This window comes from Erpetoichthys calabaricus, chromosome 14 (genome assembly GCF_900747795.2).
Source record: "Erpetoichthys calabaricus chromosome 14, fErpCal1.3, whole genome shotgun sequence".
Lineage (NCBI taxonomy): Eukaryota > Metazoa > Chordata > Cladistia > Polypteriformes > Polypteridae > Erpetoichthys > Erpetoichthys calabaricus.
This window is the reverse complement of record NC_041407.2, coordinates 87,357,388-87,422,192: the sequence shown is the minus strand read 5'-3', so window position 1 is coordinate 87,422,192 and position 64,805 is coordinate 87,357,388. Positions and strand designations below refer to the sequence as shown.

Sequence of the window (64,805 nt, the reverse complement as noted above, 5' to 3'; positions counted from 1 at the left end):
GAGTGAGAATAAATGGCCCATGAGTTTACTTTTATCAAATTTGCATTCCTTATATCATTCTATTACAGTGTTCTTGAATAAAATACAAAAATTATGAAGACTTTTTTATTTAAATACACTTTATTGAGTTATACCCAGCAACAAACACCATTAGCAACCATATATGCTAATATCCTCCCAGTCAAAAAAGAAATTAAATAGATGTAAGTATACATATAAATTACCACTCTATTTCCAACTGTGTGACACAAATGGTGACTATGGAACCAGTGTGTAGGTGGACTTTACCTAAATTCACGTCACATATTATAAAAACGAGCTTATTCAATGAACGCACTCTGTTGAACTAGTTCAAAAAATAAAACTGTCCAGCATGGGCTTTGATCCACCGTAGCCTCTGGATTAAAAGACACGGAGAGATATGGCCTCTCCCCAGGATTAAAAAAGACAGAAAGAGAGAGCATTCAGCGCTCAAGCCTCTGATTATTGCGGCTCTGTAGCCTCTGACACACCTCCTGGACCAGTGGGTGTGCGGTTCCTAATAAGCCAGCTCAGACTTACTCAGCCCCATTCCAGTCCAGCTGCCTGTTCATGCCCTTTCATTTCAGCCACTTAAATTCCCTCAGGCCAGCTGGCCAGAATTTGCTTTTTAAGTAGTCTTTCCTACGATCTTAAGATTTTATCCATACTAGTTCTGACTGGTAATAAGTACAACAGTTGGTTTCTAAAGTATTATTTTTTCTACGTTCATATCTTTATCATAATATTATTACACCATCTTCATGACACAATTGAGAGACCTTTAGAGTCGTAACTTCAAGTTGGACAATTCAGAGAAAGCAATGATACCAGAATTCTCTTAGTTCTGACATAATAATGACCCATCGCCTCAGTCAATACTATAAAATTATTTAAAAAAAACAACTTAGGACAGGCAGATTTGCATTATCGTGGTGGAACTGCATTGGGAGCAATGCAATACACTTTTAATAGAGCATGCTCTTTATATTCACATAAAAATTAAACTTATCTTTAAAGGCTTTTTGTGACAACCAAGTAGCAAATCAGCAGGAAATTCATGTGCATGCAACAAACCGGCAAAGTGAGATATCACAAGTGGGAATTTCCAAAGCACGTGAATGTAATGTAAGAATAGTAATCTAAAAGAAGAGGGAAGGAGTGAGCCAACAGAGAAGAAATAATGGAAATTGATTTATTTTAGTTACCTCTCCCATCACATAGTTTACTGCCATCCATCTTACCTGAGACTGTTATGTTTTGAACATTCAATCTGGTAAATGTCACTGTTTGTTATAAGAAACCCATGGCAGCCAGAATTCTATGTATGAAAGCGGCTAGACATACCAATTTGCCCTGCCTTCCTGCATACTCATGTCCCCAAAATACACTTGACCTTCCCTTTTTAAGCTCATAGGGTTACAAAGGAAAACAAGGAGCAGCAGTACAACTATCATCTACTCTCAACATGGACATTTCTTTCAAATGTTTCCCCTTTGCATACAGCCTTGCTATCATTTAAGGAGCAATGGATGCCAAATAAATTGCCCAAACCTTGTGTTCCTGTCTCTCACCCAAAAAGAATTAGGAATGTTGCATTTTCTGGGAAAAGCATTCCAAAATGAGTGCCATCTGGAAATCTTTATGACATAAGCCCACTTTGACACAAAGATCTGGCCATCTTAACATATTATTAGACTTGCAATTTATTTATAAGTGAAAGCCCATGTGAGACTCTTTTTACTTTGTAAAAGGATTCATGCAACACAGAAAAAGGTTTGGGGGCAGCAGCCCGTATACTTGAAATAAGCTGCCAAAGATGAAGGTTTGATTCAACAAATGAAAAGGTCTTGATAGACATCAATCCAAGACAGACCAGTTCAAACAGAGAAACATGGCAGTTTTAAAGTCGGGCAGGGGAAATGACATTGTGGCAGGAACCGGAAGTGATGTGATCAGGCCACAGAACCGGACGTGACATCATCAAGTCCAGGCAGAATTTCCCATGGTTGGTCTGGAGATGAAAAAGAGGAAGGATCAGTGCACTCCACCACCCCCATAGTCCAAAATGGAATTATCTCTTTTTGAGCCCTTTAGTTGCCTCCCATGCACACGTGTGTGACAACTTATTTTCAGTTTGTCAGTGGTGCTATTTATACAGCGAGTTGGAGAAAGAAACTGAAAAATTGATCTACTTGTGTATTTATATTCATTTTTGTTGGTGGGGAGCAGGACAAGTTCTTTATATTTAAAAATGAATCTTACAGGAGAAATCATTTACATTTATTTCCATAGGAGAAGCTTTTCTCCAAGAGATCCACACAATCGAGTAACATCAGTCTGAGGACTGTTTGGGAACAAACATTACAGAACAAGGATACAAAATTGAATATCACATGCGAAGATCTCAAAACAAAATAAAAGATATTTACAATTTCCTGATTTACAAAACCTAACAGCTAATATCAGTTAGACAGAAATTCACCAAACAAGAAAGTCTTCAAGCACTTCTTAAACATTGAGGGAGTCAGCAGTTTGAGTAGAGGTGGACAGCTAATTCCCCCAGCCAATAGCTACAAATGAAAATAGTCTGGACTGAGATCTGACACCACGCAGAGGTGGCATTATGAGACGTTATTCATCAGCAGGCATGAGTAGTCGACAAGAGGCATTGGGCCTAACATCTTTATACATTTGCAGAATATTTGTATCTATAGGCTTTCTCATTTCATTTTGATGACTAATGGAAAAGGAGTAGAAAACATAACTAGATTAACACAACATGACACTATAACAAATATCAACAGGAGATCATTCAATCTATAGGTTGGTTAACAAGATAGGGCTTAACCAGTAAAATGCATCAATACTAATCATACAACACAGTGGAAGCCTTAGTTGTCCTTCTGTTCTCCACCCCAAGCGTTCAACCACCAACAACATGCTTATCCTACCTTTTGATAGTTTTGATTCAGTTTCCAGATGGGGACACAGCTACTACCTCAGGGCGTCAGGTTCCTGGTCGTATTGGGTGGGAGATCTTCTTCCAAACTACACTGACCGATATATGACTGAACCAGAATTCAAATAACAAAATCCTTAGTTTATTAGAATAAGATTCATTCTACCATATTTCCAAAACCTTAATTAATTCATTAATTTTCGGAATCTGCTTATACTAATACAGGGCCAAAGAAGTTACCAGAACCTTTACCAGTACTTGAGGGTGCCAGACAGGAAGTAAAAGTGGATGAGGATTATACAAATATCATCTCATATTTATGCTCCACTGTGTCATCTTTTGGATTTTAAGGTAGGGTATCTGTAGATCATTTATAATGTCTAATAAGAGAATTCACCTACATTGAACTTCTTAACTTTCATGGCACTGCAACACAAATTTAACATATTTGTTTTTGCCACTGATCTATAGTTTGCATAATTTCAAAGAGAAAGGATTTAGCAGGTTGGATAATGGATGGATGAAGTTAAATGTTTCAGTTACATCTAAATTAAACCAAAGAATATTACTGACTCCATATGCAATAAGTCCATTTCTAACGCAAATCTAAACAGGCTTTGATGCACCTAGTTGTCCTTAGAAATGATGTCATTAGCTGAAAGGAATCCATCTGTGTTCATGTTAAAGACCTTTGTCCCTGGAACCTCTCATCATTTGTTTAAGCAAAGCTCCATCAGGAGGACAAAGGAACACTCAAAAGTAAAAAAGAGTATATGAATGGAGTTTCTCCAAACTTAAGTGCCCAGGAGATAAGGACATTAGTTTGGAAGGTCACCAAAAGTCCACTGTTAAATGAAAGCCTTGAGTATGAGTAATGAGTAGGGAGTAACTGTGTAACATGCGATATATGAGTAAAAAATGATTTCAGCCATTGGCTCAAAGTATTGATTTTGTCAGGATCTGCATTTCCTGACTCAATCCAGCCTACCACATGGATTTGTTTAATTTCAATGTGTTCTTTTTATTGCTATTATTTGTATTGCTATGTTTGGTGAGGCTTTACAGATCTATTTTAGTAATGTTTTTTATATGCCACAGCCATATTGCTTTTGACAATAGCATTTCTTTGCTGTCCTGTGACTAGCAGCTGGAGGAGATGATAATGACATGTATCAATGAATTGTCCTCCTGGAATATGGAATAAGGTCTGTCACTGAATGTTGTATGATATGTAACAAGATCTCCTCTATGTATTTTTGCATGATTAAGGTTATGGTACCCCATGATGACAAGTTTTTGGAGGCATGTCCTTCAGAAATATTGTCTGATTTGCAAGGCATTGTTTCCATGAGTACAACTGGTGACTGAAGATGACACAATGTTAGTCTATGGCTGTTAAGACTGCTTAAGTTTGACACCAGTCTAGGTCAATCCAATTAATGGCTGTCACTATAACGAATGGCATGGAAAAAAACACATCTATGTGAGTACAATGTTCCATCTCTTTGTAGATAAAGAAGAGGGCTTACAGAGCTTAAAAGTATGTCCCAGTAGTCTCTCATGATTTTGTTGCTCTGAACCTCCAAGGTATAGCTTCATGCAACCTTCATCCCTAGAGCTGTCCCATTTTCCCAGCTAACATGTGGCACAAGTTATTGAGATGAACAGCCAGAATCAAGAATATCAATGATTCAGCACCCATCACACTCACTCAAATGTGTGTATGACTCATATACTCCTCCAGGGTCACTAGGTCATTATGATCTAGGAAAGTCTGGTTCTAATCGTCATACAGTAACCTTGATGCATGTCCCTGTAATGGTGATCTTAAGTGTAGCACACATGCAGACCTAATTAATTGCAAACTTCGAGCGAGGGGGATGCCCAAATGTCAAGAGTTTGGCAGGAGCTAGGGCACCAGTCCAAGCAAGGAGAGAAAGGCACGCAGAAAAAAGAAGAGGTCTTGCAGTAAGTGTGTAGGCACTGAGGTCAGTAGAGTGTGGTTCAACAGGGACAAGTCAGCAACATGAATCTAATATTGTCTGGGTGGAAGTATGCATTGCTCCCCTAGAATGCTATTGAATTTTTAAAGGGTTGGTATTGTCATGTGTACAAAGAACAGTTAAATTCTGATTTGTGTGTGCTATTCAATATGCAACACATTACCAGTCTCCAGCGCCATGATAAGTCAAAGTCAAGTTTACTCTCATGTGAACATAGTAAAATGAAATTCTTACTTGCATGTCTCCTCAGAGCAGTTGATAAAATACAATGCAGTAAATAAATAAATCAATAAAAAGTAAATAGCATGCATTATATGATAGGTGCTGTATATATATCTATACAGGTATATTTGTATCTATATCTATATCTACATACACATATATATATTGTAATGGACGTCCGGTTCCCATGCCCGGTCGGGACGCCCCTACTGTATATGGTCCGGGGGAGCAGCCATGGGCTCCTCACTACCTCCCCTGGGACGCTTGGTGGCAGCCTCCCTGATGATGATGGTGCCTCAGTTTCCCGCAGGGTTTCCTGGAAGATGGAGTTCTCCACAACCCTGTGGGGATCTGGGATGTCCACCAGGGGGTGCTGCATGGATTCCAGAGCACATCTGGACATCTCTACAGCCCCGCCCGAAGGTGCAATTAGCCACAGGTGATTGAGCACCTGGAGCACTTCCAGGTGGGCTATAAAAGGGCCAGCATCCACCACTATTTAGCAAGAATCGGGAGGAAGAGGACGAGGTTGCCTGAGAGGAGTGGTGGTGCCAGCAGAAGGATTGCTGTGTTGATAGTAAGGTGCTTTGGGACTGTGTTATACCTGTGGGGTTCACTGGGAAGATGTGCCCCACAGGGGAAGAGTGTTTGGGCTGTGTTTAAGTGCTTGGGACTGTGTATTGCCAGTGGGGTTCACGGGGAAGACGTGCCCACAGGTGAAGAAAAATAAAAGATTTCTGTTCCATTTACACGTGCCTCAGTGTGAATCTGTGCCGGGTCAGGCGCTTATATAGCACCTTATTCACTATGATCCTAGAAGCTCTGTTGTTGGGGGCTTTATGCCCCTGGAAGGGTCACCCAAGGCAAACTGGTCCTAGGTGAGGGACGAAACAAAGAGCAGTTCAGAAAACCTACCATGACGAATAAAAACTTTGGACAGCGTTTTCCCTTGCCTGGACGCGGGTCACTGAGGCTCCCCTCTGGAGCCAGGCCTGGAGCTGGGGCTCAATGGCAAGCGCCTGGTGGCCAGGCCTGCACCTATGGGGCTGGGCCGGGCACAGCCCGAAGAGGCAACGTGGGTCCCCCTTCCCATGGGCTCACCACCTGTAGGAGGGGCCAAGGAGGTTGGGTGCAGTGTGAGTTGGATGGTGGCCGAATGCAGGGACCTTGGCAGAAGCTGGCTCTTGGGATGTCACCTCTCTGAAGGGGAAGGAGCCTGAGCTAGTGCGCGAGGTAGAGAAGTTCCGGCTAGATATAGTCGGGCTCACCTCGACGCACAGTGTGGACTCTGGAACCGATCTCCTTGAGATGGGCTGGACTCTCTACCACTCTGGAGTTGCCCCCGGTGAGAGGCGCCGAGTAGGTATGTGCATACTTATTGCCCCACGACTTGGAGCCTGTTCATTGGGGTTCACCCCAGTAGACGAGAGGGTAGCCTCCCTCCGCCTTCGGGTGGGGTGATGGGTCCTAACTGTTGTTTGCGCGTATGTGCCAAACAGCAGTCTGGAGTACCCACCCTTTTTGGAGTCCCTGGAGGGGGTGCTAGAGGGCACACCTTCTGGGGACTCCATCGTTCTGCTGGGAGACTTCAATGCTCACGTGGGCAATGACAGTGAGACCTGTAAGGGCGTGATTGGGAGGAATATCCCCCTGATTTGAACCCGAGTGGTGTTTTGTTATTTGACTTCTGTGCTCATCATGGATTGTCCATAACGAACACCATGTTCAAGCATAGAGGTGTCCATATGTGCACTTGGGACCAGGACACTATAGGCCTCAGTTCGATGGTCGACTTCGTGGTCTTATCGTCGGAATTGCGGCCACATGTCTTGGACACTTGGGTGATGAGAGGGGTGGAGCTGTCAACTGATCACCACCTGTTGGTGAGTTGGCTTCAATGGTGGGGGAGGATGCCGGTCAGGCCTGGTAGGCCCAAACGTGTTGTGAGGGTCTGCTGGGTATGTCTGGCAGAGTCCCTTGTCAGAAGTAGCTTCAACTCCCACCTCCGGCAGAACTTTGACCACGTCCCAAGGGAGGTGGGGGACATTGAATCCGAATAGGCCATGTTCCGTGCCACTATTGTTGAGGCGGCTGACCGGAGCTGTGGCTGTAAAGTGGTCGGTGCGGCAATCCCCGAACCCGTTGGTGGACACTGGCAGTGAGGGATGCCATCAAGCTGAAGAAGGAGTCCTACAGGACCTTTTTGTCCTGGCACCGTGGAGCTCTATTGGCATTTGCCATAGAATACCAGAATAGGCAGGTCCACCACTAGCGCCCTGTGCTTTTCACAGATGAGAGCAGGTTCACCCTGAGCATATGTGACATATGTGACAGACGTGAATGGGTCTGGAGATGCCGTGGAGAATATTATGCTGCCAATAACATTGTTCAGCATGACCTGTTTGGTGGTGGGTCAGTGATGGTCTGAGAAGGCATATTCATGGAGGGACGCACAGACCTCTACAGGCTAGACAACGGCACCTTGACTGCCATTAGGTATCGGGATGAAATCCTTGGACCCATTGTCAGACCCTATGCTGGTGCAGTGGGTAAATGGCAATGACCAGCCTTATGTGGCAAGAGTATGCAGGCAGATCCTGGAGGATGAAGAAATTGATACCACTGACTGGCCCCCACACTCACTCACCTGACCTATATCCAATAGAACACCTCTGGGACATTATGTTTTGGTCCATCCGACTTTGCCAGGTTGCACCTCAGACTGTCCAGGAGATCAGTGATGCCAGGACACCATCCGTCATCTTATTAGGAGCATGCACTCACCATTCCCCCCCCCCCCCCCCCCCTCCCCTCAACGACGTTGTCAGGCATACATACAAGCATTTGAGAGTTGCTGTAATGAAATTTCAGCAAAATGGACTAGCCTCCCGCACCATTTTTTCACTTTGATTTTTGGAGTGTCTTTGAATTCAGCCCTCTGTAGGTTGATAATTTTCATTTCCATCAAACAATGTGGCATCCTTTAGTTTCTAACACATTACCCGGTCCATATCAGTAGAGATATCCAGCAGGTGTTTTTTTCCCATTGAGACCTGATATATATAAACCACAGTCACAGTGTCACCCAATACAATTCAGAGTTTAAATAAAAGGTTTTTATTTGCATCCAACAATTTTACAAATAAGAACCAGCCAAAACTCACAAGTATAAGTATTTTTGAGGTAAGGGTGAGATTGTTGTCCTGGTAGGTAAATCACTTGTCTGTAAGCTGTCTCACCATTGTTGTTGATAGGGCCAATGATGGTGGTGCTGTCCACCTTGTCTGGCCAAACAATCATAGGTGACAAAGAAGTACAAAAGTGATTTCAGCACACATGCCTGTGAAGTGTCCATGTTGAGCATCAGCGTGGAAGATATGATGCTGCAAATTCAAACATGCTGATGTCTGCTGGTTAGGAAGCTAGTGAGTAGAACTACCTTACCTCCAAACTTCTATTCTACTTACCTGAATCAACTATCTTACTTCAAAATTTCTATCTTCCTTGTCTGATGACAGATAACCCAGCAGTGGACAAAAGTGCCTGACCCTGTGATTGAAGGGAAAAGATTGAGGCTAAAAAGGGAACACCTCCTGACCACTAGTGGTCCTATAAAACCCCCTAGCTAGTGCAAGCAGATAGCTATCTGGCCTGGACACTTGCCCATTTAAGGTCAACAGAAAGCTAAAATGTTGAAGGGGCACCCAAAGCTGCATGTAGGAGTTCTGACATCGTGTCTCTTGTACACTTGGAAGGATAGTTGCTCTTATCTTGGAAGAGATTGAGGAGATGGGTTGAAAGTGGCCCCCGGATGGGATTTAAAACTACTTGTGCTCCAGAGGTCTATTGAATGCTGAGTTGGGATTATTGTGGATAACCATTTAAAGAAATTTGAAGAATAAGCCAGAATCGAGAGAGAGAGAAAGAGAGAGAGAGAGAGAGAGAGAGAGATATGGGGGCTGCAAAAATGGGCATCTGTTGTATTACTGTGATGAGAATGTGGCCACCCCACTGGTACACATGGGTTTAAGATCTCTTTGGAAATCCCACAGAGGCAGTATAATATTATTTTCATTACAGGTTTTTGTACTTTGAGTCCTCCCTTCTACAAAATACTTAGTATTTTTCTGCATTATTCTGGTTGAGGAGAGCTGCCACAAGATCTTCCTCATATCACACTCACTATTAACCACCCCAGTAAACCGGATCATTCTTTATGGGTGCTACCATTTTCTTGAGACAATGAGGAATACCTCTATCTTCAAAACCCAATTAAAATAAAAATAAAAATAATGAGTCTATTGGTGTGTGAAGTGGTAACATGTAATATATACTGCTTTGCATTTCCCCATTTGTTGCATATGAAAGTTAGCCCAGTTCTCCAGAGGAATTTTCTAGGACAGCATTACAGAATACAAAAGACTGGTAAATTTACAGAGATGTCAGTCATTTATTGTACATCAAGAAGCTTGTGCCTTTCCTTAATTCTGACTAAATACATCCATTGATAGAAGTGGTAAAAAGATTAGTCTATTAGTGTGCAATGCAATACTAACAGGAAGGATCATTTTGAAAAGTAGAAAGAGATACTGACTTGTTTTGTTTGCTGCTACCTTGACTGTTACAAGCAGCCCTTTCTTCTTCATCTGTCTGTCACACTCTCAGTAGAAACAATATTTGCATTTTGATAACCAGATATGAAACACTGTGAATCAGGAGTCTGAGTAATATCTACCAGGTGGTGAATATGCGGTCAAAATGATGTACTATGTTGAGGGGTAACTGTTGACTGAAATCTAAATTTTAAATCACATATTAATCAGATCACTAGGGCAGCATTTTTTCACTTAAGAAACATAGCAAACGTTAGACCTCTTATATCATTGAAAGATGTTGAGAAATTAGTTCATGCGTTTGTTTTCAGTCGACTAGATTACTGTAACGCACTCCTCTCAGGACCACCCAAAAAAGACATAAATCGTTTGCAACGAGTGCAGAATGCAGCTGCTAGAATCCTTACCAGGAAAAGAAAATCCGAGCACATCTCTCCAGTTTTGATGTCACTGCACTGGTTACCTGTGTCATTCAGGATTGACTTTATAATTTTGCTTATGGTTTATAAAGCCTTAAATAATCTCGCCCCATCCTATATATCGGAATGTCTGACGTCTTATATTCCAAATCGCAACCTCAGATCCTCAACTGAGTGTCTCCTTAGAATTCCAAGAGCAAAACTTAAAAGAAGTGGTGAGGCGGCCTTCAGCTGTTATGCACCTAAAATCTGGAATAGCCTGCCAGTAGGAATTCGCCAGGCTAATACAGTGGAGCACTTTAAAAAACTGCTGAAAACACATTACTTTAACATGGCCTTCTCATAACTTCACCGTAATTTAATCCTGATACTCTGTATATCCAATTCATTATAATAACCATTCATGGTGGCTCCAAAATCTGTACTAACCCCTATTCTCTCTTCTGTTTCCTTTTCCGGTGAGTACCATGATGTTCCAAAAATGATGGATGGATTAAAAGCCAGAAGTCTGTATGACCATCAGCATCAAGTGACTCCGTGAGAACCCTTACTACAAAGAGGACTATTTCATTTATGTTAGGTAGAATGCCCAGAGGGGACTGGGCGGTCTCGTGGCCTGGAACCCCTACAGATTTTATTTTTTTCTCCTGTTTTCTGGAGTTTTTTTTTTGTTTTTTCTGTCCACCCTGGCCATCGGACCTTACTCATTTTCTATGTTAACTAATGTTGCCTTATTTTAATTTCTTATTTTGTCTTTTATTTTTCTTTTCTTCATTATGTAAAGCACTTTGAGCTACTTTTTGTATGAAAATGTGCTATATAAATAAATGTTGTTGTTGTTGTTGTTAGAGATGTAAAAAAAGATCTTGTGAGGTGGGCAGTTTGAAGACCTTTTGTGATAGTGAAAAAGAACAGTAGAGTCTGGGAGACAACCGAAAGAGTCAGCCTCCATCAAAATGGAGTCTGAGGCACAGCCTTAGAGAGACGGCAGTTACAGGTGTAGATTCTGTCACTGCAGAAGCTAGAGTGAGAAATGATAAAATTCTTCTGAGTATTTACTCAGTTTAGTTTAAATGACAAGTTCAGAAGAGAGTACAAGTTTGCTGGTCCTGGCAGCACATGTCCTCTTTAAGTAGCAAGGACTCGTTAAGTTTGTTTGTGGCCTGTAGATTCTTTAATAACCTCTAAGTTTTTCTCCCTGTAGTCCTGTTTATATCCCCAAAGAAGTGTGTGTGAAGTGAGAGTAATTTACAGACTAACAACAGAAGAAGACAGATCTTAAAGCCAATGAATGCTAAAACATCTTGTTCACTTCTTATACAATGTTATCACCTAGCATTGAAATACAGGCTAATACATTACCTTTATTAATGCATTACCGTTTGGTGCCCCAAATTTTTCCATAAGTGTGTGTGCATAAGTGGATTCTGTGATGGACTGGCACTCTGATAATGGTTGATTTGTGCCTTGAGGAGGATTCTGCTGGAATACAAACCAATCCATTCTGACCTTGAATTAGACTAAGTGGTCTGGAGAATGTTGCTATAAAGTTAAAAAGACCACCTTCCACCAAACACAAATAAGTCAGCTAAAGGCAGTTCAAAATGAGGGAGTGTGAGTGTGGATATGTACATGAGTGGGCCTTCTGGTGAACTGGCACCCCATCCAGAACTGATTCCTGCCTTGCACATTATGCTATCAAAATAAGTTCTCTGGGTTCCTCCAGACCTTGTAGGTTTCTTCAGATTCTCCAGGTTCCTCAAGACCCTGAATTGGATTAAGAAAAAACAATAATCTTATGTTATGTTATGTTATGTTATGTTATGTTATGTTATGTTATGTTATGTTATGTTATGTTATGTTACATGGAGACACCAATGTGAGGTGAACTCTGCCAGCAATAGAACATCGGTGATTTATCAAAATAAGTCAATAAGTGTATATCCCTATGCCATACACAGTGAATTCAGAAATATTCAGAGTCCTTCACTTTCTACAGACTTTATTGCATGGTAGATTTAATTTCAAATTAATAAAAGTGTCCTGGATAAAAACCAAGATCCAAGCCATTAATGACTTCTTGTGCACAGCCATCAGCAGTGTGTCTGTCTGCGGAGAGAATGTTGACCTTGTCAAGAGGTTTGCTTACCTTGGCAGTGACATTCATGTCTCTGGTGACTTTTCCAATGAAGTCAATAGACGGATTGGGAGAGCATGGGGTGATGAGGTTGCTGGAAAGGGGTGTGTGGCGCTCCCGATATCTATGCAAAAGGACCAGTGTCCAAGTCTTTAGAGTTCTGGTGCCTCCTGTCTTGCTATATGGTTGTGAGACATGTACGCTATCCAGTGACCTGAGATAAAGATTGGACTCCTTTGGTACTGTGTCTCTTTAGAGAATCCTTGGGTACCGTTGGTTTGACTTTGTGTTGAATGAGCGGTTGCTCATGGAGTCCCAAATGAGGCACATTACCTGCATTGTGAGGGATCGTCAGTTACGGCACTATGGCCGTGTGGTGCGATTCCCCAAGGGTGATCCAGCTTGCAGGATCCTCATTGTTGAGGATCCAAATTGCTGGACCAGGCCAAGGGGATGCCCACATAACACTTGGCTATGGAAGATAGAGGGTCATTTTCAGAGGGTGGGACTGGACTGTGTGTCTGCCTGGATCCCGAGCTGTTTCATTGTGTGGTGGGTGCGGCAACACACTGTACCAGTGCATGCTCTCCGACCTGACCTGACCTGACCTGAATCTATATTTAATAAACCATAATGATTTAAAGTAAAAACAATGTTTTCAAAAAGGCTTTCATTGTTTTAACTCCAAAACTGAAATCTCTCATTTACATAAATATTCAGAACCTTTGCTGTTGTTCTCCAAATTGTGGCCTGATGCATCTTGTTTGCTTTTTGATCATCGAGATGTGTGTAGAACTTCATTAGAGTTAAATTGTGACAAACTGAGCTGATTGGACATCGTTTAGAAATGCCCATACCTATGTATAGAAGGTCCCACAATTCAAAATGCATGTTAAGACAAAAACCAAAGCATGAAGTTCATGGAACTCTCTTTAGACCTGTGCAATCAAATTGTGGTGTGGCATTGATCAGGGCAAGGGGATAAAATGAGGAACACAATGGCCCCCATAATTGTGAAATGGAAGAAGTATGGAACCACTAGGACTCTATCATGGTATTTAAAGGGATCTGAGAGTATGAGAAAAAAAGATTATCATGTCTGAGGAGACAAAGTTGAACAATTTGAGCAGAACTCCACGCACTATGTCTTGCAAAGATCAAGCACTGCTCATCAACTGCATAATACCCTCCCTCTGGTGAAGCTTGGTGTTGGCAGCATCATGCTATTGGAGTGCACCTCAGTACCAGGGATGGAAAGACTGGTCAGAATTAAGGGAAAGATAAATACAGCCAAATACAAAGAGGTCCTTGAATAAAACCTGGAGTGCATGCAACCTCAGACTGAAATGACAGTTCACCTTTCAGCATAGCAATGACCTGAAGCATACAGCCAGAACAACACTAAAAAGGCTAGAGGGCAAATCTCTTACTGACCTTGAGTGGTCTAGCCAAAGCGCATACTTAGAAACCACAGGATATCAGTGGGAAAACCTGAAGCTGGCAGTTTACAAACACTTCCCATTCAATCTAACGATGCTTGAGAGAATCCACCAGGAAGAAGTGGTTGAACTGCCCAAATCCAGGTTTGCAGACCTTGTAAAGTCTTACCCAAGGAGACTTGAAGCTGTAATTACTTCTATAAAGTACTGAGGCGCTAAGAGTCTGAATATTTATATGAAAACGAGGTTTCAGTTTTGGATTTTTTATAAATGTAAACACCTTACTGAAATTATGTTTTTACTTCGTCATTATGAGATTTTTGAGTTTAGCTTCATGGGCAAAAATGGCAAACTTATTAATTTAAAATTAAGTCTACAACATTATAAAGTGTGCAGAAAGTGAAAGGATCTGATTATTTTCTGAATTCAATGTAAAAAGAAAATCGCGAGTGTATTCCCCTCGAATTTCAGTGTCGCATTATTTCTCAAATATCATATCTCTTTGTTTCTCATCATAACTAACTGATAATATCGATACACCATTATTTATCCCTATGTATAATCAAACATTATATTAAAATCTTATTTTCGTACTTAGGTAGGTTGAAAATGGTAGTGGAATTTTTTCATGATTGCATATCATTACCTAGATTACGTGCAAAGTAAAAAGAGTTATAGTCACCTAAAACCATAGAAAAAATGTTAGTATTATATAATATTTGTTGCAATAAATGCTATAGGTAAAACAGCATGTAGTTACATTCAATTATGATAATGATGGCGGAAATAAAAAAGATATAAAATTAAATGTATTGCAAGGAATACTTGGGGTGGTAGAAGCGTAGTGTTCCCATTACACCTTTACATTTATACGGCATGTTCAATGTTTATACATTATTGTTAAACTGATGATGTATACATTTTTTAAAAATACTAATAGTTATTGAAACAATATGAGTTATATTGGATACAGTTTTTAATATAATGTACACATTTATATTTCCATGATACAAAAAAAATCGGACGGTTGTTTTAAATAAAATAATAATTTCGGTTGAGTTATTTTTTCATTTTTTTTTATTATTATAAACATCTATACGAAATTTGAATCATCTATCTGTAATTATAACCATAGTTTATTTGAAAATTCACGAAAGTATTCAGTTAAAGTACAAGTTTCGGTTGATAGTTGATAGGATTCCTTATTTTTGATATAAAGCAGGTGTACAAATCTCATTGACTGAGGTCAAAACGTTACACACAGACGTTGGACATAATTTCAAAAATGGTATTTTCAGACTCAGGAAGGTTTAAAACGTCAAGATTCATCAAAATCACAAGGTCATTTTTTTTCACAATTCCTATACTTTCTCTATACAGTACTATGTATACAGTACGAGAAAGTTAAAAACTGTTTAGAAACCTGCAGAATGCTTTTTCCTGTGTTCCTAAATGACTTTGAATATGCAAACAAATTGTTCAGCAAAATATGACAGTGTTCACTTTTTGCATGTGGTTATTGTTTAACCAGTCTGTCTTTTCTATTAGTATGACTTACATTAATTTTAATCACGTTTAAGGATCAATTAATAAAAAAAACTTTCTATTCAGGAATATAAGTTTTAAATGTATGAAATATTAGCAAAGATTAAAATTAATTTGGTGTTACACAGTGGGAAAATTCCTGACAGATGCAGTGGACTCCAATACCAGAATGATCACTGTCTGTGTGGAGTTTACATATTCTTCCCATGTCCATGTGGATTTTTTTGTCCAGTATTTATGGTTTCCTACACATTCCACAGACATTTCTCTAAGGTTGAAGGTGTGTGAGTGGGCCTTGACATTTACTGAACTTGATTCCAATGACAAACACCAAAATCCCAATGATGCTTAATTTGATAAACGGGTTAGAAAGTGGATGGATACAATTAAATGCTCAATTGTAAAGATGATGAAAAATTATGAGAGAGTAAACCATAGTAAGTACTATAATTGAGCTACGTAATTACGAAAGCCTACAGTCAAGATGTCACATTTCAGGTGATAAAGCCTGAAGAGGAAAGTTTTCCACTCTGTTTGAAAATGGACTGCAGTTCTGAGTGTGTTGTCAAAACTGGCAAATGGAAAGTAGTAGATCTATTGTCCTGTAGAAATGGCTTCATTAGAGGAGAAGAGGAAGCTGACCATAGAAACCTAGTGACATTTATGTTAATATACATATGTCACAGGGATCAAGATCACTGAGCCTGCTGCCAAGTGACAAAAAGTTGAAGTGATGTCACTCCCATCAAGTCTAAAGGACAAAGTACAACACTAGTTATGGAGCTATGGAGCTGTTCTTTATTACTCTCGTTCCTCCCCCAAACTATGCGACTGTTTAATTCCATCCGGGGGGGTAAACGTTAACATTTAACATTATACATAGTTATTGTCTGTTTTTCACCTGCATTATTATCATTCTTTAATATTATTTATTGTATCAGTATGCTGCTGCTGAAGAATGTGAATTTCCCATTGGGATTAATAAAGTATCTATCTATCTATCTATCTATCTATCTATCTATCTATCTATCTATCTATCTATCTATCTATCTATCTATCTATCTATCTATCTATCTATCTACTCTGTGAGGAAAGTCTAGGACCTGCAAAGATCAGCGTTTGAATCTGAGAAGGGGAACATTCTCACCATGGTGACATGCCATGGATAAGTGCTTATACAGGTAAGACTAGCTCTGCTCAACATCAGGTTTGTGATGCGATGTGATCCATTACAGAAGGGGTGTCAAACTCCGAGCCTGGAGGGCCGCAGTGGCTGAAGGATTTCATTCTAACCCTTTTCCTAATCAGTGACCAGTTTTCACTGCTAATTAACTTATTTACACTTCATTTTAATAGCCTTGTTTTTAAGGATTCGGTCCTCTGAATTTATTCCTTTCTTCATTAAATGACAGCCAAACAGAAATGAGACATGAAACGATCCAATAGATGATCAGCTAAACTGGGATTTCAAACTCCCTCCAATTTCACTCCAACCATTCTCTTAACGAGAAGCTAATTCTTGCTGTTAATTAAACCTGTTATCTAATTCCATGGCTTGTTGCTGCTCTCATCCTGCTACATCAGACATTTCCAAAATAGTTGATTTTTCTGTTTTTTTCTAAGAACTCCATCAAAATGTTTTGGTGACCTGAGAGATCAACCTTACCAAGACCATCACCTTTCTTTATTTCCATGATATTATGTGATGAGCACAGGTGAGTTGGTCATGTGGTGGCTTGTTTTGTGTCTCATTATTGTTTGGCTGCTAATTAAGGTAAAAGAAATAACTAAGGGCCCTGAATCAAGTTAATTAAATCTAAGGCAAAAGAAGTTAATTGGCAGCAAAAACTGGTTACTAATGAAGAAGATGGTCAGAATGAAAACATGCAGCCACTGCAGCCCTTCAGGACCATAGTTTAACATCCTTGCATTACAGGGACTCAAGGGAGATCACTTGGAAAGGGTGAAACTTGAAAGTATGATGAAAGGTTGTGCACCACATTGGAAGCTGCATTCTGATAACTTGACTCAGGATTCCTATCAGTAGTAATAGGGGTCACTATCTGTGCTTATGCGTCCTTTTGAGTAAGTACACCTTGTGCCTTTGACTCAAGTAAAGAATTCTAATTTAACATGCTATACACTTTCTTCTATGTTTTTGATGATTTTTGCTTGAACATCAAAGTGTTAAATGAGTAAACATAGCAATTGTGAACACAGGCAGTAAGTGTAAACACTCCATCTTCCTATATTTTTATATAAAGAAAGTTTCACCTGTACACTTGAATTGATTCTCTGGTAGGTTTTGTGATTGTTCTTTTTCTAACTTGCAGCCACTGAAGAAACTTAGATGTAAATGACATTTAAATGGTGATGCTTTACATGCCTTGCGTACCATATATAACAATAATAATAATAATAAATAATAATATTGCTTTATACAATTTCTTGTATTAGGAATTTGTCATTTTTCAAATACCCCAACTTAATCTGCAGAGACATACAAAGAGCAAGAAAAAATCTTGAGGTCAGAGTGCAGGGTCAGCCATTGCACAGCTCCCCTGGAGCAATTGCATACTAAGGGCCTTGCACAAGGACCTAATGTATAACATTCCTTCTGACACTGCTGGGATTTGAACCTGAAGGAATGCTACTCCATTATTCCCCTGAGCAAAGCCCTTAACCTACAATTGCTATAGCAGCTCTGTACAATGGCTGACTCTGTGCTCTAATCCCAGGTACATTGGGTTATTTGAATTGAACCATTCTAGAAAGATCAGGGAAGAGGTAGATTAAGTGAATAAGGGTCCAGAAGATGAAGCATAGATGATAACATAGTCCAAAGTTCATATCCAGGAAATCTAAGCCTGGCACAAAATACAATTTTGCTCAAAATTAGTTGCAAAATATGCAGAGCTAGGAACACTAAATAATTGGAAAATGCATGGTAGAAATTTTGGGTAATATACACAATCTTGGATAACTAGGAAGTGCAGTGTTCTGCAGAAATTCTTGGCATCAGTACCTTTTTCATCTGCTTCTTCCTTCTAGAAATGGAAAGTTAAAGTACTGTGGAAAAGTCATCATTCGGAACTTCATAGTATTTTGCCATTGATGTTTGCTTGCACTGAACTGCATTACTGGAATGCCTTTGCCAAGGCTACCAGTCAACCAAAGAAAAATGGAATCTTAAAGGGTTTAGATTTTTTAAACTCCATTGCTTATATCCATCCATCCATCCATTATCCAACCCGCTATATCCTAACTACAGGGTCACAGGGGCCTTCTGGAGCCAATCCCAGCCGACACAGGGTGCAAGGCAGGAAACAAACCCCGGGCAGGGCGCCAGCTCACCACAGTCCATTGCTTATAGCTAACTATAATCATATACATTTCTTGAACTTTAAAATTTATTGTCAGGAAATACTGTTTGTAAGAATTTCTCTTGATTTCTCAGATATCACAAAAAGTAAGCACAATTACCAGCACAATATACAATGATTAAGTAACATCATTATGCATTATATGCTCTACATCAGGGGTGTCGAACTCCGCTCCTGGAGGGCTACAGTGGCTGCAGGTTTTCATTCTAACCATCTTCTTAATTAGTAACCAGTTTTTGATGCTAATTAACTTCTTTTGCCTCAGTTTTAATTAGCTTGACTCAGCCCCCTTAGTTGTTTTTTTCCTTAATTAGCAGCTGGACAGTAATGAGACACAAAACAAGCCTCCACATGACCAGCTCACCTGTACCCATCAAACAAAATGTGAAAATAAAGAAAGGTGAAGGTCTCAGTAAGGCTGATCTCTCAGGTCACCAAGAAAATAATAGAATAGCAACAGTTTTGGAAATGTCTGCTGTGACAGAATGAGAGCAGCAACAAGCCATGGAATTGAATAGCGGGTTTAATTAACAGCAACAACCAGCTTCTAATTAAGGAACTGGTTGGAGTGAAATTAGTTGGAGTTTGAAGCCACAATTTAGCTGGCCATTTGTTGGCTTGTTTCACATCTCATTTCTGTTTAACTGTCATTTAATGAAGAAAAGAATCAATTCAGAAGACTTAATCATTAAAAACAGGACTATTAAAACAGAGGGAAAAGAAGTTAATTAGCAGTGAAAACTGGTCACTGATTAGGAAAAGGGTTAGAAAGAAACCTTGCAGCCATTGCAGCCCACCAGGCCTGGAATTCGACACCCGTGCTCTACATCAATAGTGAATGATATTATATCACACCAAAACACAAATATATAAAATAATTTGACTGTGCAGAATTGTTCTCATGCCCAGTAATATAAAGAGTAAGACTTTATAAAGTAAAACTCATTTATGTTGAATTGAGGTGTCTGGAGATCTGGGGGAGATTAGAACATTAGAACAATCTAGATGAGAACAGGCCATTGTTACATTCTAAAATGTCCTCTTCCACCTTGAGTCTGTTAGTTAATTGAAAAGAGTCTGGCACCAAACCCACTTGCTGGTCTTTCTTTTTATTTTCGTTCCTCATCGCCACGGCTCATCCCACTGCTACCACCATTTGTGATGATCTGGGTTGGTTCCATGCTCCTTGTTGCATCCGGGAGCCTCATCAGCTTGCACAGTTGGTAATCATGAACCAAGATAAGCCGGGCAAATGAGGACACACGTGTGCAGTAAGGAGTAGGTACAAAAGGTGTCAAGTTATTTTATTAAAATCAATCAAATCCAAAAAAATAGGTTGAAATCCTAAGGCAGAAAGCAATTCTGGTGCATCCCTTTTAATATCCGACGTCTCCTATGATTACCTGAGATGAGAACCTGCTGTCTCCATAGTCATTTCTCGTTTCAACCTTCAATTCACTTTCTTTTGTTTTTTTTTGTTCTCCTTCTTTCTCTTTCCTCAATTCTTTTTCCTCTTCTGTACAAACTCCTTTATACTGCCTGATCAAGTGCAGATGAGACTTTCTTCCCACTCTGAAGTGTGAATGTGATACCTGACTGATGCACTTGCATTTGCTTGTGAGTGCATGATCAGCCAAGCATCACAATCAACACTGGAGCAGTTCTGTCATGCGCACACCTGCACACGTTCTGAGCCTGCAGGCTCTTAGGACTTGATTATTTAATTAAAACCTGCACTACGCCATGGACCACTTATCACAGCTGTTCAGCCCAACAAAGTTTGCCAGTCCTATCCACTTAATTCTTCTAAAACAACATCAAGTCTAGTTTTGAAAGTCCCTAAAGTGCTACTGTCTACCACACTACTTGGTAGCTTATTCCATGTGTCTGAGGTTTTCTGTGTAAAGAAAAACTTCCTAATGTTTGTACAAAATTTATCATTAACAAGTTTCCAACTGTGTCCCTGTGTTCTTGATGAACACATTTTAAAGAAACAGTCTTGATCCACTGTACTAATTGCCTTCATAATTTAAAACATTTCAATCATGTCTCTTGTTAATCTCTTTTTGCTTAAAATGAAAAGGCTCATAATTCATCCCGTGTAGCCCTGGACTCCGCCTAGTCGCTCTTCTCTGGACTTTGTCTAGTGCTGCTATGTCCTTTTTGTAGCATGGAGGGCAAAACTGCACACAGTACTCCCGATGAGGCATCACCTTCTTGGACATGTACTCTACACATCAAGACACATGGCTTCTGAACACTGTCTAGCAGTTGATAGTGTTGATGATGTATCAGAAACTGCTGTGACAAGTAGTTCTTTCTTTTTCTGAGTAGTAAAAGTTTTGTGAAAGAAATAACTGAAAGAAGTGGTTAGCTGTGTCAGCCAGGTCTGTGGTTTTATTTCTTACATGTCTCCTGATTTGTAGATCCTCAATAGAAGGCAAATTCAGGCCCACAGTCATTTCAATTCAGGCCCACAGTCATTTTCCTTTGCCCAGATGGTATACTGTAGCTTGTATTTTGAATGAGTATTGCCATACAAGGTCATTTACTAAATAGTCTATAGGACCATAGATAAATGTATTTTGGGGGAGAAGATGTGCTTAGTAAACCAATACATAGAGCTGTAATCTGGTGTATTTATATTTTCTTTAGTCTGGGCTCTGTCTTTTGACAGTTTGTCCCCTTAATGTAATACATGAAATAGCATTACAATAGGTGGAGGTCTTGCTTGTTTTGTATAAATAAACAGAACTGATCTCTTTTAGGGTGTACCCCTATTTATAATACTTGGAGGAATGTGACTGGTACTTTCTTCTCTATCCATGCCTTTTTTGGGTGGGATTAAGCGTCGGGTTATCCTATGTAAGTGTGTCCCGCCTTCCAAACTAATGGCTATTTATTATGGAGATAAGAGGACATGCACTGGAGTATCTAGGGTTTTCAGCTCCCTTTATGGTAATCTTCCATGTGCTCCCTAAATTTCCACATGGGTGACTAGATTATAACATTTCATAAATTATAAATATTAACTTAATTGAAATATTTTTTTCAATTTTTTCTCATATCAGTTTTTTTTTTCTAATTGGGTACTGTTGTCCCAGAAGATTTAAGAAACGCTGCTCTAAATGATCAGCAGACTGAGAAAACACACCAGATCATCCTTTTTCCTGTTCTCGCTTCATTGGAACACTTCGGCAAGCGCTCCAGACTGCGGTCCTGTTAAGATGTGATGCCTCATCCTTACTGCTAGATGTCGCTGCGTCAAGTCCACACTGTGTACTCCCCACCCCTACCGGCCATGTTGAAATGCTGTCGGTGGCTCTTACCGTGCGGAGGAGCTGCAGCAGCCCGCCATTGTGTAGAGGCCAGGCTCGCTAGAGAGACAGGGACGCTTTATGTGTATGCAGGCGTATTTTTTTTCTTAATTAAATACACCCTGCCGCGCCAAGTAGAAGTAAAAAAGAGTACACTAAATACTCAGGGTCCCCAGAGAAAGAGAAATGTCAGCCAGCAGCCTTCTAGAACAGGTAAAGAAAGGCACTTTTTAAATCTTTAACGAGATCCAAACAGCACACATACACAAAAAGCAGCCCGTGGTGGAAGCAGAAACAGCCGTGGCTCTCTCTTCTTCTAGGCCTGACCAGCTACTATAGGACAGACTGCTGTATTTACATTTTCTTTACTTTTTTCCTTCTTTTTTTCTCTCATAACTCAAACCTTCATGAATCACCTGGACCCAATCCAGAGACCGAAAGGCCAAGGGAATAAAGGTGAGTGGCTCCTCGCTCGTTTGTTTCTCCGTCTTCTTATTTCCAACCGGCATCGTCGCCAGCTGTCGTTTCCGTATTTCGCCGACTGGCTTCCTTCTCGAGGATTGACGCCTTTGGATGCGTTATCAGGCCGTGCTGGGGTGTGAGGAGGGAAAGTGTGGCACAGCGGGGATTTTAGGCCCGTTTTTTTCCACATTTCTTGGGAGAGCAATTTATATTTAAACGCCATTTAATCTCACTTTTTAAAGAGATACGTCGAGGAAATGATGTAATTCGAATGCCGTGTCGCCGCGTGTGTTTGGAATCGTGGCCTGTTTGCTATTAATATTTAAAACGGCCCGTTTTCCCGGCGTCTAGCATGGGAGAAGAATGGTTGGGCCTGTATCTTCGGAGTCCGCGTAAAAAGACGGCACTTTCTGACTCTTAAGATACATTTAAAATTAATCCCAAACTAGACATGTATGTCCGGCGAGCCACATGGCTTTAAATGTAGATACACCTCGTATTATATTTTTAGTTTAGTAAGCAGTTTGTTTTTAATGGTGTATTTTGAGAATTGCGGTTAGTCGTTACTGACGCATACCTTGGCTTATGTTGATACAGAAAGTTAAAATTTTTAATAAGACATTTTATGAGCCTTTTAGGGGTATTAAACGCCTATTTCCAGCATTGATAGCTAAAGCTTTCATGTCGGATATGAAATTTAATGTAATGTTTTGTGTTGGTCTCTGTGTTGCTATCGTTTTACTTTAAACAGGCAAACAGAGCATTCAACAGGCATCTTTTGTAGACTCCAAAAATTGTCGTCTTCACCCGATTAGGATAACCAACATAGTAGTTTCTTAATCTGTTTTATATAGTGAAGCAATGTATGCTTTCACATGATGAAATGATTCTGCAGTGTAATTACTCATTTGGTTGATACCTTTTATTTGAGGCGACATACAATATTTGAGATAGAAATGGTTGCATCACTTTATTTTTCCAGTTAGAGCACAAGCAGGTGAAGAGACTTGCATATGGTCTCATTGTGTCAGTAGCTGGATTTGAACCCACCACCTCAGGGTTCAAAGTCCAAATCCTTAACCAGTACGCCACACTTCACCCATTAGACATTAGTTTTGAATGCATAGTACTTTTGGCTTTTTATAGAAATCGACAATACATCCCTTTCTAATAAACACTGGAATGAGTAAAGGACTTGTCCATGCTTTTATTGCATCTTATATAAACTAGTGTAAATCCATAATGGCTTGTGCCTTCTCTAATCTTTGTTATCAAAGCTCCAGATGGTTCAAAACTAACCTGCAAGATTCCTTGCACAGACCTGTAAACAAAGAGCACATTGCACCCATCCTGCTCTGCCTTCACTGTCTACCTGTGTCCTACAGGATTGAATATAAAATTGTATTACTAACCTGTAAAGCTTTAAATATCTATGCACCAGACTGCATCAGTCATCTCCTCCATCACTATGCTCTTTTTCGCCCAGTAAGGACCACTGATTCTGGCAGTGTTGTTGTGCCCCAGACTAATGTGTGCTTTATGGATGAAATAGCCTTCAGCTCCCAGACTTTGGAACTACCTCCCTAAAACAGTTAGATCAGATGACTCGATTTGTGTTTTTAAAAAAAAAAAAAAAAATTCAGGAAGGTATTTTACTTACCCCTGACATTTTGACCTTTCTTTTGGTTTACCCTCTTTGTCCAGATGCTCAACAGGATTTGTTATTGTGTCAGAAATGTTTTTTTCACTGTTTTCTCACAGTAATTGTATTCCTGTGTTTTGTTTTGGTTTATTGCCTCATATTCTGTGTCAAACCTTTGTATGTCTTGTATCTTTCCTTGAAAATGTTTTATTATATTTATATTCATGATATATATGACCTGTTCATTCCAAATTTCTGTGAAATGTTTTATTAAGAGAAACTTCTGACTTGGTGTTATACAGGTGTATTGCTTTGGATATAAAGCAGCCCAGGAGTGTTTAACACAGTAGTGCTCAACAGTCCAGAGAACTGTCCAGGCTGTCATTAAGGTAGACCCCAAAGTATTTGTAGCAGTCTACCACCTCCACATTCACTCCCAGAATAGTAACCAGATGTGGATGCTCCTTGGTGTGGAAAAAGTCAGTAACCAGTTCCTTGGTTTTGCCAATGTTGAATTGCAGACAATTTTTTTCTGCACCAAGTAACAAAGTTCTTCAGCAGACTCCTATTTCTCTATCTCATATCCCTTGTCAATACACCCCATAAGTGAAGAACCATCAAAGAATTTATGCAAGTGGCATGGCCTGGTGTTATTTATAGTCTGAGGTGAAAAGAAAAGGAGACACAAGATTCTTGCTTGTGGTGCTCCAGTTTTGCTCTTATCCATATTAGAAGCACAGTCAGCTTCACAAACTGTCTTCCTGACAGTCCATTATGTGTGTACCAGTATTTGTGCCCTATGTCTTTTCCGATATCCCTGTTTTCACTTCCCATTTATTTGAAAAGCAGGTGTCTATTTCTTCAAGTACAAAGGCCCGGTGAAACAATTTTTTTAAGAATGTTTTTTGTTGAATAGACTAAGCCTGTTGAAATGTCATTTGATTCATCAGTTGGCAGAGACTTGTGGGTTCTGTACATTTTTTTTTCTTCATTTATTTTTTGTCTGTTGCAATGCTTCACTGAAGTTTGGACATTTGTGATTTCACATTATATTTAACAGTCAAGTGTTTTACTTAGTGTGGAGAGTGTTTCATTCCTGAAAGTTCTGTGTGGCCAGTTTTAATATAGAGTTGTCATGTGCATTTTTTATTTTTGCGTGTTTGTGTATAAATCACATTTGAAATACATATAAAGCCTGTAATTTAAATCTTGTCATTTTTTCACTGTTTTACTTATCTCCAGAACAGTGTTGTTCATATCACAGCAGCTGAAAAAGTGAAAATGTTAAGAATATTGCATACTAACTGTCTTTCTCTTTCCATAGTACAAAACGGAGCTGTCAACCAAAAGGACACTTTAAATGATGATGAATTTGAGCCTTACCTAAACACTCAGGCCAGACAGGTAAATAATTTTACTGCTCATATCACAATCTGATATATTTCATAAGCAATGTAGGTTTTTCTTCTGTCTTCTAAAATACATACATCTTATAGTAATTCAGATCAATTTTCGATTGTTTATAAGTGTACTGAATTATTTGATAGAGCAAATTTTAAAAAATCTGGTTTATTGCTTGTTGGGTGGGGGGGGTGGGAGAGTCGCAGCAGCAATTATTGACAAAAAGTTACTTTTCTGTGCCTGTTGCTCAGTTTCCTTTTGATGGACAGTTAATTGTCCTGAACAAATGTGTATTAAGTGTTGCCTTTCACTACTTGATATATGCCATGGCTGCAGTGTTAATGAGAGCTTGGACACTTTGCAGGAACATGCATATGCTTCATTTCATTAATTTACTGGGCAGCTACATTTTGTTTATATGGCTGTTAGATGCCTAGCTTCCTCTCCAGCAAACGTCTTTGGTCTCATTTAACAGTAGGAATTTGCAGATTGATCAGATGTCTGTAGAACATTCATTGCAATTCCTTTACATACTAGATTAGCTCAAATTATGCTATTCTCCTATTCCTCCTACCACAACCACAGTGAACTAAAATGGTGCATCTTTTCACCTGCTTTTGAATGAGTAGGTGTCTTTGTTTTTTGGTAAACCTAAAGTAAAAAAAACTGTCTTTTCATGGCTTCCATTGTGGTTTTTTGGTTTTTATGTGTGATATGTGCACTTGAGTGATATGTTCAGAATGTTTAAACTGAAACATGTATTCTTGTCTGGTATTGTGTAAAGTTAAGTAGTTGGCCACAGTACAGATTTAATCCATTAATGCTATTGTTCTTCCTAAGCAACACTGAGAAGACAAGCCAGTGTTTTAGGGTGGGGGGAGTCACATTTTCTTCAGATGTTATGATGTGGCATTTGAACTTGCTCATGTCCATTAGAAGATCATCAGTGTTGATATTATCTGAAGTCACTAAAGCTGGGAATTTATAATTCACGTACCACTGTAATGTTTAAATATGTCAGTGTTGGAGTACTTTTCTGATTTTGTATATGCACAAATTGACTCTAACACATTAGCATAGAGAGCTTAAAATTTATTTAGTCTAGTTACCCCAAAAGTTAGATTTTCTCAGCTATATGTGATTCATAGTAATTTAGAATAACGTTTTAATTCTTCAAGCCAGTTTATTATGCTGCTTATTTATGGCCTGCAGTGCATAGCCTGAACGGATGTGTTTTGGTGTATGTGGAATCCATAATGAAATTTCACGTATATAGGTGCTAGATACTTTAAGTTTTAATGTGGTGTTTTAATACTGTAGCAGATTTTTTTTATAAATTGCTTTCACTCAGAGAAATAGGAAAGAAATTTGCAGAATTTTATTTTATAATCCAATCCTTATTACAGCACAATACTATAAATACCTTAAGTAATAATTATATTATGGTAAATTTCATCAACAATTAACATGATGCATTCAAGTATAAATTGCCTTTTGCTGCCCTTTTTTTTTTTTCTTTCTTTGGAAGACCGTTTTCATAACAGTTTTACTCCTGTTTAAATCCAAATCAGGGTCACAGAATGGGTTAAAGCCTACTCTGGCAGCACTGTCCAAGAAGCAGGAAATGGGGAAAGGACATTATATCCTTCAGTGTACACTCATGCACAAGTCCACACTCAAACTCAGTGAACCTGTACATCTTTGGGAATGTGAGAGGCAATCTGGGTACACACAAGAAAAAGCAACAAGACAGAGGAAGAATGTGAAAACACCACATAAACAGTGACTGGATGCAAATTTGAATCCAGGACACTGAATCCAAAAAATAGTAGCATTGTCACATCAATATTTTGCCTGCTTGTTAAGTTTGTTTTATATGTAAAATGTAACAAGGTTTAAGTTTCACTTGATAATGGTAACAATGATTTAGGCTTGTTTTAAAAGCTGGTCTATTGGGTGCCTGCTATAAGTAGAACAGATTCGGCCATTGTGTGTTTGCCATCATAAGGTAGAATGTTTTAAGTGAATAAATTGACTGCTAAAGTTTGCTTCTCAAAAACTTTTTCCCCTACAGAGCAATGCCTATACGGCCATGTCTGACTCTTATATGCCCAGTTACTACAGTCCATCTATTGGATTTTCTTACTCTTTGAATGAAGCAGCATGGTCCACTGGTGGCGACCCTCCAATGCCCTACCTGACCTCTTATGGACAGCTGAGCAATGGCGAACATCACTTCCTGCCGGATGCTATGTTTGGACAGCCAGGAGCATTAGGGAGTACACCTTTTCTAGGTCAGCATGGGTTCAATTTCTTTCCGAGTGGCATCGACTTCTCGGCCTGGGGTAGCAGCAGCTCTCAGGGACAATCCACACAAAGCTCTGGCTATAGCAGCAACTATGCCTATGCACCCAGTTCTCTTGGAGGTGCTATGATTGAAGGACAGTCTCCCTTTGCAGCCAGCGAGACTCTGAATAAGGCCCCTGGAATGAACAGCCTGGACCAGGGAATGGCAGGCCTAAAGATTAGTGCTGGTGATGTAGCACCCAAAGTGGTTGGATCAGCCCTTCCAGGTGGTCCTCCAAACCCAGTGTCTGCTGCCCCTAGCATGCCTCCTGTTTCTATTGCCCCACCTAAACCAGCCTCCTGGGCTGACATTGCTAGTAAGCCTGCTAAACCACAGCCCAAGCTGAAAACTAAGGGTGGTGCTGGAGGTGGTAATCTGCCACCGCCTCCTATCAAGCATAATATGGACATAGGAACTTGGGACAACAAAGGGACCATGCCTAAAGCAGCTACCCCACAGCAAGCTCCTTTACCCACCAATGGCCAGCCACCCAATCAGGCTTCCCCGCAACCTGCTGCCACTGCTGGTGGAGGGCAGCAGCAACCAATTAGCAACGGACAACTTGTCCCCACTTCTGGTCAGCCAGGACAACACCAACAGCCCTCCTTAGTCCAGCAAGGGGTTATACAACAACAGCCACTTCCAGGCACACCTACCACCCAGACTGCTCCACATACTCGCTGGGTTGCTCCCCGTAATCGTGCCAATGGCTTTGGGGATCCTGGTGTTGGCCAGTCTCCACCTACTTCTGGGGCAGGTGGAGTGCCTGCACCCATGGAACCACATCCAGTGCTTGAGAAGCTGCGCTCTGTGAATAACTACAACCCCAAGGACTTCGACTGGAACCCCAAGCATGGACGTGTTTTCATTATCAAGAGTTATTCAGAGGACGATATCCACCGTTCCATCAAATACAACATCTGGTGCAGCACGGAGCATGGTAACAAGCGCCTTGATGCTGCTTACCGTTCACTTGCCAACAAGGGTCCTCTCTATCTACTGTTTAGTGTGAATGGCAGCGGGCACTTCTGCGGTGTGGCAGAAATGCGCTCTCCTGTGGACTACAACACCTGTGCGGGCGTGTGGTCTCAAGACAAGTGGAAGGGCCGCTTTGATGTGCGTTGGATCTTCGTCAAAGACGTTCCCAACAGTCAACTGAGGCACATTCGTTTGGAAAACAACGAGAATAAGCCGGTAACCAACTCTCGGGACACCCAGGAGGTGCCCTTGGACAAGGCCCGGCAGGTCCTGAAGATCATTGCAAGTTACAAGCACACCACCTCTATATTTGACGACTTCTCACACTATGAGAAGCGCCAGGAGGAGGAGGAAAATGTCAAAAAGGTATGAATTTCTAGGATTAAGTAGTTTGTTGTAATTCAAAATTGTTTTTACTAAAATTTTCTGAGATCATTATTAAATGCTTATGTGCTTGTATTATAGATCTTTTGCACACAGTTCATATCTGAAGGGGATTTTCAAATTATGTAATATTAAAGGGAGTTCTCGCGCTTCTATTCATCATTTCCAATGGTGCAGATAACATAATTCAGCAAGATACAGCATCATCTGTAGACTTGCCACATAATTAGTGCATGGTTTATTTCTTCAGTTAAGAGGTACATTTGCCATTGACTATATTATCATGGAAAACGGGAAGCTACCAGACAAAGCTATTTTAGTTACTGGACGTTCCTTTTCCATTCATTGGACTAGGTTTAGCCCATTTGAATGATCATTTAAGAAGGTGACAGTATGTGATTCTTTGAAAGGGTAATAAAGTGATAATCCTTTGTTAGCTTGGCTATGCTCTTTTGTGATACTTACCTGTCCAAAATTTAACGATTTACGTATTATCCATAGGCACCTTTGTTGCATGAAAATTTAGATTTTCATCAAATTTGCTGCTAAACTGATTCAATAAACATTTTTAAATCTAGGCTTAAATGCTAATACATGTTTGTTTTTTTTTTTGTTTTTTTAAACTATATGAAGTTGTAACAATTGGGTAATCCTAAACTTGACTGGTATATTTAGTGAGTAGTGCTATTGTTGATAGGTTTATTACTAAATTATTTCCATTTTTACCCTTGTTCGTTATTTTCCTTATAGTATTAGAGCCTTGGCAACAGTACTAATCAAATAAATCTTATTGACAATTCACATACATTATATCAGTAGACTTTGAGGACTTAACATACAGTAGCATTGTGGAGGCTGTTGCCTCTTAGTACTATGAGTGGCTAATAGGTTGATTCTGGGTTAAAAGGATGCCTTATTCGTTGTAATCAAGAATGAGTGGTGCCTATAGTACAACAATTTTTGCTTTTTACATCTAAAAGTGGCATGGTTTCCATACAGACTTTAATTTTATGTTCTTTAATGACTTGCTGAATTTGTGTGCTACCCATTATTGCAAATAAATGTCATTTGGGGCTTTAAAAGGTTTATTTCTTTAATACAGAAGTATTATAAGTTAAATGACATCCTAGATGACTAGGCCTATAAAATAAGAAGAAACTTGGAATTGGTGAGGAAGTTAATTTTCAGGCTGGTTGAGCTGTGTGTTTTGTAGTAGAAAGTGCTCTTTATAGGTGGTTCACACAAATGTACCATCACTTTAGCCAGACTTAATATTTGCTTAAAAGCCAGCTAAAGATGATGGTGATACAGCTTCCTCCTCCCAAGAATAATTAGCTTTGTTACTTTTCTGAAATTTTATTATCACTACACTGTTGTAATGTGGTTTGATTTAAACTTTAAACTCCTTGGATTATGTAAAGCTTTGCCTACAGAAATTAATTCTAATGTAAATAGAAAGTATAGTATTTATGAAGTATATTATCCCACACTAGTGTATGACAGGGTAAAATATGCACTTACTGAATGTCAATATGAGCTGATTTAAGGTTGGCCATCAGCTTTTTAAATCTGTATTGCTTGATTTTTTTTTTTTTTGTTTTTTTGGTGTTAAACTCTTGTTCCATTCATATGAGTGCAAAGTGACTTCATACTTAATGCCAATTTACTGCCCCTTTTTTGCCCCTGCAGATACACTTCAACTCTAGGCCCACTCCCTCAATTGTTGTGTGACAAACTCTCTTTGGATTACCATTAACCGCACAGTGATAAGTAGTAAGAAATTTTGATCCAAGATGCTGTTGGGAAAATACTGAAGGAAGGAAAGAAATCAGTTTAAACAATTAGAAAAAAAAATGACAGGTTCCAAAGGTTTCTTTGATTAGAAGCATCAGATTAACATTATATTGTCTTATAATTTCAACTTTAGCCAAATGTAAAAGGTATCCATTGTAATATTGCATGATGAAGCCATAATAATTAATATTTTAAAAATATGCATTAACATTTAATGACTGAAAAATCTTTCGGTTTGGCAGGATAGCAATAAGATTAAAGGTAATTTTGAGGTATAGTGTTTCATAGCTTATTTATGTAGGCTAATAGATTGTTTTTTTTTGTTTTTTTTTTTTTATCTCCCCTCTGTAATACCTCTTTACTTTTGCTTTGTTTATCCTGGTCAAAATTATGGTAGCAATATTGAGCTAGAGAACCCTAACTATCTTGCTGTCAGCAACTTCTACAAACTCCTTGAGTTCTTGGATGAAGCTAGGCCAGTTGAAAATCTGGCAATTTTTAAGTTAAAAGGAGATGTGGTATAAAATAAGCAATTTCAATATGGAAATGATCATAAAACTTCTAATTCTGACATTTTAACAGCAAAGTAGCTAGTTTAGACAACCTGTAAGATGTGCTTCGGCTCAGTGTATATATATTTTTTAATAACAGAAAATCTCAAAATAAGATGACAGTTCAAAGTGTGTTACACTAGTGTCAGATTTCCTTCTCTTGTATACATTAAAAGCATAGTGTTAGGAGCACGCTTGATCCTACCTTGTAAGCTAGAGGTCACTTAATTGTGCCTGGGGAACAAACCTATGTTAAATGGTCAAGCTTCTGTACCCCTTAAGTTTTCTTTTGGGTATGTTCATGGGTATTGCTGAGATTCTTTAAGTAGAAATGCTTTTGTTTCATAGAACTGCTGTGACAAAGAAAGTTTTGTTAAATAAGTGTTCAAACTTCATTCCACCACAAAAGACAGAACACAGCTTTCATGCAAAATGTTAGCTCTGGAAAGGTTTCCTGCAAAAGTGCATTGATTTGTCAGTTTCTAGGATGGGGGCTTTTGAAAGAAATCTATATTACTAAACCACAGTTTTAATTTATGCACGGAAGCACCGAAACACATGCGCACTGCGCTCAAACACAGCGGCTTCCCACAGTCAGTAGGTGGCGCCCACTTCAGACACACCAGAAGCAAACACGTCACGGCTCCACAATGAAGGAGCTCAACTAATGGAAATACAAAACGAGCCTGTATGGATAGACACAATGAACGAACGCAACAACAATGAACGAAGGCGCCCACACAAAGAATCCGCTGTAGTACAAATGCGCCGCGGCACCCCAGAGTCAAACGCAGCGGCTTCCCAGAGTCGGTGGTGCCCACTTCACGACCTGTGAACTAAACATGAGGTAAAGCTTGCACGGAAGGTTCTACAATCGCCCGGACGCGACCGCCCACACCTACACTTCCTGTGCTCCACTCTGCCGGCAGTCGGTGTCAGCAAAGGCAACGGAATCACGTCTCCACAAAACGAAACCGCATTAGTACAGATATGCTTATTTAATTAAATGACATTTCCCCAGACGCACCCACCCTCCATGATATGTCATCCATCCAAATATCGGACGGAACAGAAACTGATTGCCATTCTTGGATTTACGATTCTCTAGAGAATCGTGGGCTTACTTGTATACACCTATAATGCTACCCAGGTGCTCTTTCAAATAAGTTTAAAAATGATTTTTTGTGAAGAGCATCTTTATGTAATTGTTTCTAGAATGGTTAACTTATGACAACTCGGCAGTGAAGAATTTTAAGTTGAATTTGTAATGGTGCATTTTTAAGCCATGACTAGTATTGGTTTGCTTATTCTTATTGTGTCCTTTTGGCACTAGATTTAGTTCCTCTAATCGGTCAATCTGCAGTTAGACAGTATGGAAAGAGCACATATGACCCTCTTGTGGTTTTTAAAAGTTGTACATTATGGAAAATAAACATTGTGCAAGTTTTAAGAATGGAATATTCCACCCAGATTATTTTAAGATTTATAACTGCTACTGCCCCATGTTTGTAGGGATTGCAAAATTTTGGCTAAAATTGGTATAATAAACTACTTCCAAAAATCTTTTGTGCAAGAGAGAGGTGTGTTCAAATGACGCATCTAGTTCTCTGGCATATTTTCATACAAGTTAATGTAAGTCAAAATGTTTTTCAAGAAATTAATAAAGCGTATACAGTTGCAAAGGCGAAATAATTTAAATATTTTCATTATATAAATCCATATTTAATATAGAGTCCTTGAATATGAATTAATTTGCTAAACTCGTGTTTTAAGTCAGTAATGATTAAAACTTTTAAGTCCAGTGCTATGGCTGGATGGCCAGGGAGGACAGGAAAATAACTCATTCTGGCATGATGCTGGAAATAATAAATCTGCCGTGAGTTCCAAGTCCAAAAGACCTTTGTGCTTTTTAGTTGAAGACATGTCATTCTCATTCGTTGTTTTCATCAAGCCACAAATGCAGAACTTCCAAGTTTTTCATTTGTAGTTTGGGAAAACTGCACTGGTGAATTGACCTGCTTTTTTGGAGCACCTCAGATATGCAAAAATACTACAAGGTATACTTTATATGTGATAACTTTATCAGTCCTTTTTTTTTTTTTTTTGCTGCTAATTGTACAGCACTTACTCTTTAATATTGTCAGGTTAGCCAGTGAATAAGCCATTGTTGGGCAGGACTCCTGGCTAGTAAATGAGAGGAGAGTTGTCAAAATTTGTTTAATTCGAAAAAGCTTTTCTCTCTTATAGATCAACATTCTCTGTAAGAGGTTTATTTTAAGAATCTTTTCACCAAAATACATGTGTGTTTGGTGTTGTAAGCAGATGACTGGATTCCTGACATCTGGATTATGCAACACAAGTGGTGTTTTTTGTTTTTCTGCTGTTCAAGCAAAAGCTACCATTGAAACCCATCCTATCAGGAATTTTGTAATCGCTGTTCTTTATGGGAGCATGTCAGAAGTTTTTCTTGGCCATTTAGGTGAAGAACTGTGGTTAGCAAACTGATGATAAATAGCATTTTTAACTTTAGTATTGCTTTATACGGTTTCATTACATAATGTTAAAAGATTAAATAGGATTCGGTGACCATGTACACAAGCTTTCTTAGTGCTTTGAAAGAGCTAATCAACCTCAGTCAGTTGCTCGTTTGTTTCAAAAAGTAAAAACTTGAGCCAATGTGACAGTCAGAAATTAACATTGTCTTTTATTTTTAGACTTGTAAGAGGTGACTTCATTGAAGTATATAAGTAATTAAGAGATTACATACAGTAGCTTGAGTGTCATGTCTGTCTTAATTTTTACAAGCTACTTCAGTCAGCTGTAGATCGAGGAAGAAATTAGCAACAATTATTGTTAAAAATAATAGTTTGAACTGTACCTTGTGTACTGTTTTAGGTGCTTCATGCTACCATTTGTTTTACACTGTTTAGCACCAGCTTTTTTTTTTTCAGGGTGGAAGAAGCAATGAAAGGACATATGATGAAGGAATAAGTGGTTAATTGTTGATGAATCTACAAACTGGTGTCTAGTCTATTTTCAAGTATAAAATTGTGCTTCTGTGTAAAGATACCAAGTTTTCTCCAAGTAGATAAATTCATAAGTGAATGATATTGAAGTATTCCCCATAGCTTTCAGTGTTACATTAACCTATGACACTCAGTTCAGTAAACAAAGTTAATGTAAATAGAAGTTGTGAAAAGTGAAGCATTTAAAGCTATGGCAAAAAAATACAGATCTTTCTGAATTCTAAATTTAAGTAGTAAAAAATTGAACTACATGCAGTCAGCAGACTGCTAATATTGTTACTCGATTCTTTTTACAGACTTAGGGTGTAGTTTTATGATATCAAGTTTATTTTTTAAACAATACTAGTGGCAATGATATAAGAATTTTTGCTTGGCTGTTAAGGTTTTCTATTCAGTGTTCTAAGTAGCATGTTTTGTAGGCCTTTTGCAACTATTACTTGATTACCAAATTACAAGTATTTTATCTAATGGTTATTTTACACAATTATTTGAATTCATAATTTAACATTTAAATGTTTTCATTCAGTTTGCAGAAAAAAACAACTGTTTTATCTTTTTGGTCAGTTACATTGGTAGAAATTGAAAAGTCAGTATTATAACAAACAATGTATGCACAAAGCAGTAGTGGTGCCCAGATATCAGCAGCATGAGCTTAATTTTTTCACGAGTTTGGCTAATTATTGTTTAGTATACAGTCTTTTCAAGAATATATTTAAAATCTACTTATACCAATATATGAGGTGCCAGTTCTGAATTCATTTTTGTTCACTGTAAATACATTTTTAAAAGATGGCTTTGGGAAAATATTGTGTGCTTACAATCTTGCCTGTGAATGAATAGTTATTCTTTAAAAGTGTGTGTGTAGCCATCTCTTACACAAATCTTTTATGAAAGGAGAGCTCTTGTGTGTGAAACGAAGAACTGACTTACTATGAGTAAATCTTACGTTTTAAGAAAGTTAACCCCAAAATCATAGTTCACATTCCTTTTCACTTTTTCACATTTTGCAGTGAGCCTAAAAAACAAAAAAAAGGGAACATACTCTATGCATGTGAAACTAGGGATGTTACAAAAAACGATACTTTATCTTTTTAACAGTATTGATAGTACTGAGAAAGTTAGTAATGCACTGATGTGGGATTGTAAGTAGATAGATTACTTTGGAAGGCATAAACATGTGAACAATGTGAGTGAAACTACATGGGGAAAATGGCTTGCAATAGAGATGTTATAGTACCACATCAACATGTCTAAAAGCAAAACTGCAGAAGTCATGTCTGGAAATGCTTTGCATTCTTGCAGCAGCATTTTATCAGTTGTGTGAATCTTAGTTATTGTTACAAAAAAATCAAAACACACACAGGCACACATTATTGCAACTTTTACCTCATTATGGATTTAGTTTAGAAGCAGATTGAATGTGTGTTTTGAATATGAAGTAGTGTTACTAATGAAATAAAGTATGATCATTGAACTGCATTGTCCAGTATTTTTAATAGATGAAAAATGGGGATGAAAAGATAGATTAATCATTTTTAATAGTCTCAATAAATGAATGGAGGCTTCGCCATAGATTTTTCTGCTTGTAATGAGCACTTGTACAAATGTCCATCAGTCTAATCATTTGTCCAGTTCTCATGAAGTACAGTGTTTGTGGATCTAGGAGAGGGGACCTCTCTTGCATGCATAGTAAATTGTATAGGACTGTGGGATGTAGTATTGTAGTAAGTAACATCGAAGCAAGACTCAGTGGTTATTTGGCTTGTCTACACCGGAAATCGGATGAGTTGCTCCATTTGTTAATACCATAATAGAATTTAGTGTTTCAGTACTTCAGAGGACAAGGGACATCTCTATTAATACAACATGTACCATGTTAATAGATGCGTCATCGCCAAAACAGTTAGTACGACAAATCAAACCCTTATAATGTACTTTGTTAAATACAAATCTTCAAATCTGAATTTCATTCATTTGGCTTTTGAAAGTAAACTGCCATTCATTAGTATAACCCATAAATGAAAGCACACATCATATTTGAATGGTTTGTTGAAGGATGTAATGTTGCCTCACAGTAAATTTTTAGCGTACAGGTAACGAAAGCCCAAAATCTTTCATTCTGCATTTGTACACAGGAATAAGCAGTAAAAATGTGATTACTCAAACAAGAAGCCTTAAACTTCAAAACCGACTGTAACTTGAGTTCAGAAATAAAGGATTTATGTGAAACTGCCAAGTCTACTTCACATAGAAAGCTTTAAAGTTGGAGCAAATGTTTAAAACAAAAGGGAGGCAGGGGCAGATTTGGAAAATTAAACCACTTAAGTCTCTGATATTGGAAATTTGAGTTAATTTGACCCATCAGTTAAATATTACTCTTCACTAATAATTTTTCAACCAGCTAATAATGCATATATAAAATCTTGTAGTAGCAAATGTTAGAAAGTTAACAATGTGGTTCCACTCAGACTTAAAAAGTATGTTGTAAAAACAGCTGTAAAGAGTTTTTTGAAATGAAAATATCCTGAATTATCTTGGAATTTACTAATTCAACAGTACTTTTTTTAATATTCAATGTTTCAGTTACAGGACAGAAAATGTCAGATTATAGAATATGCATGTGTTAAGATAAATTAGGTAATTTATGATACCATTCTTTTTAAATCCTATGCTGAACCCCAATCAAGATTATAAACCCTTTTGTTATACCAATGCTTGTTTACATAAATGATAGCTGGTTGACTACTTGAGAGACATACCAGTATTTCAAAGCCGCAGTTACTTTTAGTATTTATATATTTTATTTTGAATTACAGAAAAGGGCACAATATTATATATTGTAATTACTATATATAAATAAAATAATGGAGGTACTTTTTAAAGAAAAAAAAAAAGCCATCAAAAGGGATTTCTGTTTTTGCCCTGTTATTGAAGTATCAAGTATCATAAAATTTCACTAGCACTGGTATTGAATAAAATGGAGCTTCTTGTATTGTAACATCACTATTTAAAATTGCACATTTATTTTAAAAACAAAAAAAAACTGTTACTCCTGCATATTTTACAAAAAAATGCATCTTTCAGACAAGTCCCTTTGTTATCAAACCAAAAGCTGATGGTTCTACAAGCTACAATGCAAACTTCAGCCTGCTGAGTTGGTAGGACATCAATTTTAAACAAATCCATTACCTTTATATTAGTCATTAAAATAAGTTAAACAATTTTTATGACATGTTTGTGATTAGCCTATTAAAACAATTCCTTTTTTGGGTCAAGCAGGTGCAGAGCAGTGTATTTAGATCATGTGTCCTACTGCCGTAATATTTACTGTACTTGACAGCATTTAGTCTTGGATGGAGTTTACTTTGCTGAACCATGGTACATTATTTTTAGCGCAGACCGCTTTTACTTTGAATTGTTAAATATTAACTCCTTATGCCCTACGGTGATTTTACATGAAACTGTGAATGGCAGAGCAGCATGGCATGATACAATGACATTCGATCGAAGAGTGATCCCACGTGAAAGTTTGCATGATGTGATTCAGTTACATTTAATCAATTGTGTGGAGGCGCATGTGAAGCTGCATGCACCAGATTTGGCGTGATATAAATTAATCAAATAGCGGTCCCCAGTGAAAGTTCACAGAGCATGATTCAGTTTTTTTTCAGTCTGGTGCGGTTTCAGTTCTTAGTTACTTCACCAGTATGCGAAGAAGTTGAAACTGGAAGAACACTGCTCAGAAAGCTAACATAGGGAGAATGTGCAGCATACAGTATCTGGATGAGGTAATTAAACCCATGACTCCTGATCTGTAAAAACTGCATGCTGCAATGCTTCCAAAGTTATAGTATAAGCAGTCCCTCCAAATCAAGCATACCATTGAGTCCTTCTGCAAATGCGTTGTTCTCAATAGTCAATATTGTGACTCAGGGTCTTTTCTATCCCGTATTACTAGCTTCCTTTTCTAGGACTCCCCAAACCATGTGATTTCTTTTTTGAAAGAAGATATTTCCCTCGTACAAACTTTAGTGGTGGTGCGCTTCAACCAAACAATCCACTTGCAGTCTCACTGAAGCTTTGTGTGTGACTGTAACTGTGTGTAAATGAGCTGTTGCATATGCATTGTATTTCCTGTCTTTTATGCACAGCTGTTACATGTAATCTGAATGACCAATCAAGCAATAATACATCTTTGGAATAATAATTAAAAATGCTTTCCAACTGTAATTAGACTCGCTGTACGTGTCTTGATGTAGGTGGGATCTTTGATTAAATCAGGATCACTCGGCTCTGATGTGCTGCTTGGCATGTTGTGTGCAAATTGTGTATATTACTAAGGAAAGAGAGCAGGTAACATTTTAAAGTGGGACACATCATGCATATGTGGGTTAACTACTATAGTAGAGATTGCTTATAGTTTATTTAAAACAATATGAATAAACCAAAAATTAGTTTCTCAAAATATCAAAGCATTTAGATTATCATATAGAAGATACAATGTTCTGGTTTCGTGAGTAGTTGATATGTGACTAAGTTACCTAAAGATATTTCACTTCGAGGAGAGAAGTCATTTAATTTACAACAGCAATTGGAACTTGTGTATTGTGAATTTGTTAGAACTTGGAACAGTTTGGTATAAAAGTCTGGGAAAGGCACCTTGTTCCTGTTTTGAACTTTAAAGACCAACCATTTAGGAACTATCAGTCACCTTGTGAGGACCAATCAAAAACAATTTCTAACAAGGTTTTTTTTTTTCTTTTTCCCTGTTGTACGTTTATTTGAGGTGTGTCGTGAATACATTTTAGCCTTCTGTCGTTACTTAGATTGACAAAAGGATATGAAACCTTGTTGGACTGCTATGTGGCTTGAATATAAATATAAAAACAAATTTCACATAGTTGGGCAAAGCTGTCATTAAACTGCAGTTAAATCTTCAAAGTCTATATTCTGGCATCTTCCTTGAATGTATAAATGTAATCAGTAGTAACTGAACTGCAAACTAATACAGTGAGCAGTTGTACCTGTACTGATGACATGTTGCAGTTTGATTAGCTCATGCAAGTGAGAATTCACTGTGCTCTGCCCATGGGGCAATAGGAACCCAGCTAATCTAATTTAGAACACCTTTCATATCTGCCAGTTCATGTATCTAATTTCATCACTAGTCATAGCACTGGAGAGTACTGAAAATGTGAACACTATTTTATTTAAATGTAACATTACTTCCTCCAATGTTTCTCTTGTTCATAGAGCTTCATCATACAGTAAATTGTAATAGATATGCACTTAATGGTTGAGTATGCCTTGGCTGGTCTGAACAAAGTTGAACTTTGTGCCTCCAGCTGCTGTTACTTGAAGGATTTGTGTCATTGATGTAGATATAGAATGAATGTGACAATTTTTTAAAATGCAACTTTTCACAGAGCTTTTTGCTACTGCTCAAAGTTTTTACCCCAACAGCTAAGATTTTTATTAGACTATTCACTTTTCATTTTTTCATTGACTCAGTTTTGACATTTATCTTTAAATGTTTATAAGGCTATGTAAAATGAACTTTTACAGAACAAAAATTTAAATGTTTTCTTGCAATGTAAAATGATGAGTACAAAATGAGAGTGAGGAGTCATACTTGACTATTGTGCAACATAGAGTATTCAGTAGTTTAATTTGTGTAAGAGTCAGACTGGCAGGGCCCTTTTATTTCCATTTTAGATTTTGTTGATTTGTTTTATTGAAATTTTTAGTTAATCAGTTTTTATTGTCAAAGTATGTTAGCATCAAATAAAATAACACAAAATACTAAAATGGCACTTTAGATTAATTTTGCTAAAATTGTACATATACATTCAGACACAGCAAGGAGTTTATGGTATAAACAAATTAAAAAAATGAGAAAAATAATTCAACTTTTGGGTATTGAAAAACAAAATATAACTGTAAATATGTTCAATTTGCATCTAAATGCCTTTGAATTCACCAAACTAACAATTTTAGTGCAGTTTATTTGAACTTGGATTTCTATCTTTGATACACGCCCATTGAAGTACATTGTGAAGATTGAGGTGTCTGGTGCTTAGCTCACTCAGATTTACTCTTTGTGTATGCAGAGTGCCTTTTAGTTGCTGATGATTCTCTAGCAGTCAACAGATCTGACTGGGAAATGTATGTAGGGCAGTGCCTTTTCTGGAACATTTGAATGTTGTAATAATCATTGGAATATTTGTTTAGCCTTGAATTTTTCAGTTAAAACTGTTTGTTTTTGGAATGTAGCTGCTTGTAGTTGCTTTGAAATTTTTCCCCCCATATTAGTCTCATGTAAGTGGGTAACCCGCAAGCCTTTCCTGGTGCCTAGATACTAGACATTTTGCACACAGTTCTGTATGCATACATATGCAAAGACAGAAGCACCGCTGGATTTGTGTAACGATTAGCATTCAGTAATAACATATTTGAACGTCTGGGTTATACAAGGAAGGTTTTAAAAGTTCTGTTAAAAAAAAATAATAAAAAAAAAAAAAAGCTCACTTTTGCGCTTGTTCTTGCGTATATTTGAAATTAAAATGCCAAATCCATGATTCTCTGTTTCCATATCTTGGAAAGCACAGGGCCCTACACTTACATTATGGCTGAGCTTCTTGTCAGTAACAGTGTGTGACAGGGAGAAAGTCCCATAGTGTTATGGGGTGTGCTTTTGCAAATACCAGTTATGATTTCAGAAAGTACTTAACTCATACCAGTTTACACAAATAGTGTGCTATAGCTTTTAGAAAACAAACTCTAAGAACTATGCCTGTGTTGGCTTTTGAACCCTGACTCCTGACTGTCAATGGTTCCACATTGTCATTGAATTCTTTTTTTAGATGATGGGCCTCTTTAAAATGGCACAAAATAATTTCAGAATATTTTCAAGACTTGAATTTCATTTGTGACAGTCGAAATTCCCCTTGACATAACTGGGGAGGAGGGTTTTGTTTGCAGTGTAGAGTTTATAAATATCTAATAATCATCAATGTGTGCACATAGTACGTGTTTTCTCACTGAGTTTCTGTCCTATACATTGTTTAATGTATATGTTTATGTTTAGCATTTATTTTTCATTGTTGCATGAATTATTGAATACCAAGATAATTCTTAAAATTAGTTTAGTCTTTTGTAGTAATACTTAAATGGGTTTGTCAAATTAGTTTGTCAGGTTTTTTAAATTTGTTTGCATCAAAATGTGGAGAAGACAAGACTAACCTGTCCATTAAATATTACTCAAAAGTAAAATATTAAAGATCACAATCTCCCGATGCTTTTATTTTCCATTATTTTTTCAGAATACTTTTAAAACAGCCAGTGTTAAGTTGTTTTCAAGTGTATTAATTTAGAATTAGCAACTGAATTGTTATAGTTCCAGTGACTAATCCTAATTTGAGACAGTCCTGCTTATTGCTATACCCTTCATATATGTGCACCTACTGTTAGGTGCATTTTAGCTGATACACATTGGCTTCAAAAACTCAAAAGAATGACAGGTTTAGTGTGTGAAGTATTATGTGTTAGTAGTCATGCTGTCTATGCGTGTCTGTGTTTATATTCTTCTATTAACATGCAATCCCTAAAGAGGGTCATCGTCATACTTCAAGGCATTATGATCATATCCACTTGAATGTTTGGCAATTATGGAAATTTTCAATATGCTAACTTTTTAAATTTTCGAGTGGATGTATGGATCATATTTTGTGTGGATGTGTGCAAGGGTAGCACTTTCAAAGTTACATCCTGACTCCTCCTCAGTTCACCCAAAATAGGATCCATCTCTTGGTGACACAGAGTAGGATAAGCCATTTGAGCAAACAACCAAAGCAGTGCTTGTAACAATCAAAGATATACAGTCTCTGCACATAAATGTGTAGTGTTATTTGGCCAAGCATATATTTTACATGTGTGGTTACCTGAAATGCACCTGTCCTGTTAAATACTGTTACCGTATATACTCACGGATAAGTTCTTGGATAAGTCTGGACTTGATTTTACCGTATAATTTCTGGCATTTTATAATGTTAGTCGTATAAGTAGAATGCGGAAAACTCACACAATTGGTCCAAAAGAGTGATACACCTTTTTTTCCTATGTTGGTGCAGCAATGCACTGTATCAGCGTGTGCTCCTAAAATCCCAACCCGTCTCTCTCTCTCTCTCTCTCTCTGGTGCCGACATGACCACACGGTAATACCTGAACTATTCTGAAGCAACGTTTGCACTGATTTGTTTGTTGTATCTCACACTCTCATACACCTTTTCTCGTAAGAGCATCCCTTATCTACGATGAAGCATTTGATCAGAAGAAAATATGAAGCTGGTTTTAAATTAAATGTCATTAAAGTAGTGAAAGAAACTGGTAACTGTGCTGCTTCAACAAAAGTCGATGCGTCTGAGAAACTAATGTGAGATTGGAGGAGGCAAGAAGATGCATTTCTTTTTTTTTTTTTTTTTTTTTTTTTTAAACATTTTTGAACTGGCATATAAGTCGGGCTCTGATTTTATGATCATTTTTTTGGGTTTCAAGACTTGACTTATACGTGATTATATATGGTAGTCAAAAATGTGCTTTCAACATCTCAAGGCATGTATTTTGTTTTTTTGTTTGCAGTTTGTACAGTGAACAATTTTAAAGTCTGAATTGTAGGCTGTATTCTCATGTTTAACTTGTCCTTGTTAGCATTGAATGTATTATTCGATGTGGAAAATGTTGTTAGGTTATAGATCCCAGTAATAGTGCTGTACAGTTGTGAATAGTAGTAACTGAAGTGGGTAATTTATGAACTATCCAGTGCAGTTGTGCAGTGCATCTTCTTTGACTTAAACCTTTGAGCTCATCATTTTTTAACTGGAGAACAATAAAAGTTGCATAGCTTGCTGAACATATGATTTGGTGAAGTCCCTGCATTGTTGAATGCAGTAATTCACTCCTTTTCACTCCTTTAAGACAACAGTGTTCAGAGATTTTCAGTACAAGTTTTTATCATATCAAGAGAAAGGTCCAGTGCCAGCAGTGCTTGGGCAAGGTTTATATTGTGGGCCTTAAACATGTACATTGGATTATTGTACTAGCTTAAAGATATCCTGCAGGGATCACATAGTGAGAACATTGAGGAGGTTGTTGACTGCACTACTGACTACATCAACTTCTGAATGGACATTGTAGTTCCAGTAAGAACAGTACGCTGCTATGCTAACAAGCAGCTATGGATTACAAGTGACATTAAGGGCCTTTTGAACCAGAAGAAAAAGGCTTTTAAAGGCGGTGATCAGCATGAGCTCAAGCGCGTGCAGAAGGAACTCCGAGTCCAGCTCAGGGCGGCGAAGGAGCAGTACAGGAGAAAGCTGGAGCAGAAGTTGCAGAATAACAGCATGAAGGAAGTGTGGGATAGGATGAAGATCATCATTGGCTGCAGCTCGAAGCGGGATGCCACCATCGAGAGAGACATGGATAGAGCAAACCAAATGAACAACTTCTTTAACAGGTTTGACCACCCTAACCCACTCTCACCTCGGAATACTACACCCTCCACCCATCCTTCTGCTGATACCAGCATAGGAGAGACCTCCCCACCCACAATTATAGCAGCACAGGTGAGCAAAGAGCTGAGGAGAGACTTCGTGCCAGCAAAGCAGCGGGTCCAGATTGAATATCGCCACGACTGCTGAAGGCCTGTGCGTTGGAGCTGGGGAGTCCTCTACAACACATCTTCAACCTGAGCCTGGAACAGGGGAGAGTCCCGTGGCTTTGGAAAACATCTTGTATCATGCCAGTCCCAAAGGTATCACGTCCTAGTAAGCTGAACGACTTCAGGCCTGTCGCTCTGATGTCACATGTGATGAAGACCATGGAGTAGCTGCTGCTTCACCACCTAAGGCCACAGGTACGCCACACCCTCGACCCTCTGCAGTTCGCATACCAGGAGAAGGTGGGAGCGGAGCATCATCTATATGCTACACCGATCACTCTCCCACTTGGACAGAGGCAGTGGTGCTGTAAGAATTGTGTTTCTAGACTTCTCTAGCGCCTTCAACACCATCCAACCTCTGCTCCTCAGGGACAAGCTGACAGAGATGGAAGTAAATTCATACCTAGTGGCATGGATCATGGACTATCTTACAAACAGACCTCCGTATGTGTGTCTCAGGAACTGCAGGTCTGACATTGTGGTCAGCAACACAGGAGCGCCGCAGGGGACTGTACTTTCTCCGGTCCTGTTCAGCCTATATACATCGGACTTCCAATATAACTCGGAGTCCTGCCACGTGCATAAGTTCGCTGACGACACTGCTATTGTGGGCTGCAGGAGGAGTAGTATAGGAACCTCATCAAGGACTTTAAATGGTGTGACTCAAACCACCTACACCTGAACACCAGCAAAACCAAGGAGCTGGTGGTGGATTTTAGGAGGCCCAGACTCCTCCTGGACCCCGTGATCTTCAAAGGTGACTGTGTGCAGAGGGTACAGACCTATAAATACCTGGGAGTGCAGCTGGATGATAAATTGGACTGGACTGCTAATACTGATTCTCTATACAAGAAAGAGAATCTTCCTTAGAAGACTGCCGTCCTTCAACATCTGCAATAAGATGCTGTAGATGTTCTATCAGATGGTTGTGGCGAATGCCCTCTTCTACGCGGTGGTGTGCTGGGGAGGCAGCATAAAGGACACCTCACGCCTGGATAAACTGGTGAGGAAGGCAGGCTCTATTGTAGGCATGGAGCTGGACAGTTTGACATCCGTGGCAGAGCGACGGGCACTCCGCAGGCTCCCATCATCCTCTCCAGACAGAGGAGCAGCTTCAGCGACAGACTGCTGTCACTGTCCTGCTCCACTGACAGACTGAGATCGTTCCTCCACCCAAACTATTTGACTCTTCAATTCCACCTGGGGGGTTAAACGTTAACATTATTCAAAGTTACTGTCTGTTTTTACCTACATTTTTATTACTCTTTAATTTTGTTGTTTTTTTTGTATCGGTATGCTGCTGCTGGAGTATGTGAATTTCCCCTTGGGATTAATAGAGATACAGTGCATCCAGAAAGTATTCACAGTGCATCACTTTTTCCACATTTTGTTATGTTACAGCCTTATTTCAAAATGGATTAAATTCATTTTTTTCCTTAGAATTCTACACACAACACCCCATAATGACAGTGTGAAAAAAGTTTACTTGAGGTTTTTGCAAATTTATTAAAAATAAAAAAACTCAGAAGTCACATGTACATAAGTATTCACAGCCTTTGCTCAATACTTTGTCGATGCACCTTTGGCAGCAATTACAGCCTCAAGTCTTTTTGAATATGATGCCACAAGCTTGGCACACCTATCCTTGGCCAGTTTCACCCATTCCTCTTTGCAGCACCTCTCAATCAAGCATACCATCAGGTTGGATGGGAAGCGTCGGTGCACAGCCATTTTAAGATCTCTCCAGAGATGTTCAATCGGATTCAAGTCTGGGCTGTGGCTGGGCCACTCAAGGACATTCACAGAGTTGTCCTGAAGCCGCTCCTTTGATATCTTGGCAGTGTGCTTAGGGTCGTTGTCCTGCTGAAAGATGAACTGTCGCCCCAGTCTGAGGTCAAGAGCGCTCTGGAGCAGGTTTTAATCCAGGATGTGTCTACATTGCTGCAGTCATCTTTCCCTTTATCCTGACTAGTCTCCCAGTTCCTGCCACTGAAAAACATCCCCACAGCATGATGCTGCCACCACCATGCTTCACTGTAGGGATGGTATTGGCCTGGTGATGAACGGTGCCTGGTTTCCTCCAAACGTGACTCCTGGTATTCACACCAAAGAGTTCAATCTTTGTCTCATCAGACCAGAGAATTTTCTTTCTCATGGTCTGATAGTCCTTCAGGTGCCTTTTGGCAAACTCCAGGTGGGCTGCCACGTGCCTTTTACTAAGGAGTGGCTTCCATCTGGCCACTCTACCATACAGGCCTGATTGGTGGATTGCTGCAGAGATGGTTGTCCTTCTGGAAGGTTCTCCTCTCTCCACAGAGGATCTCTGGAGCTCTGACAGAGTGACCATTGGGTTCTTGGTCACCTCCCTGACTAAGGCCCTTCTCCCCCGATTGCTCAGTTTAGATGGCCGGCCAGCTCTAGGAAGAGTCATGGTGGTTTCGAACTTCTTCCACTTACGGATGATGGAGGCCACTGTGCTCATTGGGACCTTCAAAGCAGCAGAAATTTTTCTGTAACCTTCCCCAGATTTGTGCCTCGAGACAATCCTGTCTCGGAGGTCTACAGACAATTCCTTTGACTTCATGCTTGGTTTGTGCTCTGACATGAACTGTCAACTGTGGGACCTTATATAGACAGGTGTGTGCCTTTCCAAATCATGTCTAATCAACTGAATTTACCACAGGTGGACTCCAGTTAAGCTGCAGAAACATCTCAAGGGTGATGAGGGGAAACAGGGTGCACCTGAGCTCAATTTTGAGCTTCATGGCAAAGGCTGTGAATACTTATGTACATATGATTTGTTTTTTTATTTTTAATAAATTTGCAAAAACCTCAAGTAAACTTTTTTCACGTTGTCATTATGGGGTGTTGTGTGTAGAATTCTGAGGAAAAAAATGAATTTAATCAATTTTGGAATAAGGCTGTAACATAACAAAATGTGGAAAAAGTGATGCACTGTAGATAGATAGATAGATAGATAAAGTATCTATCTATCTATCTATAGTAATTCTCCACCTAAAAATATGTCATTTCATCCCATTTTCCACCACAGATCTGAGACCAGACCAGGGAGGTAGCAGTCTTAGCAGATATTCCTAGACATCCTTTTCCCCAGCATTTGCCAACTCATACTGTAGGATCCCAAGGTGTTCCCAAACTGTCTTGAACATACAGTACTCTGAGGACTCTGGGTCTTCCCTGGCCCCAAAAATGCTTTGGTTGCGTCTGTCAAAGTTCTGAAGGGCGGTGTCTATGCCAGATGCCCAAACCACTTCAGCTGAGAATCTGCGACTCAACTCCCAATCCTGTCCCGAGTGTCCGTGCTGCTTATCCTATCTCTAAGGGAGAGCCCAGACAACCTGCAGTGAAAACTAATTTTGGCCACTTGTACCCATGATTTTATCCTTTTTCAAAGCTCCTGACCATAGGTGAGTGTAGAGACATAGATCGAGTGGTAAATAGAGAGCTTTGCTTTCTTGTTCAACAATGCACCTGTCAGTCTTACCATCCATTTCACCTCACTTGTTAACAAGATGCCTGAGATACTTAAATTCCTTCACTTTTTTTTTTCTGTTACTTATCCTGTGGTGGTTTAGTGATGGATGAGAATTTTTAATTTGTTTTTTGTTGAGAGTGAAGATCACAAAGATTGTGATACAGTAGCAGGGGACAGTACTGAGCAGCAGCAAGAAATATTAAAAACATCCATAGTGGGTGGGAATTCAAGTTACTCACCCTATAATTTATATGTCCGTTATCCCATCAAATGCACACAGTATCAAAAGAAATAAATTAAATGTGGGTAGAAAATGTTATGTATAACACTTTTTAGAATAATTCCAGTGTCGTGGTCACATGCTGCTAGTACGTTTTGAGAAGAGTTTTTGGATGGACAGCTGTATGTGATACTACTTATTGCATAGTGAATGGGTAGTAAGAGTACAATGCTGTTTTCACCAGAACAATCTTATTTCTGTGTGTGTTCTTTTGTTGGCTCTTTCCCTCAATTAAAAAGTTTGGTGTAATTTAAAATTATGATGAGAATTCATTTAATGTTTGCCATCATGTCATGTCATGAATGAAATCAAATTGTGATATTTTAAGTTATCATAACACAGGGAACTGAAAATACCAGGAACAATTTAACTAGTTGTATATTTCAATGTCATTGTTTGAAGAATGTGAGTCATATCTCAATTTAAAAGACTTTTAATCTATGCTAATCTGTCTTCAATGCAGGCAGCCTAGTTCTCAGGAGTATTGAATATTTTCCAAACTTGACAATTTAAGTGAGAATATTTGAGCACATATTGTCAATTGATATGTCCAGAATGCTTCACTTCTACAGTTTATCAGTTTCTTAGTGTGTTCAAGTCCTGTACTGACAGTGCTGAATTTTCATGTACAAGGTCTTTAGCCAAACTAATGTAAGTTCCATATTCTGTAGGGCTAGGTGTGCTTTAAACACCCTTTAGCCATGCAAGTGTATGTTTCTGAATACATAAGATTATCTGTGCAGTTGTGTACAGTTTGGCTTTTAGTGACACAGTGGCTCAGACTCTTGAATTCTAATAGATTTTGTATTTCTAGAGTGTCTGGTTTCTGTGTTTTCAGCAAAGCTCTTGTTTGTTTCAAAGGTTTTTTGTAGAGTGTGCAATTTATTTGTGTAAAGGAAATTATTCTATACAGGTAGTCCCCAGGTTACGGACATCCGACCTACAACTTACGAACGAGGATGCAGCTGCGACTCATGCGCTTCAGTAACTGGTGCTCCGTCATCTTCGGCCTGGGGATGCTGCAAGTGGTGGCTGGAGGGAGTGCAATTTCGCTGCTTGTGCAGTGTCCCTCGGGCAGCAAGCGGAGACCCATGGTCCCCATAGTCACCGGGGCCACAGCTATCGCTGGTGTGCAGGACAATGGTTCGCTGCCCGCCCACTACGTCGCCGCAGCTACTGCTCCTGACTGGACGCAGGCTGGATGGAGCGGAGGGGGGTGTTTCACTGCCCGCCCAGCACACACGGCTGGTAATGCTGCAAGCGGTGACCTGATTGTGGCTCAACGGGGTGGCGGGGGTAGCATTGTAGTGTGCCTCGGATGGCCGCCTGTTGAATTGGGGTTGGGCGATTCACTACCCACCTTTGTGTGCACCGTGTTCATTCTCGGTGGGCGGACCCTGCAGGTAGCATACTGTAGTGAAGGTGAGTGTGAGGTGGGCTGGTGATGAACCGCCCCTCGCCGCCCCCATTCATTCTCAATAGCAAGCCTGCTTGTACTGTTACGCACATAGCAGGAAGTTCTCTCTTGTCAGTACATCAGACATGTTGACGACGGGTGCCTTCCTGCTGTGATAGCGTGTACAGTGCTGTGCAGAAGAGCTCATCTTAACCTTTTGTCTTCACCCTTCAAGAATGTCTCTGAAACACAAATCTGATGCAAGTGCTGGTGATACAGTAAAGAAGAGAAAAACCATTACCATTGAAAATAAAGTAGAAATAATAAAAAGGTCAGAGAAGTGAAACTCCATCATTCATTGGCAGAGCACTTTGTTACAGTCGGTCAACAATAGCATTTATTAGAATAATGTACCTGTTTCGACTTGCATACAAATTCAGCAAGTACAAACCTACAGTCCCTATCTCGTACGTAACTGGGGACTGCCTGTAATTATAAACTAAAACTAGTGAGAAGTCGAGCAAAATGACACCTTTTATTGGCTAACTAAAAAGATAATATGCAAGCTTTCGAGGCCACTCAGGCCCCTTCAGGCAAGATGCCAGGATTACATCTTGCATTAGCCAATAAAAGGTGTCATTTTGCTTGACTTCTCACTACATTCATAATGGCTAACATGGTACAACACCCTAGTACTACTAACTTAAATTAGAACAGCATTTTTTTTTTCTTATGTTTAGTTTCATGTGCTAAGTCATGAAACCACACCCCACCCTCATACATGTAACAAAGAAATGGTTAGTAGTACATGGGGGGGGGGGGGTTTGGTGACACATTTGTACTACTAGGCACCGTATTCAAACCCACTTGTGTTTTTTTTTTATTACCAAGCTTCACTTGTGTAATATGAATAAAGACTGGTGAAAATGAGAAATTAAATTTTCAGGAATAAAAACTGCACTTTCACAAAAAAAAATTGTTTTAGCCCCCTTATTAGCAGGTAGATTATGTATCAAGACACTGCAACTTGCCAAACATGTCAACTATCTTAGGTGCTCTTTGATTCAACATGGTCCTAGTGCAACAATGTATGGTTAGGACACCATTAAAAGGGCCTTAACTCTTTTAGGGCTAATTTTTTTTTTGTTTCTTTTCTCCCAGGGCTGAATATTTTTCCAAAAACTAACATTTTTTAAAAAAGAACACAAAGCAATTGTTTAACATATCAAATCAACAAAAAATTTTTACTTTTGACAAATGTTACTGTCTTGCAAGTTGTATGAGCCTGCATACTCTATGATTTCACATACATATCACATACATTTTACACAGCAAAGTCTGATCTCGCTCAAAGCAGCCAATTTCAGTCATTGCCACATTGCACTCCTTACAATACGTGTTGCTTTGGTGCCTATTTTTCAATTGTCTGTTGCTGCACTTTCTAACATATATCGTTAGTGTGTACTGTAGAGAGACAAGTCACCCATTTGCCATCATGCCATGCCACTGCCACCAAGTTTTCTGCCAGCATGAAAACCGTATTGTCACCTCTTTTCATCTTCTGAAACTTTATGAACTTTATGTATGGCATTATAGCCTGGCTCACCCCATGGGATTTGCTTCTGTTTATTACAGAAGTGAATAAAACTTTGCAGCAGCACGTACCTAAGCCACCAGGGGACAAAACACGTTTGGACCAATGCTCCCTGAAGTTATATCACCAGTTCTGTCTCATCTCTATTTGTAATGCCACAGCGGGCTTCATCTCGTCTTTCGTTGTGGGTTTCCACTTTGAAAAATGAGAATGCGATGCAAACGCAGCCCGCGATTCAAAAAAAATCTCTGCCTACCTGTTTGTCTCGTCTGACAGTAGCTGAAAAGCAGCATCAGGAGAGAGCAGCCTGAAGTACAGCAGCTGGTGATCTGCCGTGTCCAACAGCAAGCCATGCCGTCTTGTAAACTCCGGTAGCCAGATCAGCTCTCAATGGATCAATGTCTGTGTATTTATCCCATGCGAACCTTGCCGTAGATGCATCGGCTGCGCGAAGGCACGCAACTGGCAGCAGATCCGCTGGCGCGGCATCGGCTGGTGTCTGATCAGCTGATGCCTGCTTCTAACTCTCTTGCTCGATCTCCTGATCACTGCCAATAAAGTCCGATTCTGAAAAATCAAGAGTCCGACTCCGCGATAATGCGCAAATGCGCATAATGCGAGTGTTTTCTTTTCTGCACTTGCTTCGCTGCCTTTTCACATGTCGGTGCCATCTTGCCTGTTTACATTTCGCAACTCACGCACACGCAATGTTTATTTGCCGAGTCAACGAGTCTAGCATTCCTCCAAGCACAGAGGGAATGCCTGTGACGTGACAGTGAGATTTGTCGCCATTAACAGCTGATTATCGCCCTCTATCCCTGGATGTCGACTTTTGTCGACATCCGCCTTCAACCCCTCCTGTCGACAAAAGTCGACATCCGCCCTAAAAGAGTTAATTGAAAGTTTAGGTCACATTAGGACAAAAGTCTCACTTAGCCTTTTATTATGTGTGGCCATAATGTGAGTGTCACCAGACATTAAGGGTGTGAAGGCCTTGGGCATGCAGCAACGCAGTGCATCAGTGCCAGCATTGGGTTAAGGTGCTCCACTTTGTCTAGACTTCAGGCAAGGAATCAACTGACTGGCAGGACAAATAACCATCCAGGATCTGGCTACTCTTGAGTGAACACACCACTGGAGCACCATCTGAGGGATTGGTGCACATCTGCCAACTGTACTGCAGCTGAAACGTTCTGCAGACGATTATAATATCAATACCACAATCATTTATAGCCTCTATTCACATCTAAAGATCTGTCTGGCTTAGCCCTAGATCTAGATTGCAGTGGACTAGCCAGGAATGGCATCATTGCCCTTTTTAAAGGTAAAGACCTCTTTATCTTGCCCAATGCAGATTGGAGGGCAAGAGTATGAAGGGGGATAGGTTAAAGGTATGCTGATACTTCACTACAATATTGACATCTGAGGTGGAACTATCTTAAGTGTGGGCTGGCAGAAACTATACAGGACAGTAGCAGTTACACTTCATTGGAGGACAGACTGTGTGGCTGTATTATAAGGATAACATTGAAGAAAAGATTCCTATCTGAGGCAACATAGTCATTCTATAGGAGGATGGTGCTGGGTCACACACAGTTTGTACAGTTACAGCTGCCCAAAGGAATCAGTGCTGGTTTGCATGTGCTTTGGTGGTCCTGCTGTTTCTCACCATTGGGACGCCCTGAATTGCAGCATCTGCAGACATTGCTTTCTACCTGCCAATAACTAGCAGTTTTGTACACCTGATGCACAATATCATTCTACAGCTGCATATTTGGAAGTTGTTGTGAGCTTGAGAGATGTGAAGCAGTGGTGGTTTCAAATGTCAGTTGCACAAGATAACGAAGGGCTGCAAGATAAGTTATTTTTGTACTGTTTTATTTTTCCTACTGTTCTTTTTTTTTTTTTGTTACTGCAGTAATTCATTTTAAAAGTTCATTTCAGTGAAGTCTTTTTTCCCCTCCCTCTCATCGGTATTTTGCAGCAATTTAAAAGTCAACATTTTAAGGATTTTAATTTTATAAGTACAACACATCTGGAAAAATTAACAATATAACAGCTGACTTAAACAATTCTTTGTTATATTTAATTGCCTGTTCTAATTCTATTTCCATTTGCTTTGTCTTGTTTACCTGTCTTTAATTTTTTTTATACCAGTAATTCTTAGCCCTCATGTATTCTTCATGTTGATTAGAGTGAAACCAATCAAAATTGAATTAAACTTTTTGAAAAACTTTGCTTTGCAAATTGCTGCTAAGCAAATTATGCTTTTTGAAATGCCCAGAGTATGTGCTCTCCACATGTCTCCTTTTAACTCTTTTAGGGTGGGTGTTGATGTTTGTCGACAGGAGGGGTTGAGGGTGCAGGTCGACAAAAGACGACATTCAGGGGTAGAGGGCGACAATCAGCTGTAAACTCACTGTTACATCACAGGCATTCTCTCTCTGCTTGGAGGACTGTTCGACTCATTGACTCTGCATCTAATCCTTGCGTGTGCATGAGTTACGAAATGTAAACAGATGTAAACAAAGGCAAGATGGCATCGACATCTCACAACAGAGTGCAGAAAAGAAAATATTCAGCAGACGATGTTTTGCACATTATCGCTGAGTCAGACTGATTTTTTTAGAATCTGATTTTGTTGACAGTGATCAAGAGATCGAGAAACTGGCATTAGCTGATCGGACACCAGCCGATGCTGATCGGCTGCCAGCTGAGTGTATTCGTGCAGCCGATGCACCTACGGCAAGATTCATGTGGGAGGAATACCCAAACATTGATCCATGGGACCCAAATTGGCTACCGGACTTCACAAGACAGCATGGCTTGCTGTTGGACACAACAGATTACCAGCCACTGGACGACTAAAAGCTGCTCTCTCCTGATGCTGCTTTTCAGCTATTGTCAGATGAGACACGGGTATGCAGAGCAATTTTTTGAATCACAGGCTGCGCTTGCACCACATTCTCGTTTTTCAAAGTGGAAACCCACAACAAAAGACAAGAAAGGGCTTTGTGGCATTACAAATAGAGATGAGACTAGACTGGTGATATAACTTCAGTGAGCATTGATCCAAATGTGCTTTTCCCCCTGGTGGCTTTGGACAGGTTATCCCACGTGAAAGGTGTGTGCTGCTGCAAAGTTTTATTCACTAATGTGATAACCAGAAGCAAATCCCAGGGGGTGTGCCAGGCTGTAACCCCATGTATCAAGTTCAGCCCCTGCTTGACATTGTGGAACCAACATATAAACAATTTTGTCAGCCTGGCCGTGATTTGTCTGTGGATGAATCTATGATAAAATACAAGGGACACCTTTTTTTCCGCCAATATATGCCAGACAAGCCCACAAAGTATGGCATAAAGGGTTTTGTACTGGCAGAAGCAAACACTGGTTTCTGCCTCAAAGTAATTACATGTACACTACAGGAAAGTATTTCTTTCAAAGAGAGAACTGTCCCTTGACAGGTCAGGTTGTGCTGGAGCTGCTTTAGGGCTGTGAACATTTGGGTCATGTTGTGTACATAGACAATTTTTATACATGACCAGCATTGTTCATGGAGCTACAGAGCAGGGGAATTGGAGCTTATGGCACAGTGAGGGTGAACAGGAGACACATGCCTTCACAGTTGAAGCCAGACAGGCAGAAGATGAAAAGAGGTGACAATACGGTTTTCATGCGGGCAGAAAACTTGGTGGCAGTGGTGTGGCACGATGTCAAACTGGTGACTTGTCTCTCTACAGTACACACTAACAATATATGCGAGAATGTAGCAACAGACAATTGAAAAGGAGGCACCAGTGCAACACACATTGTGAGCAGTGCAATGTGGCAATGCATGCAATTGGCTGCTTTGAGCGATGTCATACTTTGCTTTGTAACATTTATATGAAATCATATAGTATGCTTTGTGTTTTTTTAAAAAGTTAGTTTTTGGAAAAATATTCAGCCCTGGGAGAAAAGAAACAAACAAAAAAAAAAAATAGCCCTAAAAGAGTTAACTTAACCTTTTAACCCCCCAAACTGTTCCAGATACACGTGACTTTTTTCAGGATATGCTGGCATTTGAGTTTTGTTAAACTTGGCGGCAGCAAATATTACTGTGAACATTTCTCTAGTGATAAGTCTGCAATATATTTACAGGTTTAACCTTTTAAGTGTTACAAGATGTTTATAAGAGAATAGTTTGTCCTTGTGAGATTTCTTGGAGTTAGTATACTTTCTCTCTCAGCACCTATTCACTATAACCTCTGAGAACTGTCCAGTTTAGGTATAAACCAAGGATCAGTAGTTATCACCAAACTACAGGTTGCCTTTACAAAATAGATAATTTAATAAAGCATGATTCAAACACACCATTGTCAAATTATTGTGTGCACAGCCACAGAGTACACAAGACAGGAGGCTGATTTCATTAAGTTTTGAAATTATTGTACTTGTTTTTATTCAGTCACTATTTCATTGCAATTGAGTTCCTAAATTTACATATAATAGGAAAGTTTGAACCAACTTATGCTAAAATCTCGTTAAATATCACTTACTCCCTTTAAATGTTTTGTTCATACTTTTGTTGTTTCTTAAATGAGACTGCACTGATAGTTTTTCTTCCTGTAATGTTAAATTACTTAAGGACTATAGCGTTTGTTTTTCTTCATTATAGAAATTTTATTTTTATTTTTTATAGGTAGAAGTTCAAGGAAGTGATCCCTATACCAGTAATCCAAGCAGGAGCCATTACAGACTGCAGGTACTGATTGTACATTGTTTTTCAAGGCTTTGCTGTTTTTTCTTTTACTGTATGTTCCCTCCTTTTATTGACTATAATGGCTTAATTTTAACTCGAATATGAACCGGCTGTAAACTGAAATAGGTCCCCATTCCCTTCAAGAATGGTTCTGAGCCTTACCACTGCATGGTATACTTAAGGTGACCTCAGAATATTTGTTTTTAGGATAAAGACTAAACTAATTAGTAAATTATGAAAGTTCCTTTTATTTCACTATTTGGGCTGATGTCTTAAATTTACATGGAGAACAGTTTACCTCACTTATGATAATACATAATTTAGCTAAAAGTATGGCTGAAAACGTTGATTTTTTTCTATTGCGCAAGTACAAAGTTTAAATATTAACACTGGTTATATAAAAATATTTGGACCAAAAAATATGTAAATTAATGCATTTAGAAGTGAAAAATATAAAAATAAATGATATATGAGCATAATGTGCCATGAAGTATAGATAGATAGATAGATAGATGTTTTTGTTGGTTGGTTGTTTTTATTTTGAGTACATATTTTTTGGTCCAAATATTTTTATATAATTTTTTTTTACTTTAATAATCATTTTTACTTTGTGGAATTTAATTATTGCAGTGCTATTTACGGTTTTTGCTTTGTTTTTAAAGTCTGTTAAAGGCTATAAGTCTGCCTTGTATTTGTTTGATTTGCTTCAGTATCTAATGTGTTTCTCAGCTTTTTTTTTTTTTTTTTCCGTTTTAGGAGCGCCAAGGACGTACCAAGTAATGGATATTGCTCTTCAGCGGAAGTCTGCAGTGATTCACATCCAGATCTGCTTTTCAAAAATTAAAAAAAAAAAAAAAAAAAAACACCCAAGGACAAAAAAAAAAACTTAATGAAGACTGTCTTGATTTCATTGACTTTAAAGACTTATTCTGAACTTGTAGTTTAAAAAGAAAAATAAATATCTGAACTTTGAAACAGTTTATCCCTAGGACTACAACCTCTTAAACAAATCTATAGCTTCTTTAGGTGAAATGGTCATTTTCTTTTGTCTCCTTTTTCTTGGTTTTGTGATTCCACTGCATTTGTTTTGTTTCATTTTTTATTTTTTCATTTTTTAAAAGAAATTTCTAATTTTACAGTCCATCAGCAAGGCTTTGTTTTATTCCATGCTGGGTGGAAACCATCTGTTATGGTGACTTCAGTTGTCCACAGCCCCATTTTATGCAACACCTTTTTGAAATTGGCAGTTTGATTTCCATGGAGACCTGATCACCGTAGGAATCAAAGTGGCAGCCCTTCTGAGACTGCAGCATGCATCCCCAAGGAACTTCTTGTTTTCTATGTTGTCTCCCAGAGAATTAAAGTGATAAATGCTGGGGAAAGTATTGATTTTATTTTTAAATGCATTTGAGGATTAAAATTATGTAAATGCAATTAAGTCCTTTTTTTAGTCGAAATGGGCTGTTTTCTATTGAGAATTTTGAAAGTGGAATTGATGCTATGGACTGTTTTGTTTTTTTTCTTTTGTTTTTTCCCTTTTCATTTTCTTGATAAGTCAATGAGGAGATGAATTTTGCCTTCTCTCTGTCACTATAAATCAGTTCTCTGTAATAAATGTGATATCCTATTCAGCAGCATCCCTGTGTGCATTACCCTTGTTTATCGGCATGAAAATGCCATGCAGGCTTCATTCTTTTAAAAAGGAAATAAATGGTTAATCCAGTCAATAGAAAATTCTGTATAAATGTCCATTATTATTTAAAACTGGTGGTGGTCTGTCCAAGGCTTTGCTTTTGAGACTTATAGCGGCTCCTGATGTCATGATCCTGGTTTTGCAAACTTTCCCTTTAAAGTATTTGCTGACTTCATGACCTGCTAGTGTCTGAAAACTGGCTACTTGCAAATTTCTATCTTTGGCTATCTGCAGCCTCATGCACTTGCTGTGAAATTAGGTCCTCTTGCATCTTTATGATTCACTTTTGATGGCCAATATAAAATATGCATGCTTCTGAAGTAGTAAATCATTAAGGCAGTGTATTTTGATTGAGTAAAACTAAAGAATAATCAAATGTCCTTTTGTAGTCTATTATTTAATATTGAAAACGGAATGTGCTATTGAACGTTCTATTGAAGGTATTGTTTACAGGCCAGTCTTCTGTATTTTACATTTTGTGTTTAGTTTACACTTGGCTGAAGCCCATGGATATGCCACAGTCAGTCTTTAAACATGTAACTGAACACCACTACAACTTTGAAGATGCCTACAGCCAAACCAACCTGTTCAGGTTTCCATGAATTGTTTCTGAATGTTCTATTAAGCACCAGACTCTTCTTATTTGCGGTATACATATTTATCTTATCATAAAAATAGGACTCTAGTATGCTGCCTAAAAGAGCTAAAAGTGTTACATATAATTTGTTGTTCAGACATGTCCTGTGCATAGTGCTACTCCCAGTATGTTTTTCTTGTCTGTTTTTGATTTTCCTCTTGTCATTTCATACTGGTAAAGGTATGAATTGCCATTCTTGTCAACCAAATGCCAATTATTCATTCTGGATGCATACTATGTTGTTGTGTGTTTTTTCTTAAATGTGGTGATTAGTGTTTAGTGTGTGCCGCACCCCAGTCATGATGATAAAATGAGTCTGGATTCCTCTAACTTGAGGAGTGAAATCTCAGCTTTAATTCTGTCTGCAGAACTCTGTTATGGGGTTTGCAAGAAGTTAACAACATGGACATTGCCTGGGACAGGCAAGTATGCAGACTCGACGTATAAATCTAGTGTCAAGTGTATTTATTTGTGTGTGTGTGTGAATGATGGTACAACTGAATTTACCCTCATTTGTGGGTTTAATTCTTAAATTCTCTTTAAACAGGAGCTGATCTTTCAGTGGCTTTGATTGTCCATCAAAAGGTAACTTGAAATGTTGAAAGAAAAATCAGCCTGAATAATGTGTACTTTTGAACATAATGTTTCACTGTTTTTAGGGAGCATTAAAGGGTAATGTATCTCAGATAATCCAGTCTATAATTGAATATTTAAGTGGTTAGAATCAAAACCAGCAAATGCTACTCTGGGTAATCTGGACAGAGCTGTTCACCCTGCAACGTTACTGATTTGTCATGCATGTCCAGTTTGCGTACTAAGCATTTACATTTTCCTGGAAATTAAAAAATAATAATAATAAATTGCTCAACTCACTTGCAAAACTAGACTATTTGGGCAATTCTGTGAATCCTGTCATTGCTGCTTCACTTGTGAAAAAAATATGCAGTTTTAAGCAAGTTATAGAATAATTGAGGTTTAATTGTTTGTAAAGCATTTTGGTCATTTTTTTTTTTTTTTTTTTTTTTGAGGGAAGGAAATGTGCCCCCTTGTGGTACCTGATAATTCAAAAAGTTATTGTAAGGCTTAAGCAGACCACCTGTTCACAAAGTATCATGAATTGTGTTAACTTGGCCCAGGGCTGCTGCACATATATGCTAGATGACCAAATAGGTATCATTAGTGTGCAACTTTAAATTTAAAAATCATAAACTGGTGACTTTCACACAGTTACTTTGTTTGTAAAGGAGGCACTTTTTGTATGCAACAAACAGCGAATTGTGGCATGATGCCATGTTAAATAATGGAAAATTGTATTTTTCTCCTTACCCATAGATCTTTATCCATAATTTGGTTTTTGCACACATGCTGGTAACATGCCATCTTGTATGGCTCAAATGGGCTTTTCTCCCCCTCAGCAATATTTCATTGCTGTCTTGTAGGATCTGAAGGAAAATGTCCTGAAAATGACAACCGTTTAGGTCGCACTTTGAAACGCCTCCAGCTTCTTCAGTAGCACTGGATATTTGCTGTAGAGTAAAATTCAGGTTACCACTTTAAAACCTTGTTGATGTGAAGATTTAATGCAAGCAAGAATTTCATTGTGCTCTGTGCACTTGACGATGACTATAAATGTATAACATCTTTAACATTATATAATGCTGATTAATAGTGGATTTTTTTTCTTTTCAGAACTTATTGCACATTTTTTTGCCAATTGATAGACTGCTTCAAGCTGAACAAAAATGATTTCAACATGACTATGTAGGAATTTGGAGAAACATGAAGTTAACTTTTTATTGTATTTAGTGTATTTAATTGCTTATTGATGCTGACACATTATACTAGTGCAACTAAACTAAAAATATTTTGCTACTTATTTTCATTTGCACTCTGAAATAGTAAGCATGACGTGCAGTGTCCAACAATAGTTAGCCAGCATAGATGGATTTCCCTTGCCCAGATGCTGCTTTCCCATCGTTGTAATGTCCTCGTCAAACTCTTCCCCCCCCACCCCCCCCCCCCCCCCCCCATATGTTACTGACTGCAACAAGATAAGCAGGAAAGAAGGTCCAGGTGTTAATGCAGACAATGAATGTTTAGTGACAAGTTTACATGATTCTGTATGCTTGTGGCCCAACAGGAAGTTCTGCTTGTCAATAATAAAGATGTCTGATTTGTGCCCATCCTTAACCTTGACATTAGCTATTCATGGAAATTTCTGTGTTAAATATCAAAATCCTTCTCCTTATTGTTTTCGTGAAATTGTCCATAAGTCCAAGTTTTTTTGTAGAAAGGAGGCAAAACTACCTTTGAATCGCCAAGTGGTTTACGTGTCACACTTTTTTGTGTTCTTACAGAGCAACCAGGTCTTTTTAATGTAACGGGACACTTCAGCACTGCTGTTCATGGTGTGTTGGAGCTGCAGTGCCACCACTTTCAAATCCGCGCAGAGGGTCCAGTTGTAGGTGTTGTACTGATATGAGAATTTTAAAAATAGGTGACTACAATAAAACATTACATAATAAATGGCTTTGTTTGCAGCTGGACAAAATCCATAAGGTACAACCAAAAGTGTTCAGGAAGTGAAAGATTATGATCATGTTCATGCAAATAGTTACATGAATTATCATTTAATAAAATATATTAATCACTCATTACATTTTGCTTCTTTACAAATGGTATATTAGTACATCTTTTTACAGTACCTTTTATCTAAAATTGAAACTTCATCCATTGTAAAAGTTCATTAGCATTTCTTAATGCAGTCCTACTACTAGGGTGCTGTACTGTGTTAGCTATTTTGGATGTAGTGAGAAATAATGCAGAATGTCACTTTTATTGGCGAACTAGATTACAATATGCAAGCTTTTGAGGCAACTCAGTTATTAAATGTAAAAATTTCATATATATCAATGCCGACTTCCAATATTCTCTCATTTGGTGAAAAGTATTCGGGTGAATTTTTCTATTTGCTTGGTCACATTGCAGAACTTGTGTGCCCACCTGGGCTACAGTCTGATATACCTGAACATTACAGTTTGCTAAAGATTGGAGTCTCATTTAACCTGCCTCCATGTTGTATGGCCTAGTCATTATCATTGGTGTCGTAGGGTTTTTGGGGTGGGTTGCACTGTATGGGGAACCTGGAATGAAAGGTTTAGAGGAAGGGGCCCACAGAGACTGCTTACTTATAGGGCCTGGAGTTGTGTGCTACACCATTGGTCATTATTGAAATTAGGAGATTAATAACTCTTGAGAAACGCAAAGGAATTTGGCGTACTAATATAAAATTTTGAAATTTGTGAGTGATGCAATGAATGAAATAAGCGGGGGGCTCACTGATGACCTAGGGAGGCCATTCAAAGAAGTTTGCTGAGGACTAGACGATAAATTACAGTAAAGCTACCATTAGAAGATCTCAAGTCTGTCTTAGATTGATAAAGGGCAACCATTGATGTCTTTGGGTCCGAGTTAAAAGCGTTGTCAAATCAGCAGGGGCTTAAAGATAAAGCAATCTCGAACCGGGCACCGATATGGTGGAGCAGGTCAGCACCACACTAGTTTGGTTGGAGTTTACCAGTGTGAGGTTTCTTCCACAGTAGCTGGAGTGCCAGTTCTGTCAGCTTAACGTCATCACCGGGATTGAGAAATTGCAGGTTAAGGGCCTTGCTCAAGGGTCCAAAGGAGTGGGATCACTTCTGGCATTGACTGGATTCAAACCAGCAGCCTGCTGATTGCCACCACTCCACTAACTTATGAGAAAGAAGCCCTTTTTAAGTGGCAGGTTATTTCATCACTGTGGGAGAGGCAAGGTCAAACTGTAGCTGCATCATGAAGGTGGTGCAGCCAAGATGTGACATTCAAAGCCCAAGGATGATAGTAAGACGTAGGATTCAGAAGCTTGAGTTGAGATGGAGGTCCCATGAGAGAAGCAAAGGGTTCTTCATTACAAGCTGGTTAGGGTATCATCAGTATGTTAACAGTGCTGGTGAATCAGGTGTACCTGTAGGGACGGGATGACATTGAATAGGAAGGGGCCAAGCTCTAAACCAGTGGTCTCCAACTCCGGTCGTGGAGGGCTGTAGTGGCTGCAGGTTTTCATTCTAACCCTTTTCTTAATCAGTGACCAGTTATTGCTGCTAATTAATTTCTTCTGAATTCATTTTCATTGACTTGCTCTTGAAGAATCAGACCCCTTCATTGTTTCTTTTTCATTAAGAAAGATTACATCTTGCCTGAGTTGCCGTGAAAGCTTGCATATTGTAATCTTTTTAGTTAGCCAATAAAAGGTGTCATTTTGCTTGACTTTTCACTACATTCATAATGGCTAACACGGTACAACACCCTAGTACTATTAACAATAATGAGATACAAGATGAGCTAAAACATGACCAGCAAACTGTGTCCATCATACAGTATCTGAAAATAAGGATGAAGGTCTCAGGAATGTTGATCTGGTCTCCTACACATTTTAACACTGCTCTTAGAGAGAAAATCAGCAATTTCAGAAATGTCTGCTATTGCATAATGAGAGCAGCAATAAGCCATGGAATTAAAGAATGGGTTTAATTAACAAGAATCAGCATCTAATGAAGCAACTAGTTGGAGAGAAATTGGCTGGAGTTTGACGTAGGTGGTGTTCTGTTAGCTCACTTGCTTTACATTTCATTTGTTTGTGTGCCATTTAAGTAGTACTGGGGTGTTGTACCATGTTAGCCATTATGGATGTAATGAGAAGTCAAGCAAAATGATGCCTTTTATTGGCCAACTAAAAAGATTACAACATGCAAGCTTTCGATTCATCTTGCCTGAAGAAGGGGCCTGAGTAGCCTCGAAAGCTTGCGTATTGTCATCTTTTAAATTAGCCAACATTGGTGCCATTTAAGGAAAGAAATGAAGCAATTCCGAGGAACGATGAAGAAATTCAGGGGGACAAATCTTAAAAAAAAAACAAGTCAATTAAGATGAGAGGAAAATGAGTTAATTAGCAACAAAAACTGGTCACCAATTAAGAAAACAGAAGGAAAACTTGCAGTCACTGGGGCCCTCCAGGACTGGAGTTGGGAAGCCCTGCTCTAAACCTTCAGGGACATCACAAAAACAGGATGCACGACCAAAGAAGATAAGATGACTACATGCAGCAGGAGATGACGTAGGAGATGCACGTATGTCTAGAATAGTTCTTCATGTGTGTAACAGTACTGAAGGATAAACTGCTAAACCAGTAAGGCTCTCAAGAAGCAAGTGCCAAAAAATTAAGGACCTTGGTGGACATTTCAAGTTGGTTCCTCTTGGTGAATAATGTAGACATATGTTGTATATCTAAACTTATACCACATAAAAATGAACACCCTTATTTATTTATCTAGAGAGATCATTTCCAAAGGGAAATCCCTCTGATTCAGTAGGAATGCAGAAGATAAAGTCAAAGTGCCACAAAAGTAAAAAACATAAAATTCAGGATCCATAACTATACACACAACACCGTATTTCCCTTAGAATGAATACAATTCTAATATCGTATATATTCTCATTTAAATACTCCCGCGGATAAGTCAGAAACGATTTTAACTTATAATTTCTGGTATTTTTTAATGTCGGTCGTATAAGTCGAATGTGGAAACTCATGTTGTTGGTACAAGGGATTATGATACGCTAACGCCCATCTGAGAGAGTAACCACGGAGCACACTGCCTTTGTTTTCTATGTATTGTGCCTACGTGACCACACGGTAATACCCAAACTATTCCAGAGTGACGTTTTGTGTTTCTCACACCCTCATACACCTTTATCGTAACGGCATCCCTCATGTACGATGGAGCGTTCGACCAGAAGAAAATATGATGTGCTGATGTGAGAAACTGATGTGAGCTTGGAGGCGGCAAGAAGATGTTTAAAAAAAAAAAAAATGAAGTCGTATTTTTGAACGGGTGTATAAGTCGGGGTCTGATTTTATGATCGATTTTTCGTGTTTCAAGACCCGACTTATACGCGAGTATATACGGTAATTACAATAGTAGATTAGTAGTAGTTGTCATGCATATCAAATACTGTATAATTCTTTAGTTGCATGTCCAGCTCACATGGCAACACATTACCACTCTATGGTGCTATGATAAATTTATACTGTACAATTATTTTCTGATTACAGTGTGTGTGTGTGTGTGTACACAGTATGTTCCTGTATACACTTACAGATACTTGTCCAGAGCCAACTAGTCTTTATATATTACTAGCCACTAGATGTCACTATATCATCTGAAATTTGACTTTTTTTTTTCTCCAGAGTCTCTTTCCACCATACACAATCATTTCCATTTTGACCTTCAGTCTCAAGAAGCTTCAGCCTTTTAAAAGTCAAAAATGGCAAAAGTAACCTTGGATGGACGCTTCAGGCTCATGTCTTGGTAGATCTGCTTGTTACACCACTCTCACCTTTTTATTTTATTACCTTGGATCCAAGGTATTCATCCATTTAACTCCCATGTGATTAACTTAAATGCTTTAAATTATGCCACATAATATTCTCAAATCTTTTTAATTCCAATTCCACCACTTCACCTCCTTAAAGTAATTTGTTTGGTTCAAATGATAGACATGTGCAAAC

At 38.8% G+C, this 64,805-nt stretch overlaps 1 protein-coding gene across 1 annotated transcript; it reads left to right on the top strand.

Annotated features, from left to right (window-relative positions):
- The first annotated feature begins 22,067 nt into the window (after positions 1–22,067).
- ythdf2 (YTH N6-methyladenosine RNA binding protein F2) lies at positions 22,068–56,731 on the top strand. The gene is made up of 6 exons (XM_028818634.2): positions 22,068–22,271; positions 22,490–22,514; positions 25,487–25,566; positions 27,638–29,254; positions 55,809–55,871; positions 56,625–56,731. Exons 1-6 carry the CDS (start codon positions 22,245–22,247, stop codon positions 56,646–56,648), a joined length of 1,836 nt encoding a protein of 611 aa, XP_028674467.1. The 5' UTR covers positions 22,068–22,244; the 3' UTR covers positions 56,649–56,731.
- Positions 56,732–64,805: the final 8,074 nt, after the last annotated feature.

Bases quoted from the DNA above. Each gene is read 5' to 3' on its own strand.
- ythdf2 (XM_028818634.2), top strand. From the start codon at position 22,245: ATGTCAGCCAGCAGCCTTCTAGAACAG. The intron at 22,515-25,486 runs GTGAGTGGCTCC...CTCTTTCCATAG, and splicing joins GAAAGGCCAAGGGAATAAAG to TACAAAACGGAGCTGTCAAC. The intron at 25,567-27,637 runs GTAAATAATTTT...TTTCCCCTACAG, and splicing joins TAAACACTCAGGCCAGACAG to AGCAATGCCTATACGGCCAT.